We start from the raw sequence: 72089 nt of genomic DNA, 5'->3' as shown, positions 1-72089 counted from the left end.
TTTTTGTTGAATGAGTAGGGGTAACCCTCATTCACATATACTCATTCACATGGGGGGGGGGGGGGGGTGCAGGATCTGAGGGGCATCTCATTGACTTGGCGACAAGGTTCTTTGAGGGGGGGACACCCTACCCCCAAAGCACCCTCCCCATGTTGAGGGCATGTGGCCTCTTATGATTCAGGAGGGGGGCCTTGCTCGTCCAACCCCCCCCCCCCCCTTCCTGGCCTGCCGAGCTGCATGGTCTGATAAGGATCTGCTATGGATTGGGGGGGGGGACACCATGCTGTTTTTTCTTATTCTTTTGGCGTGGGGTTCCCCTAAAATCTGTACCAGACCCGAAAGGGCCTGCAATGGACTGTGTTTTTTTTATTTTATTTTATTGCAGGCAATTGTTTCGTTTACATTCAGCTGTCAGCGGGGGGAACTGATGAGTCATTTGTTAAGCACACGGAGGCGGGCTTCCCGACCTGCTCCTTAACCTTTTCCCAACCAGCCGCCACAGTTATACTGCAGCGGGTTGTCTCCTCTGGGCGAACCATCATAGCTATACATCGACTCGCCTTTTTGACCACTAGGGGGCATGCACATGCCCGACAGGCGAGATGACCGCTGTCTACCTGTGATCGCTCCACATAGAGATACACATATCTCCTCACCCAGTCAATCCCAATTGCCCACAGTTAGAATCACTCCCTAGGTAACACAGTTAAACCCCTTGATCGCCCCCTAGTGTTAACCCCTTCCCTGCCAGTGACATTTACACAGTAATCTGTGCATTTTTATATTTTTATAAAATAACATTTAATTTTTTTGATCGCTGTATAAATGCCAAATTGTCCCAAAAATGTATCAAAAGTGTCCGATCTGTCTGCCATAATGTTGCAGTCCCAATTAAAAATCGCTCATCGCCGCCATTACTAGTAAAAAAAAAAAAAAATTCCATAAATCTTTTCCCTATTTTGTAGACGCTATAACTTTTAAATCCAAATCAGCTGGCAAAGTTTACCCCTCCAAAACTGCACTGCCCCCACTGTGCCAATCAATAACCAGTGATCCCTATCAGTGAACGGTCTTGTTAAAAACCATACAAGGAATATAACAATATCAGTGAAAATGAAAAATAAAAAGCTGCTACTTTAGTGAAACTAATGTCCAAAACAAATAAATTGTACCCCTAATTGTGTACTGCAAAAATATTAGAAGATAATTTAAGTAGTGCTCATAATACAACAAGTGTACAAAATGTGAAATGATCCAATCTATCACCCCGTGATACAGTGATAAAAAGAACTAAAAGTGCATTGAACAGAATCTTGAAAAACGCAGAAGGGAATCAGTTTTTAAAAAAAAGATCCTTCAGACTTCCACCACACCAATGTGCTTGTGACACCTCGCCCAATAGAAACGCACTCACCAACTGATGTTGCCTCCCACTTTCGTGTTTGGCAATGTGAAATATATTTTTCTAATTTTACTTCACCAACTTAGACTATTGTGTTCTGATCCATCACATATAATTCAGATTAAAAAAAAACATTGAACTAAAGGCTGTAATGTAAAAAAAATTGGTAAAAAGCCAAGGGGGTGAATACTTTTGCAAGGCACTGTAAAATCTAAGCTAGACCATTTAAATCTTGTAAGGTTTACCAAAATCGTTCAACCCATTAAAGTGTAGGTAAACCCCCAAATTTGAACGTGTTTTGTTCACTTCATGTTGATGCTGCTAAAAACTTCCTGTGGCAACTGTGCAGTCTGTTAGACCTCCTACACGTGGGTGTACTACAGTGTACACCCATGTTTGCCTGCATGGGGATGCACAGGTATTCCATAATATACCTGTGCAGGCAGTCCCATTCATGTCAACTGGGACACAGTGGCTGTTCCCAATTTGACAGGTGTGTATGTCCACAGCCCCAAATGCAGAGTGTGGGGTTGATTAACTAAAACTGGAGAGTGCAAAATGTGGTGCAGCTGTGCATGGTAGCCAATCGGCTTCCAACTTCTAAAATTGTTCAATTTTAACTTTTGACAAAAAAAAAAACTGAAAGCTGATTGGTTTCTATTCAGAGCTGCACCAAATTTTGCATGCTCCAGTTTTAGTAAACCAACCCCAGTATGTGTTTAGGGCATTGCACTCCCATGACTGTCCATTTGGGAGCAGCAGCCACTGCATCCAATTTGACATGAATAGGACTGACAGCATGGAACACGTGTGCATCCTATCAGCCCTCACATAATGTTTCAGGGAAGTGGTGTTCTGTAGTCCTCCTTTTAGGTAACAATTCTGCTCCTCCTATGGATACAGTACAATGAGTACTAAAACAGGAAAAGTGTTACTGGCACGTTCACCAGGTGAAAATAGTTAAAAAGGCCTAACAAAAGAAAATGAAGGCAAAGGGCTAGAAATTTGCAATACACAGTATTTTATTTGCTTTATATACACTTTAAAACTGCAATTAAAAAATTATATATTTATCAATATTTCCAAATGTGAAACTAATTTGTCTATAGATACACCTCTATTAAAAGTGATCTTTTTGGCTTGATTTCAGGTAAAGGAGACATGGCTATGTCAAACATTGTAGGCTCAAATGTGTTTGACATGTTGTGTTTGGGAGTTCCTTGGTTCATTAAGACTGTCTTTGTAGACCGCTCAACACCAGTGGAAGTGAACAGTACTGGATTAACCTATACCACCATTTCTCTTTTATTTTCCATCATCTTTATATTTGTGGCAGTTCATGTAAATGGATGGAAGCTTGATAAGAAGTTGGGTGTGATCTGTTTAATAATGTATCTTGTTTTTGCTACTCTATCCATTTTATATGAGCTGGGAATTATAGGAAACATGCCTATACGGATGTGTGGTGACTAATAAACAATATAAAAAATTTAAATCCTGTGTTGTTTTAATTCATGAATTTGAGAGGGTGGAAAAATACTGTAACAGACGAGTTATTTTACTAGTGTGCTTAACTTCAAGCAAATAATACAACTGCCATATTTTTTTTTTTTTTTATGAATATGTTTTAAAAACACAAAAAATATAGTGGCTTGTTTGTGCTTGGCACCACTTTTCAGCCTTTTGGCTAAGATTGAGTGTAGTTTGTGCTTGGCATCAGCCCCTGTAAGGTTTGTTTGTTTTTGTTTTTTGGTACAAAGGCACTTAAGCCAGTACAATGTAAAGCCCAGCGAACTCCCCTCTACTCAGGCACTGTGTACATCTATCTACAGTGGGGATCGAAAGTTTGGGCACCCCAGGTAAAAATGTGTATTAATGTGCATAACGAAGCCAAGGAAAGATGGAAAAATCTACAAATGGCATCAAATTACAGATTAGACATTCTTATAATATGTCAAAAAAAAGTTAGATTTTATTTCCATTTACACTTTCAAATTGACAGAAAAAATAGAAAAAATAGAAAAAATGGCGCCTGCAAAAGTTTGGGCACCCTGCAGAGTTAATATCTTGTACTGCCCCCTTTGGCAAGTATCACAGTTTGTAAATGCTTTTTGTAGCCAGCCAAGAGTCTTTCAATTCTTGTTTGAGGTATCTTTGCCCATTCTTCCTTACAAAAGTGTTCCAGTTCTTTGAGATTTCTGGACTGTCTGTCACGCACTGCTCTTTTAAGGTCTATCCATAGATTTTCAATAATGTTGAGGTCAGGAGATTGTGAAGGCCATGGCAAAACCTTCAGTTTACGCCTCTTGATGTAATCCCCCGTGGATTTTGAGGTGTGTTTAGGATCATTATCCATTTGTAGAAGCCATCCTCTCTTTAACTTCAGCTTTTTCACAGATGGCATCAAGTTACCATCCAAAATTTGCTGAAATTTTATTGAATCCATTTTTCCTTCTACTCATGAAATGTTCCCTGTGCCACTGGCTGCAATACAACCCCAAAGCATGATTGATCCACCCCCATGCTTAACAGTTGGACAGAGGTTCTTTTCATTAAATTCTGTGCCCTTTCTTCTCCAAACATACCTTTGCTCATTCCAGCCAAAAATTACTATTTTAACCTCATCGGTCCACAGAACTTGTTTCCAAAATGCCTCAGGCTTGTCTATATGTTCATTTGCAAAGTTCAAACGCAGATTTTTGTGGTGAGGACGTAGAAGAGGTTTTCTTCTGATGACTATTCCATGAAGACCATATTTGTACAAGTATCTCTTTATAGTGGAATAGTGTACCACAACTCCAGTGTCTGCCAGATCTTTCTGGAGGGATCGTGCAGTCAAACGTGGGTTTTGAATTGCTTTTCTCACAATCCTGCGAGCTGTTCTGTCTGATATTTTTCTTGGTCTTCCAGATCTTGCTTTAACTTCCACTGTTCCTGATGACTGCCATTTCTTATTTACATTCCGAGCAGAGGATATTGACATCTGAAAACACTTTGCTATCTTCTTATAGCCTTCTCCAGCTTTGTGAGCGTCAACTATTTTCAGTTTCAGTTTTCTAGACAACTGCTTAGAAGAACCCATGGTGCTGATTGTTGGGGCAAGGTCAGATGAGTCTGGCCATTTAAAATCTTTGAGATTGACATCACCTGGTCTTCCCAGATGATGATTGAGAACAATCCATGACACTAGCAGGTCTCAGCTTTGCAAAGGGGGCAGTGCATGCTATAAATTCTGCACGGTGCCCAAACTTTTGCAGACACAATTTTTTTGTTTTCTGTAATTTTGAAAGTGTAAATGATGGAAATAAAATCTAACTTTTTTTGACATATTATAAGAATGTCTAATCTGTCATTTGATGCCATTTGGAGAATTTTTCCATCTTTCCTTGGCTTCGTTATGCACATTAATTCACATTTTTACCTGGGGTGCCCAAACTTTCGATCCCTACTGTATAGACATGAATGGCTGCGAGTGGCTGTCCTCAAGTACACATGAGTACACTTTATTGCCTTTCGCAAAAAAAAAAGAAGCATGTTATGCCGATGCAGACTACATTATATGTCACGTGTATCATTACTGGAGGAAATAATCCCATATGAAAGTTTTAAGCGGTCAGTAAAAATATTTTTAACACTGGCTTTAGGAATTTCTAATTTTCATAATTGTAAACCCGAAAACAAGACCTGATCTTCATAAGGATGGCCATACACACTACATTCTGATTTTACAATCTCCTTAAAATTTACCAAAACTACACATGAAGACAAACCCATACATTGCATACGCCTTGAGGCGATTTAGTTCGCGTTGTGCGCTTTACAAATATTTTAATTCATTCATTCACATTGCAATCTAATCAACGTTTATTCTATTACAGCTCACGCTGTTGGATAAAACCTGGAAGAATGACAGCAGAAAAAAAAGACCAAGCAGTCCATCAAGTCTGCCCAATTTTCTATTAATTTTTTTGCGCATAGATCTAGGTTTGTCTCCAGCATGCTGGAATCCACTTACTGTGGACTGACTCGCTACCTGTTGAAAGTCTATTCCATGTTCATCTCTTTTGGTAATACTAGCTTTAAACTTTTCTCCTGCTAGTTGGAGGTCTTGTGCCCTTATGTATTTAAAGTTTTCAATTATGTCTCCCCTCCCCCCCCCCCCCCCAGATTGTATATCGTGTGCCTGAAGTCTCTAACCCTTAAAGTGGAGTTCCACCCATAAATGGAACTTCCACTGATCGGATTTCCCCTCCTTGGCACCTTTCAGGGCTGTCAAATCCAGGTATCTGCTCCCACTTCTGGGCATAGATCGCCATACTTTGTGTGGCAAATACGCACTCCCCTCAGTCATTTTATTTATTTATTAAAGCCCAGAATTGCTCAAATACCACCAAAAGAAATATCTATTTGTGTGAAAAAATATATAAATTTAATTTTGGGTACAGCGTTGTATGAACACACATAGGTCGGTTGAAATGGCACAATGCCGAATAGCAAAAAAATTGACTGGTCATGGAGAGGGTAAAATCTTCCAGAACTGCAGTGGGTAAACTGAAGGGCTTCAAATATTGTATAGGGGCTGGTATACACCATTTCCCAACTGTGGGTTAAAGGTCACTTTCAATCATTCCAACAATCCACTCTATATGTAACAAATTTCTTTCTATATTTACAGCTGCACCATGCTCCATCTACCCAGCTGGGCAATTGCTCCCACTCCAATCTTTGAGAAGTTAGAGCTGGTACCACAAAGGGCGTGATCTTTTATATACTCATATTTCATTGCCAAATCTATATCTAAAGTTCCCTAAAAAATAGGATTTTTATAACAACTTACCTGTAAAATCCTTTTCTTGGAGCACATCATGGGACACAAAGCCTTAAGTAAGTAATGGGTTATGGGCCACTTTCAGGTGTTGACACTGGTATACCCAATACAGGAAGTTGACTCCCCTATATAACCCCTCCTCCTTACAGGAGCACATCAGCTCCTGCAAAGCAATAGCAAATGGCAAAGCAATATACTTAATCCCAATAAAAAGGGGGGCAGGACCTCTGTGTCCCATGATGTATTCCAAGAAAAGGATTTTACAGGTAAACTGCTATAAAAATCCTATTTTCTTTATTGTACATCATGGGAAACAGAGCCTTAAGTAATTACTTAATGGGACGTCCCATAGCAATGCTACTTGAGGGGAGGGAGACACAACCCATAGGGCACCCCCAGACCTGAGGACTTATGCTGCTGCCTACAGCACACTGCGCCTGAAGGTGATATCCCCATTCCTCCTTACATCCAGCTGATAAGATTTTGTGAATGTATGCACTGAAGACCAGGTTGCGGCCTTGCAGATCTGAGCCATGGTGGCCTGGTGAACGCACTGCCCCAGAAGCACTAACTGCCCTGGTAGAGTGTGCCTTAACTTGAAATGGGGGAATTTTACCCTTTTAAATCATAAGCTTGAATAATCACTTGCCGAATCCACTTAGCGGCAGTGGATTCTGATGCTGCCTGTCCTTTCTTAGGACCCTCTTGAGGTTCACCCATAAGTTCCAGCCAGGCAGGACTGATTCTCCAGTCCTGATAGTTATTTCTAACCCCAATCTCTAGTGAAGCTATTAGAGGTGAGTGATCTGAAAGTCCTCTTGGCTTATAACTAAGATTGTTTATCATAGGAATAACCTTGTCATTACCTAACATCATATCTATCCTCGATAATGTAGAGTGCGTGCTGGAGAAGCAAGAGTAACTCCGAGATCTAGGGTTTCTCAACCGCCAGATGTCCTTCAGACCCACCTCACCCATAAAGCAGGGTAGGTGGTCTTCTATTATCTCTCTCTGGTGACTCCCCTGTGGGAGTCGGTCTAATGATTGATCCATAACCGCGTTAAAATCACCCATTACCAAGACAGGGATTCCCGGCTTATCCAGCAAATACTCCACCAGTACATAAAGGATCTCACTATCAAAGGGGGGAGAAATATACATAATGACCAGTATAAACACTCTGTTTTCTATCTTACAATGTATAAAAACATGCCGGCCCTGATCATCGATCTTGCTTTGAATACAGTTGAATATAATCCCTGAACTAATAAAAGTATGAGTATGAGTCAAATGGAACTACTGAGGGAACTCTCCCCATCCCAGTTGGGGAATAGATACCCCAGTAAAATGGGTCTCCTGAAGACATAAAATTGTAACCCCGTATATTTTAAGCGTTGACAATACTGCAGCTTTTTTTTCCCTGAATCGCCCAATACCCTAGTGTTTCAAAAGCATATCGAAATTCTCTTCTTGTTTACTAAAACTTCTCTATTCATAGTGATTCTAGATACTAATTACGTGGCTTTGTGTATTCTGCTTTAACTCCTTCGTGCATCTTCTTATCTTTACTTTGTTACGAATAGACCAAAAAAGAAAAAAAATGCTATCCCCAGCCCCCCCCCCCAAAAAAAAATAAAAAATAAAATAGAGGACCAACATAACAAATATTTGAGGAGAACGCATTGCTGCACCCCCCAGAACAGGGGGTAACATGCCTTTGCCCTCCTCCCTCCATACTCCCCCTCACCCCCACCCCTTCTCCTCCCTCAGGAGAAAAAGGGGGGGGATACGACCAGCAAAAAGGAGAAAGAGCGAAAAGAGAAAAAAAAACGGAGTTAGTACTCACCGGTAACTCCTTTTCCAGTGGTCTTCCAGGACAGCCCTTGAGAGATGGAGTCCCTCCCATCGACACAGGAAACACATTGCCAATCAGTTCAAAAGGCGGACGTTTAGGTCCCTGGTCAGTCATTTACCAAGAACCAAAGGATGGAACTGTAAAAAACAACAACATAACCACAACAAGCAATATCGTTATTGTATTAAACTTATGAGAAAAAATAAAGGGTGGGATCATGCTGTCCTGGAAGACCACTGGAAAAGGAGTTACCGGTGAGTACTAACTCCGGTTTTCCCCAGTTGTCTTCCAGGACAGCCCTTGAGAGGATCCCCAAGTACTCACCAAATTAGGGTGGGACCACGGCCTGGAGGACTTTCCTCCCAAAAGCCTGATCCTGACTGGACATTAGATCCAGTCGATAATGTTTTGTAAAGGTGGAAAAGCTTGACCACGTGGCTGCTTTACATATTTGCTCCGGGGTGGCACCAGCCTTTTCTGCACAGGAAGCCGACAATGAGGGTCTTTTTTCATTGCTCTCTAACCCCCTGCTATAGCTAACCTAATCCACCTAGCTATGGTGGCTTTTGAGGCCTTCTGTCCTTTGCGTTGACCCAAAAACAGGACGAAGAGGGAATCTGAGATTCTAAATGGACTTGTTACCTTAAGGTATTCTAAAATGCAACGTCTTACATCCAACAAATGAAAGGTTTCCTCTTTCTCATTTGATGCATTCTGACAGAAAGAAGGAAGGACAATATCCTGCGACCTATGGAATTTAGATGCCACTTTTGGCAAGAACCCAGGGTCTGTCTTTAGAATAACTCTGTCTTCCAAAATCTGTAGGAACGGTTCTCTTATAGAAAAAGCTTGCATCTCACTAACCCTACGGGCTGAAGTGATTGCTACCAACAGGACCGTCTTGAATGTGATCAGTCTTAGAGAAGACTCTGATATAGGTTCGAAGGGAGATCCTAAGAACGCTTTCAGTATAACAGCTAGATCCCAGGAAGGAGTTTTGTTGACTCTAACTGGTTTACGTCTAGAGATTGCCTTACAAAACCTAGAAATGAAAGGATCTTCCTGCAACCGTCTCTCTAAGTACACACTTAGGGCAGCTATCTGAACCTTCATAGTACTAGGGGTTAACCCCTTGTCTACCCCCTCTTGTAAAAACTGAAGGATATTAGCTGTGTCCATGTCTTTCCTCCCACAGCCGTCCAACCAACTATTAAATTTCCTCCAGACCTTTTTATATATAGCCCTGGTGGTTGGCTTTCTACTCTGTAACAGGGTCTGAATTATCCTGTCTGTCAGGCCCTTACTTCTCAAGATGTCCTCCTCAGTAACCATGCAGAGAGGTTCAGCAAGGTTACTCGAGGGTGAAAAGAGGTCCCTGCGACAGGAGATCCCGTCTGCAGGGAAGTCTCAGTGGAGGCTGGTCCGACAGCTGCAGCAGCGTTGCAAACCATGGCCTTTTGGGCCAAAATGGTGCCACAAGGATTAAACAAGTTTCCTCCACAAGGAACTTTGCTAGAACCATTGGGATAAGGTGGAGTGGCGGAAACGCATATGCCAGGCTGAAAGTCCATGGAGTTTGTAAAGCATATACTGCCAAAGGGCGATCCCCTGGGCATAGAGAGCAAAAATTTTGAACTTTTGCATTCGTCCTCTTTGCAAAAAGATCCACTACTGGCCTTCCCCAGTGAGTTACTATCAGATTGAAAACTTCTGGATGTAGCGACCATTCTTGATTCGAAACTCGTCGACTCAAGAAGTCCGCAGTGCTGTTCAACTTCCCCTTCAAATGAAGTGCAGAAATGGATTTTAGATTGGACTCCCACCGAAAAATGTGCCTAGCCACTGACATTAAACGAGGACTTCTGGTACCTCTTTGTTTGTTTAGATATGCTACAGCCGTCATATTGTCTGAGCGGACCTGTAGATGATGACCCTGTAACATGGTCTGGAAAGCCAGTATAGCTCTGAGGATTGCCGCTAGCTCCTTCTAATTGGAGGAGAGAAGCCTCTCTTCCTGAGTCCACTGGCCTTGGGCCCAGTCTGAGTTGAGATGAGCTCCCCAACCCCAACTACTCGCATCTGTGGTCAGAGTGGAGGTGATAGGCAAGACCCAGAGAACCCCCCTTGTTTAGGTTCCCTGCGTCCTTCCACCACCAGAGGGACTGCTTTAATCTTTTGGGGATTGATACCTCTTCCTCCAATTCCTTGCCTTTTAAGTGTTCCAGCAAGAACATCTGGACGTCTCTTTGATGGAACCTGGTCCATTGTATAGCTGGAATGGCTGCTGTCATGAGGCCTAGTACCGACATGATCTCTCTTACTGTGCACTTGGAACAGCTTTGGAGAAAAGAGATTCAGTGCCATAGATTCAAAATCTTTTCCTCCGGTAGTACTATCGTCTGATCCACTGAGCTGACTTTGTAGCCTAGGTATAGGATCTCCTGAGTAGGAACAGTCTTGGATTTTTCCCGACTGATAATCCACCCTAGCTGGATTAGACTGAGCTATGTTAACTCTAAGTCCTGAGAGAGCTTTTTCTCAGAGTGGGCCGTCAGAAGTAAGTCGTCTAGATATGGAATGATCGAGACTGACTGAAGCCTTAATGGAACTAGTGCCTCCCCGAGAACCTTGGTAAAGATTCTCGGGGAGGATGACAGTCCGAATGGAAGAGCTCTGCACTGAAAATGATAAATTTTTGAATCTATCTGAATAGCCATGCGAAGAAATTTCTGGCATTCCTTCCTTATAGGTATATGCAGATAGGCGTCCCTTAAATCCAGGGTAGCCATAAATACCTCCTTTTGGGGGAGATTCTTTATTGAATAGATCGACTCCATCCGAAACTTCTTGTACCGGATGGAGAGATTTAGAGGGTGGAGGTTCATAATCAGTCTGAACTTCTTTACCACAAAAATATGAGAGTAAAAACCGTCCCCCTGCTCCTGAATGGGGACTGGTGTCAATACCTCTTGATCCACCATTTCCCCTATCAGCAAAGGTAAAGCCCTGGCCTTCTCTGAGTGGCTCGGGAGCTTTGTTACAAGAAATTTTGAGGGTGGGCAGCTGTGAAACTCTAGCGCATACCCTCTTCTTATTATGTTTAAAACAAACTTGTTTGAGGTTATCTTCTCCCATTGTGGAAGAAAGCTCGATAACCTTCCCCCCCCCCACAGGGAGCCTGATGTCACTGGGCCTGGCTGGGGCGGCTAAAAAGTAAGCCCCCTTTTCCCTTCCCTTTTTTGACCCGTCCAGTGCTTTTTAGGCTTGAATTCCTCCCCTTTTGTGGGTTCCTTAAAGGGACGAAAACATTTTCTTGGAAAATTTTTCTTTTTAATGGGAAAGGTCTTTTTATCTGCCGTCCTTTCTAAGGCGGTATCTAATTCAGGCCCAAAGACCAGATCTCCTGTAAAAGGGACACTACACAAGCGAGTTTTGGACGCCGTGTCACCACCCCATGTTTTCACCCATACCGCTCTCCTAGCTGCCACTGAAAGTGCGGCCGTTTTAGCCGTAAATTTCACGGAATCAGTGGAGGCATCAGAGATAAAACTTGTGGCCCTAAAGAGCATAGGAAAGGTCTTTAATAGCTCAACCCTAGGAGTGCCTGCTTTCAGATGCTCCTGTAGGTGTGATAGCCAAAACTCCAAATTTCTAGCCACACAGGATGTGGCTAGAGCTGGTTTTAACCCAGCCATGGAGGCATCCCAGGCCCTCTTTAGGGCCACATCTGCCCTTCTATCCATTGGATCCTTTAAGTGACCCATGTCCTCGAAGGCTAAGTCAGATTGCTTTAAGACCTTGGAAAGAGGTGCCTCCTAGTTTTGGATTTTTATTCCAGACCGCCTCTGGGCTCTCATCAAAAGGGAATCTTCTTTTTAAGGAATTGGGAAAGAAGACTTTTTTTTTTTTTTTTTAACTGATTCAGACCAGATCAGAAAGTACTTTATGTATGGGAAAAACTTTTGCCTTCTTTTTCCCCAGAGCCTCATACATTAAATCATGCCTGGATAATCTAGTCTCTTTTTCATCAATTTCCAGCGTATCATAAATGGCACTTAATAGCTCCTCTACCTCCTCAAGAGAAAGCTTATACCTTGCGCCTTTGTTGGCTACAGCCTGATCCTCATCCTGGTCTGAATCAACATCAGAGGAATCAGGGCTAACGCGGGGCTATGCTCCCTGACTATACGGGGCCTCCTCGGAACTAGGTGTTGTAAGGCATGGTGAGGAGGAGATTGTGGTTGCCTTAGTGGTGGAAGCAGCTGTACCTACGTCCTTAATTAAATCACGAAGGGATTTAAAAGTTGAAGCCATCTCTTCTTTAAAGGAGCCAAGGAATTTAGCCAAGGGGGAGTCTGCCTCTGTTTTGAGAATGCCTGCAATACACTGTTTGCATCAGGCTTTACCAGAGCCTGAAGATAGCCTATTTCCACAGTTAGGACATTTTTTGCGGCCTGATTTGTCTTCCCTTGGGGCTTCCTTAGTCTGAAACAAGAAAGAGGGAATCCTTAGTGATTAATCTTAATTCCTAGGGAACACCTGTGCTTTACCACCACCGCAAACAATCTCCCGACCTGTCAGGTGAACACCACCCTGGTGTACTACAAGTCCCAGCCTTACTACCACCACCAACTACCAGTGTAATGGCATGCCCAGCAGCCTACCTGGATTTGACTGGTGCCTGCCTCCACTGGAGCATCCTGGGGATTAGCCTCCATGGTCCCCCTTGAGATCCGGATCCCGCCGCTAGTCTGGTGCAGCTGGATGCTGGCAGGATCATACAGGCACAGCGTGGGCTTCCCTCTTGCTCCCTGTTCCTCCAGAGACCCGGAACCGGAAGTCTCGGCACACAGGGATGACGCAGTTCCGCCGGAAATGGCGCGACAGCGTCACCGACCCCCACCGCTATCAGCGCACAGAGCAGAGGAGGACACACTGCTCTCAGGGGGAACTAACGCCATCCTGACCTTGGCCACCTCGGCACTGTAGAGAGGAAGGGAGTGGGTCTGCTCCTACAACGCCGGATGGTACCCGAGCCCCAAAAATCCTTAGAATATGGACTAGCTGAGAACCTGCCGGACAGGACCCCAATTCCCCAGCGCAGGTTCACACTCTTCAGGCAGCCCCTGAGAGATGTAGTCGTCCTGGTTCCTGGCAACATGTTCCTCCGATGGAGGAAACACAAATGACCGACCAGGGACCTGAAGGTTCGCCTTTTGAACTGATTGGCAATGGTGTGTTTCCTGTGTCGATGGGAGGGACTCCATCTCTCAAGGTGATCCTGGAAGACAACCGGGGAAAAAAGATTTTTCACTCTCTACCCCCCCCCCCCCCCCCCCCCCCAACAGTGTAGTACAACACATAATAAATCACCAAGATCCCGGGGAAACCCCAGATAGAACATTACAGCAGCCCTATTCTTCTAGTGTTTATCATTATGAGTTTTTAACCAATCCTCCACCCCCTCCGGGGTGTAAAAAAAAAAATAGGTCCTCTAGGGGAGGTTAGTCTTAGTCTTGCTGGATATAATAATGCATATGTAAGGTTAGCTTGGCATAGCCTACGTTTAACTTCTCCAAATTTGGCTCTCCCCCTCTGGAGGTCTGGCGAATAGTCCGGGTAAATGGACACCCTGGTACCATTGTATATCAGGTTACCCAATTCCCTTGCTTTCCGTGTTATAGTCACTTTGTCGTTATAGCTCAATACTTTTGCCAAGACAGGTCTTGGCGGGGCTCCAGGATGGGGAGGCCTAGTTGGAACCCTATGGGCTCTCTCAATTATTAAAAAAAAAAAGGGCATAAAAAAAATTCCTGGCCAAGCACCTCACAGAACCATTTTTTTCCAAAAAAGCGGAAGGGTTTGAGCCCTCAGAATGTTCTGGAAGGACTAGTATACGAACATTTTTTTTTCTCCATTTTGTTTGCTTGTTTAGCCAGCTGTTCTTTAATAACAGTCATCTCTCATTTAAGGGGGGCTAAATCATCTTCCACCGTACTCACTCTACCCGCCAATGCCGTAGTCCTCTCTTGAATTTTTTGTAGATCGTGTCTAACAAACAAGAGATCTTCTTGTATAGTTTTCAATTGGATGTTCATTTCAGCAAGAGAAGATCTACAAGAATTAATCACCTCAAACACCACCTTAAGAGTAGGTTCTGGGTTTTCTGCGCCTCATCCTGCAATTAGGCCCAGGACCCCCTCCGCTAATTGGCCCTGGAGCCTCCCCACAGGGTCACCCACCTCCCCCTGCGGTGGTTAATGGCCCTGCCCTTGGCTTTTTCTACCCCCCATAGATACCACTTGCCTAATATGTTGAGCCTGTTGGTTCTGTAGGGTGGGTTTGGGGGATGTCTGACCTGGCACTTGGCCTGGAGTATGGGCAAATTTTTCCAATTTTGCTGCCGCTTGGCTTGCTTGACTAGTCTTTGTAGTGTTGAGATGGCATGATTGTACACAGGTAAGTGTCAGATGCAAGGTATGCAACTACCTAAAGTCCTTCATAGATTTTAGCCATCCCTAATAAGAGAAATATTGATGCATCGATTCCATAACATAAAAAAATAAAAAGTTTGATGTATAGGAGGAAAAAAAAAGGAAAAATGAGGAAGCAGTATAGGCTACAGTTCAAGTATCATACAGTCAATACCTCCTCCTTCCACTAGAAGTGTCCCCCCTATAAACAAGCACAGTTCTTTTCCAAACTGATTCAAATGATATAACATAATATAGGTAAAAGGGAGCATTGTAGAATATGGATATCTCTCACCAAGCCCGATTGGAGGATGGATTTATTTTTTATTTTTTTGTGCGGTTTGCTGTGAGCAGTTACAAACATCCAAGGCTGTACTGATTGATAGTTACTGTCTGATGCTGCACACATCCCATCTGAAGCAGTATTTGCTGCATATAAAAGCAGGAGTAGGGGGAGCCCTCTCACGGTTTCCCCTCTGACTGAACAGGCTGGGGAAAGCTGGATCAGATCACCGCCGGCTGCACTCCCTGGCGGCCGACTCTGCCACTGTCACGGGGGGGGGGGACAAACTCTCACTTCTCTCCCTGCCCCCTCCATCTCATGAGCCTCCTCACCCAAGTGATGATTCCTCCTATGCTCCATGCACTAGGTGCAATCCACGTACCCCCATCTGGAGCTCCCACTGGCCTCGGGATCAGCGGAGAACGTCGGACCAGCAGCCCAGTAGGTCCCAACGCCATCGGTTCACTGAGGGTGGTGAGAGGACGCCAAACACACCTCTAACTCCGCGCTCACCAGCATCCGGTCACGCCCCCGACAAATCCACCCTCAGAGACTGAACCACATCCAGGGCATGAAGGGCCACCTCCTTAGGATGTGTAGGCTTAAGGGGTTGTAAAGGTTTGTTTTTTTTTTTTCTAAATCGGTTTCTTTAAAGCTAATGCATTGTTGGTTCACTTACCTTTTCCTTTGATTTCCCTACTAAATGTTTTTTTTTTCTTTGCTTTCATTGAATTTCTCATTTCCTATTCCTCCTCGGTAAGCTGTTCAGTAAGCTGTTCTGGCTGACTAAACACCACTCGAAAGATAAAGGAACCTATTTAGAAAATAATAAACAACGCTTTACAACCCCTTTAGGACACAGAGATGGTAACACAATGTCTTCATTGATGTGGAATGCCGAAACCACCTTCGGCAGAAAAGAAGGTTGTGGACGCAACACCACCTTATCCTTGTGGATAACCAGATAGGGCGACTTGCAAGACAAGGCCGAAGTAATGGCCACTAGAAAGACCACTTTCTGGGAAAGAGAGGGATCTCTCTGATATTTTCAAATGGCAGTTTTTGAAGAGCTGATAACACCAGGTTCAGATCCCATGGGGGTAACGGTGGATGCACCGGAGGAACTACATGTCAGACCACAACCAAAGCTGATATTTGTCCTTTAATGGTACTTAAAGCCAATTTCTGGTTTACTCCTTGCTGTAGAAACAGCAGGATCCTGGATATAGAAAAGGAGCACAGACGCCATCCTTTCTCCTCACACATGGAGATGTAGGTCTCCCAGGTACGATGATATATCTTCCGAGAAGATTTCCATGCTCTCAGTATAGTTGGAATCACAGAGTTTGAAAGACCCTGGTTCCTCAACACCTGGCTCTCAATAGCCATGCCGTTAAAACCAGCGATGGTAAAGCAGGATGCAGAATCGGACCTCGAGACAGAAGGTCCTCTCGTAACGGCAGTCGCCAGGAGGTGTCCGCCACCAGGTGCACTAGATCTGCGTACCAAGGACGCTAGGGCCAATCAGTATTACTACCCTCGGCCTCCACTCTGCGGAGCAGACGTGGTAACAGTTTCAGTGGAGGAAAGGCATAGATCAGCTGGCACTGATCTCACGGAGCCACCAGCGCGCCTGCCCAAGGATCTTTTGTCCTGGACACGGATTTCAGCACCTTCCGATTGAGACGGGAGGCCAGAAGATCCATGTCTGGTATGCCCCATCGCAGGCACAGTAGCTTGAACACCTTCGGATGCAACACCCATTCTCCTGGGTCCAGCATCTGGCCCTGGGTCGACTGAACTCCCATTACTCCACCCCAGCCGGTTAGGCTGGTGACCGTTGTGATGACTGTCCATTTCAAAGGTAGTAACACCTTCACAGACCGAAGGGCCGGGACCTCAGCCACCAGAGTAGGGACTCCCTGACTAACTGGCACACCTGAATCTGCCAATCCAGGGATAATGGAGATGTCCCATTTTGTCAATCTCCTTCAGCAGAAATCTGGTGTGAAACTGGGCATACGGTACTGCCTCGAAGGAGGCCACCGTAGTTCTTATCCATTTCAACTGGCGCCCGAGTGTGGGGGCTTCAGGTCACAATCGAAGGGAAGACTGCATTCCTAGGACTGAACGGCTGGCCAGATCAGAGAAGGGGGTTAAGCGCGCAGCCCTAGCAGTACGGTAAGCATATTTATCCTTACCACTATACGACTTCTCTGGTTGAGCCGGTTGATTTTGTCTTGTTGGCTCCTTTCGATTGTTCAAAGAGGCAGGTAACTTATTTCTCGCATGAAGCTGTTTTAACAAACCTGCTAATGGTTTTCTGCTGACTATTATCTGTTCAGTGTCTGTCATTCTGAAGGACTGCAAATTTAGCAGACTGAAAGTGCAGCTGCAGGCGTGTGTCCATCCTCACCCCTAGATTCTACCTCTAGTGGTGGGGTGGAATTCTGCAGGCGTTTATAGACGGGGTTACTCAAGGTTGGCTGTGTAGGACCTCTGAAGGTTAATCTCAAACTGTGAATTAGGGCAGTTTGAAAGAAGGCTTGCAGAAGTGGCAGTCTTTTAAACATCTATAAACGTTCTTCTCGGGTAAGCTTTTCTTGAGGGTTAATCTCAGCTGCAGATTGGGCAGACTGAACGAAGGCTAGCTGGAATTTGGCAGTCTTGTAACTCAGGTGAGCTTCTCCCGAGAGCTATCTTTGCAGTTCAAAGAGTGTCAGGTGTAATGTCCTGAGTGTATTTGTGGCTTACTGTTTGCCATACACGAGGAGGGTTGGGGATTGGTGAAGGTGATAGAAGGTGGCTACCTGAAGGATCAGTTGGGCCATAAGCCACTGCTCCCCCCCCACCTCTGACGTGCTAGTTTTGACCCTCGAAGAGAACAGCCAGGAGCCTGCGCTCGCAGGGATGCAAGCCCCCACCCTAGGAATTCTTTGATAAGACAGCAGTCAGAGGAGTATTAACCCATTAGTTGCCTGTATTCGCCTCTTAAGCCATCTGCTGAAAGAGAGAGAGAGAGAAAGAGAGAGAGAAGGGAATGCTAGCATGTGATATTGTGAAGAGGAGAGAAGATGTTGCAAGAAGCAGAGGAATGGCGTGTGCTGATAAGAGAACAAAGGGGCGCTCTGTGTGATAACAGCTTATTGGATGTGGCTGGAAGCATGGTACAGGACGGCAAGGGCATTGCACAAAGAGGGTTGGATAGAAGAGGAAATCAAGAAAGATGCAAATTGTACTATGTATGTGTATCACAGAGTTGATAGTGTGGCTGTACCGCCCCCATATACTAAAACTGGAACAAAGGAGGAGAGGGACAACCCTGCCATCCGCCTTACACCCACTCCCATCTCAAAACTCCAGCCCAAGCACAACCCACTGTGACAACTCCACCCGGCAGCCATCTTAGTGCACCCATGCCTTCACTTTCTGCCCAGCCCAGTGCACTTCCTTCCGGAGGCCATCTTGGTACACCCAGTAGGCCCAGGCATGGCCTATACCAAGTTCTTCCTGTTTTAAACCAGGATGGTTCCTACCACACACCTGTCTTCCCTAATATGGAAGCACTACCTTCACAGGCTGGGTATGGTAATGATGAAGAAGAGTCCGAGTGGGAAGACCAACAACAGGCAGCAAGGCCACCTGCTGATTTAACCCCCAATCCGGCTCCGGACTCACAGTTTCCGAGAGGATCTCAAACATATGCTGATAACCATGAGAAACAGTGCCCATTCTCAGCCCCCGCCCCAAAACCAGTCTCGGTTACCAGAAGGGGAACCGGTGATGTATGTCGCTTTTAACCCATCACAAGCAGCAACCTTAGTGACAAGTCTGCCTGACCCAGAGAAACAGCCAATGCCCTTCTACCGCAAGATAGTGCAGATACAAGAAACTTACTCAGCTGCCTGGAGAGACTTGATCAGCCTATGCCAAATTAAAGCAGGACATGTCTTTTGGCCGGTCATGCAGACAGCCTTCAATGATGCCTGCCTGGCAAGTGCCACTTCTTACACCTCAGGCTCGGAGTTCTGTGCACAACTCCGCGACTGGGCAAAGGAGAAATTGGCAGATCAGACCACCACAATCCAAGATATTGCCCAAGATAAAGGGGAGTCTGTGGAGAAGTATCATGCTAGACTCATACAGGCCTTTGATGATCTGGGCTTCTCCCTCTATGAAAAGACACACACACACACACGTTAGCATCTGCTTTTGTCTCAGGACTCAGAGAGGATATCAGAAAAAGCCTGATGATGGCCCGCCCTGAATATCACTCAATGAAAATGTCCGATTTACTGTTGGTGGCCAGAGGGATAGAAAACCAAAAGGGAAAAAAAAACCAACGCCCCTCATGGTAACACAAGACGAAGATCCTGCCTACACTCGTCCACCACCACTGCCCAATACCAGGGAAAAGATCATCTGTTACAACAGTGGGAAGCGGGGTCACACCAGAAGAGCATGCAGAGCCCTAAGACATCCGAGACAAGACAGGGATCCCCGTGAAGGGCAACGTGGACATGAACCTCCACCACCACACCCCCAACTCACGCTAGGAAATGAGAAAACCCGTGTCACCCCTTATGACAGTGTCCTCAAATGAGACTGGGGACCCTTAGCAAAGGTCACGTTACCTATACAAGGAAAACCTACCACTTTTCTCATTGGCATGAGTGCAGCCAGGAGTGTGTTGAGGGCTGAGGACCTGCCTGATAATTCTTTCCTTTCCACTACTGATGTTTCCTGCGTGGGAGTGGATGGGGTGCCCCGCTCCAGTCCACTCACTGAGCCTCTCCAAGTGGGGACATTTCCTGATTTGCTTGCCAGATTTGTGGTGTCCTCTACATGTCCCTTGAATCTACAAGGAGCTGATGTGCTGTCCAGACTACAGGCGTCAATCATCTTCACACCTGAAGGGGGGGTGAAGTTACATACTCCCCTATCCTTGGAAGACTCATCTGCTTTGTATTCTCTGCCTCTCCTGATGACACTTCATGAAGCAATAACTCCAAGTTCAATACCGCAGGAAGTACTTGACAGAATCCCTGCGTGCCTATGATCCACAGGACCGGAAGACAACTGTCACTTAATGGTGCCACCAGTTTCAGTCAAGCTCAAAGAGGGCGCATCATTGCCCCGGAAACCACAATACCCCCCATAAAGTTAGCTCAATCTGCAGCTATTTTGAAGCATGTCAAGGCCCTCGTGTCAAATAGAGCCCTGATACCCTGTGCATCTCCATGCAACATACCTCTGTTCTCTAGGAAAAAGAGAACCCCTAAAAGAGAACCAGCTACTTGCGGGGGTGTTCCTGACTGTAAAGTACCTCACAGTGGTGGACCATGCAAACGCTCTCTTCAGTGTCCACCCACACTCCTCCTGCTGGTACCCTTTGCATTCACCCACGAAAAAACAGCAACATATCTAGACAGTTATGCCAAAAGGGACACAGAACTCTCCAAGCTAGTTTGCAAACGCTATGGCTATCATCCTTGACACATAACAAGAGGATCACCTGGAAGTGATTCTCCTCCAATATGTTGATGACCTTCTCCACTGTGCAGCTGACTTACCCACTGTTGAAGTCACATAGCTCAGCCATCAAGGACTTGATGGACGTCCTGCTTCTCCCAACCCAAGTGACTATTCTAAAAGTAAAGCACACAACAAACTCAACTCGAAGGAAGCTCGAGGCAATCTAGCTGATTCGGCTGCCAAACAGACAGCCAGTGGTTCACGGGAAGTGGAAAGCAGGGTCGTAGAAGAAGACCACTCCGTTCTTACCCTACAGACTCTCCCAGTGGACAGAGTTTATCTGAAAGAATTGCAGGAAGCAGCAAGTCCAGATGAGAAGGAAAGCTGGAAACGGAGAGGAGCAACTCTCAGAGATGGACTATTCGAGTGCAACAAGAAGCCTTGTCTAGCCAGGAGTATGTACCCAGCCATGGTGCAATGGGCAAATGGAGCTGCCCACTTGACAAAGACTCTTATGAACTTATGAGTTACTCCATTGACCAACAACTTCTGCAGATCATGACCTATCTGCAACAAATGTAACCCAGAATGTACAGAAAAGTCACAGAAGAAGCACCTGGCAAAAGCTCTATACCCCTTCCAGAGGATACAAATTGATCACTCCCAAATGCCAAAGGAGTGGCAGATTCTAATACGCCCTAGTGGAGGTGGACATGACTGCCAGGACCACAGCTAAGAAACTGCTGAATGAGATAGTATGTAGATTTGGGGTCCCAGAGGTGATAGAGAGCGATCAGGGCCCAGCTTTCACAGCAACCCTTACAAAAGAGATATGGGCAGCACTGGGGGTTCAGTTGGCTCTACATACCCCATACCACCCTCACAGTAGCGGGAAAGTAGAAAAGATGAAAGGAACACTAGAAAAACAGGATGTTAAAGATGGCCCAAAAGACTAACATGAGTCGGCCAGACAGTTTGCCCATTGCCCTGTTCAGTGTCAGACACACACCCCGGGGGAAACATGCCCTATCCCCTTATAAAATTTTGTTTGGTTCAGCCCCAGACTTGGCTGTCACTTTCCCCAACAGTTACAATCTGATGTGTTGACTAATTATGTAACCGCATTATCACGAGAATTAACCCAAATGCATGTCCAGGTGTTTTCTTCCATTCCAGATCCTGAATTAGATACAGGAACACACCAACTACTGCCTGGAGATTGGGGGCTGGTAAAGAAATTTGTGAGAAAACATTCTCTTGAACCCAGATATGATGGTCCATTCCAAGTTTTGCTGACCACACCCACCTCAGTTGAACTGGCCGGGAAGAACACCTGAATACACGCCTCCCACTGCAAGAAAGCTCCAACCCCTGAGGACAAGATCCCGCCCACTTCATGACGACCATGCTGCATATCCTTTTTCTGTTTGGTCTAGGGGGGAGGCCATCACAAAAAATGATAACATAATTACATTTTGGTATAACTCTTCAGGTACACGTGACAACTTTACCTTTGATTACTGTGACATAGTACCGTGTCCATTTGACTCTTTCATAGCAATGCCATTGGTACAGTGACATCCCTGATGGTAAGGATATATGTGTGTGTTTTACAAACAGTTATTGGGGCCATAATTGTGGTTCCTGGAAGGGACAGTGTGTTGAAACATAGGACCAGATTAGAAGGAATCTGGACCGGTGAATGTGCCCTTGAAAAGGTCATTATGCCCCTCCATATCCTAGCAGAAGATACTCCTGATACATACACTGACCCAGCACACAGTCAGAGGAGGAAGCTTTGACCCTCATGTGTACATAGATGCTATAGGAGTTCCAAGGGGGGGGTCCCTGATGAATTCAAAGCCAGGGATCAGGTAAAAGCTGGTTTTGAGTCTTTGATCCCCATAATAAATGTGAACAAGAATGTAGATTGGATCAATTACATAAACTGTAACCAACAAAGATTCGTGAATTACATTAAAGATGCCATCCAGGGAATTGTTGACCAGTTAGCCCCCCACTTCCTACATGGCATTCCAGAACCGGATGGCCTTAGACATGGTGTTAGCTGAGAAAGGAGGTGTCTGTAAAATGAGAGAAAAAAAACGGGAACCTGTTGCACCTACATTCCTGATAATACCGGCCCAAATGGTAAAGTAACTTTAGCTATAAAGAAATTAGAAGATTTGTCATTGGAGTTGAAGAACTCCGGTATTACAGACTCATGGGATCAATATTTTAGCTGGATGAGTGGGTGGCAGAAGGTGCTCGCCCAGATAGGGGTAACGGTACTAATAATCCTGGTTCTTTTAGCCCTGATTGTATGCTACCTTTCGTAAAGAAGTTAATGAGCAAGGCTGTAGACAACAGCCCACCTACATCTCTCCACCAAGAAGAAGAGGACCCTCATATGATGGAGGATGACAAACCATTCACTCCTCTACAGTCACTCCCTATCCAAAATTTCACAAACCTATAGGGATAGATAGCACCTGCTTGCCCTTCTCCAGCTGTATCGAGGGGGGTAGTGAACTAGTTGCTGCCTAACTATATACAGCTTAAAAAGAGTTGCTGAGGAGAATGGGCCAGGTGAGTAGGACCTTTAGATGAGGGACAGAAGAAAATAGCCATTTTAGGGGGGACTGTTAAGGAATCTAATGTACATAATGATAATCAGAAAATGTCTATTTGCTTATGTGTATACATGTTCCTATGCTCCTTACTATGTAATATACAGATTGACTTTTCCGTTCGGAGTTAAGATGGCGTCTATACCCTACATCCCCCACGTTAGAAGAATGCATTTGAGATAAGGGAACCAGCTTCAACCGAACTTCAAGCATCAAGTTTCTTCATTTCTCTTGTATTGTAACCAATAAGATGTACCAATTAGACTGACATAGCAATGACGTATCTTTCTGTATAAAATATCAACCCCGCCCACCAATAAATCAGAAGTTAGAAGTAAACACTCTCTGAGATACGTTCAGCTCAGGCTACTTCTAACGTGCATGCACATTTATACTTTTTAATTAGAAATAGCAGCAGATAACCAAGAACTAATTTGTAGTTCTTATCCATTTCACCAGAACTCGCATGCAGAAGCATGACGACCACTTGCGGTTCATCAACAGTTTTACTGCGGCTTTGAGAGTCTGCAGCTTGTCTGAAGGGAGAAACACTTGCTTCCAGAGTCCAGCAGTAAGCCTAGGTACTCCAAACGCTGAGTCGGTACAATCACCAACTTCTTTAGGTTCAACAGCCACCGAAATTCCTGCAGGGTCTGCATGGTGATCGCCACATCCTCTAACTCTGAGGCGGAAGATGCTCCCAGCTGCAGCAACGCCAAAACAGGAGTCAATACCTTGGTAAAGACTCAGGGGGCTGATGCCAAGCCAAAAGGGAGAGCCAAACTGTAAGTGGGCTTCCCCGACTGCAAATCGTAGAAATCCCTGATGCCGAAGGCATATGGGTATGTGCAGGTACGCATTCTGGACGTCCAAGGATGCCAGGGAGTCCCCTTGATGGAATGCAGCGACTACTGAGCGAACTGATTCCATTCTGAACCTCTGTACTTTTACATTTAATTGAGGGCTTTCAGGTCTAAGATTGTAGTCCCCAAAAAGGAAGGGGGTACGTCCAAACAGGTTTGAGTAGAACCCCTGAAAACCTTCAGTTTCTGGAACAGGTACTACCACCCCCAATAGGGCCTCCCGGCAAGCCGGGAGTACGGGGTATGCTGGAGGGGAAGAATCTGTTTTGCGGCCACGAGAGGAACTCTTGTAGCCTAAGGAAATCAGATAGCATTGGTCGGACAGCCAAGAGGCCCACCGGGCTGCAAACTCCCGAAGGCGACCCACCCACCACTGTTGCGGGCGGGGCAAACCTTAATGCGGTAGCACTTTTGCTCGCAGGCTTTTGGTTCCATGGATGCTTTGGTCCTTCAGAGGTTGTCCTGTTGGGCTGGGGACACTTGGTTGAAGCACAAGGCGGACGAAAAAGACGTTTGTGAGCAGAGAATGAGGGCCCTTGCCTACGGCATGGCTCCTTAGCCTTCCTGGCCTGTGGCAGTAGTGTACTTTTACCACCTGTGGCATTTTTAATGTCATCCAATGAGGCGCCAAGGAAGGGAATATCTGTCGGCTTTTTTGGATGCCTGGTCAGCATACCAGCAGTTTAGCCAAATCAGGCGCCTCAGCACCACAGCTGACACTGAAGTCCTGGATAACCGAGGAAGGGTATCCAGGGCTGCATCACAAGTGTAGTTCAGGCCTTGCACTAGTTGGTCTGCTAGTTTCATGCAGACAGGAGAAGCCTGTTGCTCTCCCAATTTGTGGTGCAAAAGTTTTGCACCGCGGTTAGTGTCTGAGATACAAGTGCGGATGCCAATACTGGTTGCATTTGACCCCACAACCGTAAACAAGGAACGAGCCACTGCCTTAGCCTTCCTGTCCATGGGGTCCTTAAATGCAGGAGTCAGGGTACATTGCGGTCGACCCCATTCCTTGTATATGAATCAAAATAAGTCAGATAAAGGAACACCTTAGATGAACGGGCTGGCTTGTGGGACCCAAAAGGGACCGCTACAACAGCAGAGGGATCCGCTGGCTTTTGAATCTTCAGGGTATCACGCAGAGCTGCGATACGTGCTCCAACAAGCACTTTGTCACGCACGGACCCGGACGGGAACTCATCCTCACTGTCCAATAGGTCCTGGTCAGCGTCACCAGCCTCAGCTGGGCCCCGAGTCTGCGTTAGAGCTCTCCCCGGAGGACAGGGGGATGGCAGGGGCTGTTTTACCACCTTTGCTCTCACTCACCGCCTCCATCTTGGCAACGAACAAATTAAGGACTGCCGACAAAGCATCCGGAGGCACTGCACTGTCTGCAGGAAAACCGGTTGCAAATGCCTGGATTTTGGGGGAAGAAACCAGTTTCTGAAGCCATGCTGACCCTATCCTGTCTGCCACCTGTTGAGTACTTAGGACAGTGATGGTCCCACCTGCCTAACTGCTGCTGGCTAAGGGGCTCTTTCCCTCAGAGCTCACCACCCTGACTGGTTCTGCACCGTTTAGCTAGTAGTGCCTGTGTCAGTTCCCAGATGCATAGGAGACCACACTGAGCACCAGTCAGTGCAGATCTGCACAGCACAAACTGACCAAAAACATGTTCAGGCTTCAAGAAAAAATGGCTACCGAGCATCCAGTATAAAGGACATAATCACAGGGAAAATGGCGGCCGAACTACAGGAAAATGTTTGGAGAGCATGCTCCTCCTTGCCCCACCAAAGATGGCCACTGAGCACTGTATACAATGAGGGACAGTGAATAAAACAGGCAGATAAATGGTAGAGAAACAGCGCTACATTGATCAGACACACAGCCAGCGCAGTTCCCCCCCCCCCCCAAGGTGAGATCCCCTGTATATGACACTGCTCAGCAGCCTATGCAGCATCCCCCACAGGGAGGGGGGGGGGGAGATGGGGACAGGGAGAGAAGAGGGGGAGGTGAGGGACCCCCAAATCGACCTCCCAGGGAATGCCCAGCCCCACAGAGGCAGGGAGAGCTGTACTTACCAGTCCTGAAAAGCTGGGAGACATTCCATCACAGACCCACTCTCCGATCAGTACGGGGTGGCTGCTGGCCCAGCACACTGACGCAGACATCAGTAGCCCAGTCATGTGTGTGCCCTGGAGCATTTATGCTCACCGACCACCTCTGGAGCTGAGGCATGTCGTGGCCGACCCAGCGCGGAGCTCTGGTCTGCACATGCTTGCTGGCCAGGCTGGGAAGACTACAAGGATAAGAGTATCCAGCCGGCAGTTGATAGATCACAGGATCTTTAATCTTGCGCAAAAAGCAAAGCTTCTGCACAGAAAAAAAAAAAAAAAAAAAAAAAAAATCCATGGACCGATGGGCCTGCAGGGTTCCTAGGTCCTTCTTCACTTCACCTTCTACAGAGTCCTCTCCTGAAGGTGGCGCAACAACCCAATGGTCTGAGAGGAGCTGTGTCAGTCAGTGAATGTAAGAAAAAAAAGTTGCTCCACTGATAAGTCAATTTAAGCTGTGACATTCAAAGGTTAGGGTCAGAAGCTGGCATAAATATGAAAGCATGGATCCATCCTGCCATGCATCAATGGTTCAGGCTGTTGGTGTAATGGTGTGGGGGATATTTTCTTGGCACGCTTTGGACCCCTTAGTACCAATTAATCATTGTTTAAATGCCACGGCCTAAGTATTGTTGCTGACCATGTCCATCACTTTATGACTAGTGTACCCATCTTCAGATAGCTACTTCCAATACCATGTCAAAAAGCTCAAATCTCAAACTAGTTTCTTGAACATAATGAGGTCACTATACTCCAGTCACCAGATGTCATCCAATAGAGCACCTTTGGGATGTGGTAGAACTGGAGATTTGCATCATGGATGTGCAGCTGACAAATCTGCAGCAACTGAGTGATGGCATGTCAATATGGACCAAAACTCAAAGAATGGGGGTGGGGGGGGTACTAGCAAGGTGCACCTAATAAAGTGGCCAGCGAGTATCACTTGCTGCTAACCAAACCTGTAAAAAATAAATTTGGTTCCAATCTAATAAAGCAAACTTATGTTTCCACCATCAGAACTATAGCAAGGTAATTTTTAAACAAACCAGCATTTACCATTTTCACTCAGCCATTTAAGACCAGTTTTATTGTCATTTCATCTGTCTCATTCAAGTAATACAATATTTCAGGATAAAATACAGCATTAAAACGCCAACAGACTTTCAAACTAGCTGTGAGAAACAGGCTTTATTAAAAACAGTATGTCAATTCATTTAAACTGAATGACTAGACATGGTGTTTAAAAACCAAACTCGATTTACAACGAAAATAAAGAAAATACATTAAACACCACACTATCGAAGGCTTAAAACTAAAAAGTTAGCCTTTACAGTTCTATCACTGTTACTATTTACCAAAGAATGATCAAATGTGGGAATGTCACTAAAAATAAGGAATTATGCATTGCGATCTAAGCGGACGTCAATTTCTCTGCCATTGATTTTTATGCCATTCATTAATCTGCATGCCTTCTCTGCTGTCTCTGGGGCATCAAATCTCACAGTTCCACAGCCTTTAGATTTTCCATTCTCCATTTTAATTTCAGCAAACATTACTCGACCTGTAACAGAAGTGAAACCATGTGGTTACCATTAGTTTGCATTAGACAAACTTCAGCTCAGAATGGGTACGCCATTTGGGAAGGTTGGGCAATGTACAAGTTGATATCTGAAGGAACAATTACCCCTTTATAGGTCATCTCCAACAGAAAATCTCTGCAAATCTAGAAGTCAGTGGGATAATCAGCGATTGTGTATGCAATTCAATGTCAGATATATGTTCTGAAAAGCGTGGAAGTGAGAATGACGAGCATACATCATATTAAAAGAGAAAGTAAACTTCCTCTGCTTACATTTACCTATAGGTAAACCTTTAATAAGGCTTACCAATAGTTGCAACAGCTTAGTTCTAAGGCAAGTATATCTTAACCACTTGCCGACCGCCGCACGCCGATGTACGTCGGCAGAATGGCACGGGCAGGCATAAGGGCTTACATGTACGTCCTTGCCTGCCCGCCCGGTGCCTGCGGCGGTCGGTATTCGTTCGGGAGCGATCCCGGACGAGGGGACTGCCATTCATTCATGGCCACCCCCTCGCGATCGCTCCCGGCGAATGAAAATGTCCGGTGACATCACTTCCTCTCCTGTAATGTAAACACAGGAGAGGAAGTGATGTATTCTCTCCTCTGTCGGTAGTTTTCGTTCCGGCACCGAGGTTCGGTGAGTTGCACCAACACACCCCACATACAGTAGAACATGCCAGGCACACTCACACCCCCCCTTTACCCCCCGATCACCCCCCAATTACCCCTGCCCCCCCAGTCACAGTGACACCAATTGCTTTTTTTTTCTTTTTTTTTTGCATTGGTGTCATTTGTGACTGTAGTAACTGTTAGGTCAGTTAGGGTCAGCCCCCTTTAGTTCTAATGTGCCCCCCTAACCCCCCCCCCAATAAAGGTTTAACCCCGTGATCACCCCCCGTCGCCAGTGTCACTAAGGCTGGGTTCACATTGCAGCGGTTTATGAGAACGAATGTGATTCGCACCGCACTGCAGTGCAAATCACATCCGATCTCTGTGCGATTCGAGTTCAGCCATACAGATAGTATGGCTGAATTCGTGTCGCACCCGCCGCACCGCCGCAAATTCGCACGGGACCCTTTTTTGGCCCGCAGCAGAATCTGATCGCATGGGTGTTCACACCATGCGATCCGAGTTTGCAGATCGCACTGCGATATGCGAACTGATCTGGGGGTGTCATTAACATTTCACTGACACTCCCAGCAGTTCGCATAGGGCAGTGTGAACTGCCGCCGGGAGGCATGTGATGCGGGAACCCGCCGCGGATTCATGGCGTTCCCGCATCGCTCCAGTGTGAACCCAGCCTAATAAGCGATAGTTTTTCTGATCGCTGTATTAGTGTCACAGGTGACGCTAGTTAGGCAGGTAGGTATTTAGGTTCGCCGCAGCTTTTTATAGCGCCAGGGACCCCCATATACTACCGCATAAAGACCCCTGATTGCCCCCTAGTTAACCCTTTCACCAGTGATCACCATATAACTGTTACAGGTGACGCTGGTTGGTTAGTTATTTTTTTTATAGTTTCAGGGCACCCGCCATTTACCACCTAGTCTCACTAGTGTACCCCTAAATTTAGGGGTGTCTACTTTCCAAAATGGGGTCATTTGGGGGGGTTTGTGCCATCTTGGCATTTTATGGCCTTCAAAACTGTAACGCCCTTAGAAAGCCTGAAGGCGGTGCTTTGTTTTCGGGGCCCCGTACGCGGCTAGGCTCCCAAAAAGTCCCACATATGTGGTATCCCCGTACTCAGGAGAAGCAGCAGAATTTATTTTGGGGTGTCATTTCACATATGCCCATAGCATGTGTGAGCAATATATCATTTAGTGACAACTGTGTAAAAATAAAAATAAAATTTTTTTTTTGTCATTATTCAATCGCTTGAGGCAAAAAAATAAAATATTCAATGGGCTCAACATGCCACTTATCAATTTCCTTAGGGTGTCTACTTTCCAAAATGGGGTCATTTGGGGGGTTTTGTACTGCCCTGCCATTTTAGCACCTCAAGAAATGAGATAGGCAGTCGTAAACTAAAAGCTGCGTAAATTCCAGAAAACGTACCTTAGTTTGTAGATGTGACAACTTTTGCGCAAACCAATAAATATACAATTATTGACTTTTTTTTACCAAAGACATGTGGCTGAATACATTTTGGCCTAAATGTATGAATAAAATTGAGTTTATTGGATTTTTCTAACAAAAAGTAGAAAATATCATTTTTTTTCAAAATTTGCGGTCTTTTTACGTTTATATCGCAAAAAATAAAAAAATCGCAGAGGCAATCAAATACCATCAAAAGAAAGCTCTATTTGTGGGAAGAAAATGACGCAAATTTTGTTTGGGTACAACATTGCATGACCGCGCAATTACCAGTTAAAGCAGCGCAGTGCCAAATTGTAAAAAGACCTCTGGTCATTTACCAGCAAAATGGTCGGGTCTGAAGGTGGTTAATGAGCTAGTATGCCATTTTACTAGCTCACTCTGCCTTTGTCTTAGAGGGTTTGTGCGGTTTTTTTTTTTAAATCAGGGTTTACAACCTCCAACATCAGTGGGGTGAAAAAAATAAATAAAAAAAAAACCTACAAGCAGCTGCAGATTTCATTTTTAGCTATGTAAATCATGGTGATAAAATACAATTCGGCCAAAAAGAACAGACTTATGAACCCACAAACATGAAAACACTTACCACACTGACTGAATTTTTCTTTCAATTTCTGCCATGTCAAGTCAAATGGGAGCTATAAGAGGGGAAAATAAATAAAAGGATCAGAAATGATGAGGTTATAATGAATCCCGCTAAAATTCGTAAGGTGTGATTCTTACATTTCTAACAAATATTTGGCATCCTTTATTTCCTCGTTCTCTTAAGCCGCTTCCCAACTGGGTGGAACCAAACCCTCCAAAACCTCTGTCCATATCCATGGCTCTGTCCAAACCTCCACCAATACGGTCAAAGCTGGAGCTCATTCTGTCCATACCAAGGCCCATACTCATGTTATTTACCGCGCTCATTCCAGTGCCTAAGAGAAAAACAAACATTCACATTACAATAAAAGCAATATCCAATGAACCATCATGTTACAAAAAAGTTACTTTGCTTACTCATTCCAGATCCCAAAGGACCAAGAGAAGAAGAACCCATTCCACCAAAACTTCCAACCATGGCACTGCCTATTTAGGTAAAAAGAAAAGCAGTTTAAAAAACGCTGAAGCCATAGCAGGCAGCCTGTCATTTACAGATCCATAACATCTATTGCATTTTCAAAAAAAATATTGCATATGTACCCTAAGAGAGTGCACACAATGCTGGTTCTGAGTGTCCCATTAAAGCAGGGGTCTCAAGCTGTTGGCCCTCCAGCTGTTGCAAAACTACAAGTCCCATGAGGCATTGCAAGGCTGACAGTTACAAGCATGACTCCCAATGGCAGAGGCATGATGGGACTTGTAGTTTTGCAGCAGCTGGAGGGCCGCCTGTTTGAGACCCCTGCATTAAAGGGATAAAAAAAAAAAAATAAAAAAAAAAAAAAAAATAAACACCCACACACAAATGTCTTACACTTACCTACTCTGCAGCAGTTTTGCTCCTCTTAGGTCCCCCAGTGCTCCTCTTCTCTGAGTGCCCCATAACAAGCCACTTGCTATGAGGACACTTGTGCATGCTCTCAAGCCCCACTTTGTCCATAAAACACAGAACGGGGCTCAGCCCCACCCTTGCTGCCACCTCACTGGCTGTGATTGACAGCAGCAAGCACCAACCAATAAGAAAGTACAGAGAGTAGCCACTCATGCACACTGCTGGATTGTGATTGGGTTTTGGGGGGGCTGTGAGAACGGGTGGGAGAAGAAGTGCATGTTTCTAGAACCACTTTAAGCTTTAAGTCACATGTCACAAGACCAAAATGTAGAAATTAGGATTTGCTATATGGGTTTAAATGCTGCAGCGCATCATCTATAATTTAACAATCCTAAACTACTGAACTTAAAGCAGTATCAAACCCAAAAGCAAACATATTGCAGCCAACCAATTCTTAAAAGCAACGCCTGCATTTGTTTTCTTTTAGGCGCTTTCCTTTTAGAGATCTGGCCAGCAAGTCTGTTTTTCAAAAGCCCTTACAAATGTGGGGGGCAGTTAAACACAAATGCAGCCACCATATCCATTGGTAAGCTGCAATTTGAAATTTTGCTTTGCTGATGCCATTTGAAAGCATACCAGTATAAATAATTCAGTATTTCACACAAAGTACCTCCAAGTCCTCAAGATTAACCATTTATAAAAATATCGAGCCCTATGCATTTCCTCTCAAGCCATTTTTACCTACTGCTCTCGGATACAAAAATAAATAAAAACCCACATCAAAACAACCCCACTTACTCATTCCGCCAAATGAATCTCCAAAGCCACGACTTAATCCAAGCTCACTGCGACCAAATTCTCTGTCCATGCTGCTTCCCATTCCTCCTCTGTACAAGTCTAAATCAAAATTAAAGAAAAGGTTAAAGCAGAGCACAGGGCATTTGGACAAATAGATGAGAGCAATGAGTCTTGCCAGCTTACCTCCCATGCTGCTTGCCATGCTCGCCATGCTGCTTGACATGCCTCCACTCATGCCGGAACCTAAACTGCCTCGGAAGTCATCTACACCACCCATTCCTATGCAAAGAAAACATTTGGCAACGTAAGGGGAAAAATAAAAAATTTAGGAGGGCTCCAAGTACATTAGTTTACATGAACACTTCTGCGCACAGCTTTATTACAAAAGATCTTTAAACCTCCCTATTTAGCTGTATACCAGAGTACTGCAAGACTCCGCAAAATCTCAAAATTGCTTTACGTCAACCACCTTATTACATACACTAAAGCATCGGTGCTCAACCCGTTGCCCTCTAGCTGTTGCGGAACTACAAGTCCCATCAAGCCTCTGGGAGTCACTTTTGTAACTGTCAATAACACGCAATGCCTCATGGGACTTGTAGTTCCATAGCAGCTGGAGGGCTGCAGGTTGAGTATCCATGCACTAAGACATCAAAAAAAAAAAAGCCAGGATTTACTAAATGAATAAAGATTGCTCACATTAACCACCTTAAGAAAAAGCCTTTTGACAGTTTACATGTAAAAATATGTATTTTTTGCTAAAAAATGACTTGATATTTTTTTTAAAGCACAGGCACTCGAGAATAAAATGGTGGGCATTGCAACGTGTCACACAGTATTTGTCTGCTTCTGCATATATCCCCCTGACTCCAAGACAGAGAACCGAGCAAACACTGCCAATTCCAGTTCTCATAGCTTTGTGACCTGGTGATTGTCAGTCACTGCTGCCCGCACTGCAACCCCCCCTCCCGAGCTGTGGAAAGGGCGGAAACCAAGAGGCAGAACCAGATGCCGGGCCAAGGTTGTAGACCGATTCGACAATATTGTCAATCTTTCTGCAGCCTGGTCCAACTGACGTTAGTGGCTTTCAGGCCGCACTCTGCCGAAAACAGGTCACAGGAGTGCAAAACAAAGCGCTCTTATGACCCACAGGAGACGTAATACAGCCAAACAAGCTTGACATTTTTTTTTTTACACTGTCCCTTTTTAAAATCACTTTCATATTTATCACAGGAAAGATTAAATATCCCCTGTGATAGCAATAGGCAGTGACATGTACTCTTTACTGAGAGATCACTCCTCTGCCCTTCAAAGCTTTGAGTTATACCAAGATCGGTACAATCTAATGCTTTTTTTAAACCACATCATCTGGCAAAACCAGAAGTGATGAAATGCTCATCACTTATGGTTTCATAGCTCAGAGCCATTCTGGTCTCCAGGGTGGGCAAGTCCCCAGCCTCTGCTTGTAAATGCAATCCAGTTGGTATGAACAGTATACTTTATATGCCACTTTAAATTCTTAGTAATGCAACTCAAACCAAGACAAATCTGAAAGCCAGGTTATTTAAAGTGTTACTAAACCCAGGACCCTGCATTCACTGTAGTGCATCTACCACAGTACACAGAAATGCAGGACCCCTGTGCCGATTAAAACACACTCGGGGGGGAGAAGAGAAAGATACCCACTAGCAATACACACCAAACTGAGCATGTGCACCTGGAGCCAGTGGAAGAGGCTCAGAGCAGACATGACACACATTACAAGCATGTTTTACTACATATACGCACTGACTTTGTTGTGGGTTTAGTAACACTAAGCGTTTTTTTTACACAGACCCAGATCATACCTGTCATTCGGCTCACGCCGCTAAATCCTGACATGCTACTTAGTCCATCCATGCCACCAAATCCGCTTCCTGTTGTGATGGAGGGGAAAAAAAAAAAAAAGTCAAATAAGTTTTGCTTCAATGCCATATTATTTACAGACTAAAAGAAATTATAACATTTACCTCCCATTCTACTCATTCCACCAAAACCAGGTCCATCCATACCTTTAGACAAAAAAAATAAAAAATAAGTTATTCACACTTCACAGTACAGTGGGCTTTGAGCACTGACAAAGGTTTCATTCACACTTGCCTGATGGACCCATGCTGCCCATTCCACTACCCATTCCAATTTGTGTTGCACTGATAGGTTGTCCACCTGGTCCAAGACCCATTCCAATTCCACCAAGTCCACCTGAAAAAAAAAAAAATGAAGTCACATTTGAGACAAACTTGCTGATGTTAAACTACAACTGTAACCAAAAAGTTGCAGATCATTTTTTTTCCCCAAGTTCCTGAAAAAGTGGTGATGTGCTCAATACCAGGATATGCAATTAGCAGACCTCCAGCTGTTGCAGAACTACAAATCCCATGTGGCATAGCAAGACTGACGACCACAAGCATGATGGGACTTGTAGTTTTGCAGCAGCTGGAGGTCCACAAATTGCATATCCATATACCATATGCATGCATATTTCCATGGGAGAATGGCTTCTTGCATGCTTCTGTAGACCCATTCCTACTGTTGGAAGCCCATGGGGTGCCACAGATTCCCTCAACTGTCTGAAGAGCACTCCAGAGACTGAATATGCTGGACAAGCAATGGCGCAGCTTCTGATATTTTTACATTTTAAGTCAACCCAATGGCAACTTATTTTACACACAGTAACTTTATTAAACATTCAGGCCAACTGCATCAGAACTAAAAATATATGACTTTTGCATGATTAAAAGGAAAGATGTTGTTACCACATGCTAGCTTCTTAAGGGCTAGATCACAGTTGAGACGTATGGGTTTCCTTTTTTGCTTACATCTCTTCTATGTGAGCTGCTGACATCTAAAAATCTTTCCGGCCCTTTCAGAAGTGCTCCCATGCTTTTAAAATCAAGCTAAATACCTGTGGGAGGAGCTACAGTGTAATACTGACAATAGTCTGGCTCCACCCACTTTCCTGTCTTGCTTGAGTGATGTTGGCCCTCTGCTGGCTCGAGACTTTCCTCCTCCCCCCTAGCACGTTTCAATGGTCAGCAGAGATAAGAGCACTTCAGTCAATGACTGAGGTAGGAGAAGTCACGGACCGTAATTTGTAGAGGACATTTACATACACAGCACTATCTACCAGAGTGAAAATAGATTTGCAAGGCAGAATACACATAAGGATGCGACAGCGCACAGGCATGCCATACATTACTGGTATAGTTATAAAAAAAAATTAAAAATCAGAGCCAACATTGTGAATGAATCCTTTCATTGACTATCTGGATTTTTATGAGACAATGAAACCATCCATTCACATCTACTTTTATTTTCCTACTGAAGCCCAGCGCTCCTCAGACATGGGCAGAGCGTTGCTAACCTCATAAATTGGTGTATTACTTAGTACCACTATAGCAATAGTGTTCCCTTCAATGTAAATAGAGTATTACAGGATCACATGTACAGGGATGGGGATGATGGGATTGTATTAGGAGTACAGTGACAAAGGGATGATTTGTATGTACAATAAAGGAGACTCTGGGAACATATTGGGAGTTGACATCTCCCCTGCCATGTACTGTACACAGATCTGCTCTCTACACATAGCACTGTGTACATTTCAAAGAACAGACACAGGTCACTATGCTCCTCTTCTCAAGTAACAGTGCTATGTTTAGAGATTACCTGTGTTCATTTCTGGTTTTGAATGAGAGGGGGGGGGGGGGGGATTCAGAGGACACAGGAAGGAACATCAAAGCCCAGGGGAGAGTTGTTGGAATCTCAGACAGTTTGCATATAATAGCCAGAGAGGCGAGGACTTCACTGTATCACACTGTCCCTGCTTCAAGAATTTAGCTGGGGACATGCTGCCATGGAATAAGAGGCACGTGAAGAACGTACCTATTCTAAATAGCAGCCTGGGTGTGCACCTCTTCAAACACACCCACATGTCCCCGGGAAGGAGAGAGTGAAGGGGAGGGGCTGGATTGTGGAGATGTTTCCACCCCGATTCTGGGATTTTCAAAAGACTATTCTGCAAAAACTAAAGGACCGATGGTAGCATGTACTACCCATTTTTGCATGCCCATATGTCTCTTTTAAAGAGTGTTTGGTGCCATTACGAATGGCTCCCAACACACTTATGTTATAGGACACATCGGGGTTGATTTACTAAAACTGGAGAGTAAAATCTGGCTCAGCTATGCATAGAAACCAATTAGCTTTTGTCAGGCCTAATTGAAGCTTAAGTTAGAAGCCGATGGGCTACCATGCACAGTTGCACCATATTTTGCATTCTCCAAACTTTACAAAGGGCAACTGGAGAATTCTGTAGAGGTTGTGTGGCGCAAGGCAGCCTACACATTTTAAGCTCCACCAAGGGTTTTCAAAGTACGTGCACTTCAAAACTGCAAGAGAAGGGCTTACCACATATCAAGATAGCAGATATATAAAATAAAAAACAAGTCATACAAATTATGCCTTGTACTTACGAGGTAACTGAGGTGGTTTTTCCATGGCATGAAAGTCATCTGGGGGAAGAGACTTGTCATCCTACAAGGGAAAACAAATAAAGTAAGCAGAATGACCAACACTCCATTTACACCTCCATGTAATGTGACCACACATTTTTCTCAGGACATATATGGTAGCGCATTCATTTAAAAATGTGGGCCGCATTTGGGGTGCTGTTAATTAAGGACACTTTTTGCACATTCACGGGAACATGCAGATTTGAAGGGAGTTTTTTTACTGCCAAAAGCAGCCCAAAGTCTTACCACTTAAGTAAATTAATATGCACAAGTAATGTTTTACTCACCATTTTTACATGCATAGGCCTATCAAACAAGAACTGGCCATTAAACATAGCTGTAAGAAATCACCGTTAAGGAACTATACCATTAAGTTTTAGATCAGTACCATTCTGGGCTAATATTCTAAAATCAGAATGTATTAATAGGATATGCTAAAGAATTTACATGTCTATCTAGTAAGTGGAACATGCTGCATTTTTCCTGCACTGGACCGCTGTAAAACGCTTCAAAAACTCACAGGAACGCACTGGAACATCCATGTTCTTAAGGGGGGGGGGGGGGGTCACTGGACTGCATGCATCAAAAACACACATACATAAAAGCATCTGGAGCGCAACCGGACTGCATTTCTATAGTGTGAACTGGCCCATAACCACTTCAATACCAGGCACTTTACACCTTCCTGCCCAAGCCAAATTTTCAGCTTTCAGCACCGTCACAATTTGAATGGCACAGTCATGCTACACTGTACCCACATTTTTTTTATCAGTTTGTTTCCACAAATAGAGATTTCTTTTGGTGTCATTTTATCACCTCCGCAAATTATTATTTTTTTTTTTATTTGCACAAAAAATAACCAAACATTTAGGGCAAAAAAAAAAAAGTTGGTGAAAATTTTTTGTAAATAAGTTTTCTTCAATGACAGGCACCGATATGGCAGCACTGATGAGGTAGCATTGATGGGCACTGATAAGCGGCACTGACTGGTGCATTGCTGGGGATCACTTGTCTGTACTGATCCATGATGTTGCCAGTCAGTGGCCATTTGTGGGCACCAATTGGCATGTATTGGGCATTTTTTTTATATGTGGATGGCCATGGGGTAGACACGATTGAGGAAAAGTCGATCAACGGCTCTTCCTGTTTACATCGTGATCAGCAGTGATTGGACACGGCTGATCACGTGGGGTGCCCTCCGCTGCTTATCCTGCTGCCGATAAAAGTAATCTTGCGCCGAATCAGCCGCAGAGACCACATTCATCTTGTAGCGGACCGCCGGACGAACATAAGGATACCAGAGTTATGGCAGCTAGCTGCTGCCATAACGACATCCATCCTCAAAAAGACGTATATCGGCGTCCACTGGTCTGGAAGTGTTTAAGCAAAATTAACAGCCGAGATCTGCCTGGAGTTTTAAAGCCCTGGTTTACACCCAAGCGTTTTTAGTTCGTTTTTGCAGACACTACACAGTCCTATGTGTCAGTCACATCTGTGCATTTTATGGAAAGGGCCAAGAAATTACTTCTGGTTTTCAGTTCCATATACTTCAATGGATTTAAAAAAAAAAAAAAAAAAGTGTATTGAAAAACACAAAATGCACCTGGAATATGCAAGCTGCTACCTGCATAAGTGAACCAGATAAGCAGATTCCATTACTTAACCATGTACCTGTACTTTTTTGGTTGATACTTGCAGCCAGAGGCATCACCCCAATACCATTCACAGCTGGCGGGGGTTTGACAGCCAATGTGTCCTTTGGCCGTTAGCAAGAGCAGTGGGAGGGGACAGCCTTTCCCCCACCCATCTCACCGAGTGGCCAACCAGCACGTCCACCGGCTGGAGACACGAACCAAGCGGGAATCTACTTTGATCGCATCTCCGATTTAGTAACCTAACCCAGAAGCAACATCACTTCCAGTTTACTCGGCTGCCAGTGGCGCAGAAAAAAAAATAAAAATTTCTGTATTTTTAAAAAACACAGATTTTGGCGTTCGGGATACTTTGAATTACAAAAAGATTTGGGAACTTTTAGACCCGTCACCGCCTATTACTGTCATAAGAGATGTTTACATTCCTTTTAACAGAATATATAATAAAATCTATATTCTATACCAAACATTTTTAGATTTGCATACAGTGAAAGGTTTAGAACCAGTTTCTTCTGACGGGGAATAGCCAAGTTACTCCAACAGTAAAAGGAATCTCCAAGGGTGACAGGACTTTCTAAACTTTCACAGATTTGTGCTTGCTGAAGCAATCTTACTATATTTCTGGTGACTACAAGTCAAGTTAAAAGAAATCTTCAACAGGGACAAACTGCAAAAAAATTAAATTAAAAAAAAGAAGACTCAAAACTCAGACTATTTCTTGCACTCTCTCCCCCCAAGTCTCGGTTCACACTGGTGTTATGCGGGAACCAGCGCGGTTCTGTGTGGGCTCCCACATCGCATCTGACTCGCAGGTGGGTCACACTGCTCTCTGCAAAGCGCTGTGTATAGTTCTAAACATTTGTCATGTTACTAAATATACACATGAAAGAACTTTTACTTTGCATCACAGTTATATGCTTTGTGCACAACATCAATATATAAAATGAAAGGGTACTGTACCCAAATGCACATTTCAGGACCTATAATCAGCCAACATTATGAATAAGCTCTGTCAGTATAGTGGTACAAAACCACTTGAAGTTGCAGGGAGCGGGGAAAAAATAAAAAGGATACAGATTGCTTGTACTGCCTCTATGGCTTGTTCAAAGGTAACCGTTCCCATTCCACGACTTTTTCCATCTTTATCTTCCTTAATGTCGGCTCTCTTCACATTTCCAGCAATGCTAAACACTTCCTTCAGTTTCTTCCACCCAACTTTAAAGTCCAGCTGAGAAAATAAAATAGATAGATACATATTTGAATCTGTAAATCCCAAGCAATAGCTTGCTAATAAAACAAAAGTCAAGCCAAAAACATAAAAAGAAACCTCTCATATTCAAGCAATCATTAACCCTAATCAATGCAATAAACCTTTTAAATTACTACATATTCACCTATGTTATGCATATTATATCTTCATATATTCAGCTATAAATATCCACCCTGATCTGGGTTGTACCTATGGCCTGCAATAGTGATACCATGGTTTTCGATATGCACTGGAGGTAGAACACAACATTAGCAACTGCCCGGCTCAAAGGCTGACAGAATATCTTCTCTCCCCCCACATTATATCAATGTACTGTTTGGAGAACGTGAAGTGGTCCCTCTAGGGAGCAACTTCTGCTGAATGGATGTTTAGGAGCAGTTGGGCATTTTTTCTTCAACTGCTCCTGAACTCTCCTCTCATCTTATTACATATACACAGGGTCATTTACAATAATTTCTAGGCAGTTGAAAAGCTGAGTTTAGAGGCATTTCACACGCCAAACGCTTCTAAACACAGTAGCTTGCATTTAGTTTACAGGAGTTTCATTTTTCGCATTTTTTTAAATGCTTTGCAAACGCAGCAAAATGCAGCATGTAACAGCAGAAAAACTGATGTTTTAAACATGGTTACTATCTGTCAAGTAAAAAAATAAAAATAAAATAATAATAATAATAATCTCAAGTACATGAAGCCTTAGGACTGCATTGATACTTTTTTTCTTCTTTAGAAAGAAGTTAAACTTACATTAGCAACAAAGACTGTTGTTCCAAGTCGCCCAGCTCTTAAAGCCGTGATTATCTCTGGAGGGATGTTGGGGTTATTGAGAATTGAAGGTGGGAGATTTACAATTGCGGGGCCTACATCGGCGTTATGGCTCCCAGGGAACTGGCCACCGCTACGCTGCAGAACTCTTCGTGCATGCTCTCCATCTGGATCCTGCATAAACATGTACACATTAAAAAAGAAACAGATTCAAGAAACAAAAAATTAAAATCTCATGAGAGCTCACAGAATATCAAGTGTTTTTGCCCCCCGATTTTAAAGTTACCCGTACTGGGATAACAGTACATAAACTAATTTTAAACACTACTAACAGCCCTGAATTTATTCAGAAATCAAAGTTAGTGCAAAGTGTATAGACTGCATTCACATATCAGCGTATTGGAATGGAAGTGTGGCGGGATTCACATTTGAGATGCCATTGATCTAAATGACACCTAAAATCATGGTAGGGGTCCCACGCAATAAACCGCACTATAATCCGCATCGTGTGAAGCATGTCGCCCAAAAGTAGCACCTGAACTTTTTTTGGGTGACAAGCTTCATGCGATGCAGATTGCAGCGTGACCATCATAGCAGATCCCCCACTGCAATTTTAGGAGAGAGTCAGGTGAATGGCATCTCAAAACGTGAGTCCTGTGATTTGTCACATCTGCGCTTTGAAACTGCGGAAAGAATCGCAGAAAGTCTGCCCGTGATCCAAAACGTTGAAGTGTGAATGCAGTCAGTGATACACAACTAGCTTAAGGCTAAACCCCTGGATGCTTACCGCCTTGATGTTAAGGGGTCTTCCATTTAGATCATGCTTATTCATTACATCCAATGCTTTTTGTACAAATTCCATGTCTTTAAACTCCACCACACTGCAATAAAAAGGGTTTGATGAATATTTTAAATGTGTAAAAATTTACATATGCATAGGAAGGCTGTATCAAAAGGAGACTTACCCACATCCCTAAATCCACGTGGCCACACGAAAAGAATCCAAAAAAACAAATAAAATAAAAATAGAAAAGTGTTAGCTTGAATACCAATCACTTAGATCAGAGATCACTACGGGGTCTATTTAAAATGTTTTCACACAACTTAACCAGGATTCACACATTTTTTCAAATTGGATTCAATCAGAAAAAAACACAACAAAAAGTGAACCCTCAAGGAATCTTTTGAAAACATTTATAAAAAGACACCCAAGACTGGATACACTGTCTAAACATAGCCATCATACAGTGGAAGGACAACTTTGTCACCCAAAATTTTTTTTCAATATTAATCTCCAAAAAACCGTAAACCGCAAATTAAGACTTCTGTCACCATGCTCAATGACTCACTTGTTTCATCAGGAAAAAAATAAAAAATATATATATTATATATATAATCCTTAACCAGATAATTCTCGGTTTCTAATTAAGAGTCTAGCTCAATGACTCAAAACGTTCACAGCACTGACAGTGGAGCAGCCCTGCACGCCACAACAGGTAATTCAAAAAAAATATATTGAGACAAATTCAGTACAATCCCAGGAATACTGTCAGACGTGCCAGTGAATTGTACTCCGAACCTGACTGACATCTGCATTGAGCTTTTAGCAGCAAACTTACAAGAAGTGAGCAAGCAAATGTTTAGAAATTCAGTCATCACTTTCAACCCTCATGTAATTTGGATGAAAAGTAGCATACTGTGAGCCTTGGAACATTCAGACTGCAATACAGTGTAAGAAAATGAAACTTACTTTCCAATATACTTGTACAGTGATACAGAAGACTACTGGAGGCACTTTACACCTCAAGCAGATGGTTGCCCACGGCACTTACCCTTGATTTTCCTTCAGAATCCTTAAAGAGCTCCACGTATGTAACCTCACCAACTACATAAGACATACAAAGGGAAAATACCAAGAGACAAAGCATTTAACACCAGTAACTTTACTGTGCCCTGTGCACAGCTCTACAAAACAAAAAAAAATGACCTATAAATTCACCAACAATCAAACACAGAACCGACATAGCACCTATCAATGGCTACCTCATTTTGCTCAATTTCAGGACTGTGAAGCAGCCACATTGTCAAGAGCAATAAACTAATACCATTTTACTCCTTAAATACCAGATGTAGTATATGAATAGGATATAGTTGAACACATTCAGATATACAGCTAGTACCTTAATCAACTCATTAGAATAGTTAAAACATGTCGATAAAATAAAGATTGGCCATCCAACTCACAACAGCTTGTTTAAGGTGACTTTCTACCTGAATGTCTTCAATTAGTAAAATTGTCTTAAGATCCAAATTAACAAGTCAATGTGTTTCACAGTAGGCTACAAATACATACAGTGAATAAAACCATAGTCATTCACCTTACAACAGAGACACCAAGGACTATTACAAATGTTACAATTTTTTTTAAAAATAAAGAGAACACACTACCATGAAACCAAGGGGAACATTTTAGACTTTGGTGATTTCCAGTGAAAACCATTAAGTCTCCAGTCCAATTTTGTAATATTGGATATTAAGTCAATTTCACAAGAACAGGCACTAAAACAAAAACTGCAAGACAGTCTTTGCCATTAAACACACGGTCACCAAAATTACTCTATCTGCAATAGTGGTCTGCTGTGCAAGACAAGCACCTACTGCTTGGAAACAGCAGTTATGTATCCAGACATCTCTCCAAGTTATACTAACAGGGTCAGTAAATACATCTCCAAGTTATACTATTGGCCTATAAAAACCACATTACAGCTGCACTTAACAGCATGCAAACACTTCCCTGGTAAAACAGGTATAATAATCTCTATGTACTAGAGGGGGGGGGGAGAGAAAAATAAAAACTCCACCCCACCTTTACCTGTATTAAGGTGTGAATTTCAAAAGCTTGAGAGGAAAGGGAAGGGGACCGATATATATGGTTGCAATGACTGCAGCCAAAGCTTACCTTTCTCCCTCATAAGGTCTTTAATGGCTTGCCATTTCATGTCATACGGAATATTGCTGATGAACACCCTATTCCGGCTCTGACCCTTTTTCTCCCCAGAGCCCTTCTCTTTTCCATAAGGATGGAATCTGCTTCCCTTTCTATTTCCAGATTTCTCTTTAAGCGTGGATTTCTCTTCTTTTGAGTCCTCATTTTCCCTGCAAGAAAAATGCATTCTATTTACAAAAGCATAAAAATAGTTCTGTTCTTACACCCAAAAAAGGGATACTATTAATGAGTACATTTAAAAAAGCCCCCACTGAGTTTAGAAACTCTAGTTGAAAAGTTTCATGCTAGAATTTTGCATCATTGCCTTTCTAAACATGATCCTTTTCTAGAAAAGCAAAATGGTTACATAATATATCCCTCCAATATAGAAAAAAAACACTACATTCTACTGACCATACTATGCCCATGAATGTGGAGGAGACACTTTCTAAATACAACATATGGGTCACGTGTGAACAAGCACTTTAATCTCCGGCTTTTCAGTGTCACCTGTCTAGTAGATGAAAGATTTAACTGGCATGTAGGCATCAAGAGGCTGTCTTACTCTAGGACAGGGGATGAAATGTATGAACCATGTTCAAGAATAATCCACTCAGTCATTCTGTATAGCAGGTGTCTCTAAACATTAGATACAAAAAGGACTATAGGGGGGCCAGACTGGCTATCAGGAGTAGAAAACATCCCAGAATCAGTTGGGGTAAGCAATGCCTCATCTTTGGTATCAATGAAAGGAACTGTGCCCCATCTTGGTGGTATTGGGAGGAATGGTCCCCATTGTTGGTGTCATAGGGAGGAATTATGTCCTTTTGATGGTGTACGTAAAAGAAATACTGCCCAAAAGGGCTATATAAAAGCAAGCAAAGGGTCGCAGTTGAGACCACTGCTGTATAGAATTAAAACGGATGCCTATCTCAGAAATAAGTGCATGGTGTCAAACACAAACCAGAGAAAAAAAAAAAATATTAAAAATAAGTGTTAACTACCCTTTTTCCAGGAAGGCTTACAGAGATACTCCCTCCCACCTAGCACAAGAAACACATAAAAAAGTACAGACACAGGCAGTAGCCCCTTAACCACTTAAGGACCAGGCCTCTTTTTCGGACTTGGTGTTTTCATGTTTAAAACATTTTTTTTTGCTAGAAAATTACTTAGAACCCCCAAACATTTTATATTGTTTTTTTTCTAACACCCTAGAGAATAAAATGGCGGTCATTGAAATACTTTTTTTCACACCGTATTTGCGCAGCGGTCTTAGAAGCGCACTTTTTTTTGGAAGAAATTCACTTTTTTGAATAAAAAAATAAAACAGTAAAATTAGCCCAATTTTTTTTTTACTGTGAAAGATAATGGTACGCCGAGTAAATTGATACCCAACATGTCACGCTTCAAAATTGCGCCCGCTCGTGGAATGGCGTCAAACTTTTAGCCTCAAAAATCTCCATAAGCGACATTTAAAAAATTCTACAGGTTGCATTTTTTGCGTTACAGAGGAGGTCTAGGGCTAGAATTATTGCTCTCGCTCTACCGATCGCGGCGATACCTCACATATGTGGTTTGACCACCGTTTTCATATGCGGGCGCTACTCACGTATGCGCTCGCTTCTGTGCGCAAGCTCGTCGTAACGGGGTGTTTTAAAAAAAATTTTTTTTTTCTTATTTATTTTAATTATTTTTACACTTTAAAAAAAAAAAAAAAAAATGGATCACTTTTATTCCTATTACAAGGAATGTAAACATCCCTTGTAATAGAAAAAAGCATGACAGGTCCTCTTAAATATGAGATCTGGGGTCAAAAGGTCCTCAGATCTCATATTTGGGCTAAAATGCAACAAAAAAAAAAAAAAATCTGACATTTAAAAAAAAAAAATATAGCTTTAAGAGGTATGGGCGGAAGTGACGTTTTGACGTCGCTTCCGCCCTCCTATGGTATAGAGACGAGTGGGGGCCATCTTAGCCTCACTTGTCTCTATTCCCAGCTGACTGAAGGACCCGATCGGCTCCGACGCTACCGACGGCTCCGGTAAGCGGCGGAAGGTGCGGGAGGGCGGCGGGAGTGGCACCTCTCCCGACGCCGATAGCGGTGATCTCGCGGCGAATCCGCCGCGGAGACCACCGTTATCGTACAGCCGACCGCCGCCTGAAGAGATGGATATCTCGGTTGTGGCAGCAGCTGCTGCCGTTACCGAGATATCCCTCTTCAAAAAATGGACGTACATCGTCGTGCGGCGGTCGGCAAGTGGTTAATAACCGAAGGCACAGAACAAACATTTCTTACCGAAGCTCCCTATGACAGTATAAGCATGTCACAAAAAAAAAAAAGGGGGGGATTGACGCCACCCTGGAAAAAAGTCAACAGGTAACAGTTTTTCAAAGTCATCTTCTAGGACAGAATAGGAATAACCCATTAGGGTAGGACCACAGCCTGCAGGACCTTCCCTGCCAAAAGACAGGTCCTGGCTGGCCAGCAGATCCAGCCTGTAATGTCATACAACGGTCTGGGAACTAGACCAGGTTGCTTCCTTCCAAATCTGGAGGGAAGATGCTCCAGACCTTTCAGCCCAAGGTGTCGATACTGCCCTGGTTGAATGAGCCTTTACGCTAGACTGTGGTGTCAAGGATGCTGCCTTGTATGCCTCTAAAGGCAGACTTCATCCACCTTGAAAGGGTATTTTTAGATTCTTTACCCGTTTGGGTCTGCGCACAATACAAAGAGGCTTGAGGAAAAACTCCATTCCTTGGTGCGCGCAATGTAAGCGATAAAACATCTGACGTCCATTTTATTAAAGGATGTCTCCTTGTTCTTCTGCTACCTGCAAAAAGGAGAAGAGATCACAATCTCCTCAGATCTATGAAAGCGGGATGGTACTTTTGGAAGAAAAGCTGGGTCTAGAGTAACTTTGTCCAAAGAATTGCAGAAAGGCTCCACGATAGAGCCTGGATCTCACCGACTCTTGTGGATACTAGTGCTATCAGAAGCACCGTCTTTAAAGGTCAATAACTTAAATCAGTAGCTCCTCTAGTGGTTCAAAAGGCACCCCACAAAAACTCTGCAGCACCAGAGATAAATCCCATGATGGGAATCTACTTGTCCTGGGAGCCCTTCTACGACCTATGGACGCAAGAAACTTCTTTTTGATTAGGGGCTCTTCTATAAGCCTCCTACTTAGGAAATTATACAAACACTGATAGTTGTACCTTGAGGGTACTAACTGCCAAGTTCAGGTCTGCACCCACCTGGAGGAAATCTAGGACTGTAGGAAACATTGGACCCAAATTTCTTTTAAGCCTGCGCCAGAAGCTGAATTTCTTCCAGATTTTATCATATATAGCATTGGTAGTCAGTTTCAGGCTACTAAAGGATCACTAGCTGAAAGCTCCTTTCTTCCCAACAGCGCCCTCTCAGAAGTTAGGCCATCAGAGAAATAGCTTAACCACTTGGGATCCGCGCTATTGCAAAATGACGGCAATAGCGCGGACCCACATTTTCGGGACTACGTCTATTGACGTAGTCCCGGTTACGAGCAGCCTGCGCGCCCCCTGAGGGGCGCGCGCGGCGCGCTCTGTGATCGGCGAGTCCGTGAGACTCGCCTGATCACCGATCCGTGTAAGGGGTCGATCCCGACCCCTTATCACGTGATCAGCTGTCAGCCAATGACAGCTGATCATGTGATAAAACGGAGCCGGTAATCGGCTAGTATTCCTCCTCGCGCTGACAGCGCGAGGAGAAAAAAAAAAAGCCGATCGCCGGCGGCCGTGTTCGGGACATCAGTCCCGATCACGGCCAGCAATTTAAAAGGACACCTGCCCCCTGCCAGTGCCCACCTGCAATAAAGTAAGTGCCCCCCTGTCAGTGCCACCCAGCAGTGCCCACAGTGCCACCCAGCAGTGCCCACAGTGCCACCCAGCAGTGCCCACAGTGCCACCCAGCAGTGCCCACAGTGCCACCCAGCAGTGCCCACAGTGCCACCCAGCAGTGCCCACAGTGCCACCCAGCAGTGCCACCCAAAATCTGCCTCAGGTGCTGCACCCCAGTGCCGCCCATCAGTGCCCAGCAGTGCCGCCCATCAGTGCCCAGCAGTGCCGCCCATCAGTGCCCAGCAGTGCCACCTATCAGAGCCACCTATCAGTGCCACCTATCAGTGCCACCTATCAGTGCCCATCAGTCCCATCTATCTGTGGTACCTATCAGTGCCCATCCGTGCCACCCATCCGTGCCACCCATCCGTGCCATCTTATCCGTGCCACCCATCCGTGCCATCTTATCTGTGCCCATCTTTGCCCATCGGTGCCGCCTTATCTGTGCCCATCGGTGCCGCCTTATCTGTGCCCATCGGTGCCGCCTTATCTGTGCCTATCAGTGCCCACCAATGCAGCCCATCAGTGCCCACCAATGCAGCCCATCAGTGCCCACCAATGCAGCCCATCAGTGCCCACCAATGCAGCCCATCAGTGCCCACCAATGCAGCCCATCAGTGCCCACCAATGCAGCCCATCAGTGCCCACCAATGCAGCCCATCAGTGCCCACCAATGCAGCCCATCAGTGCCCACCAATGCAGCCCATCAGTGCCCACCAATGCAGCCCATCAGTGCCCACCAATGCAGCCCATCAGTGCCCACCAATGCAGCCCATCAGTGCCCACCAATGCAGCCCATCAGTGCCCACCAATGCAGCCCATCAGTGCCCACCAATGCAGCCCATCAGTGCCCACCAATGCAGCCCATCAGTGCCCACCAATGCAGCCCATCAGTGCCCACCAATGCAGCCCATCAGTGCCCACCAATGCAGCCCATCAGTGCCCACCAATGCAGCCCATCAGTGCCCACCAATGCAGCCCATCAGTGCCCACCAATGCAGCCCATCAGTGCCCACCAATGCAGCCCATCAGTGCCCACCAATGCAGCCCATCAGTGCCCACCAATGCAGCCCATCAGTGCCCACCAATGCAGCCCATCAGTGCCCACCAATGCAGCCCATCAGTGCCCACCAATGCAGCCCATCAGTGCCCACCAATGCAGCCCATCAGTGCCCACCAATGCAGCCCATCAGTGCCCACCAATGCAGCCCATCAGTGCCCACCAATGCAGCCCATCAGTGCCCACCAATGCAGCCCATCAGTGCCCACCAATGCAGCCCATCAGTGCCCACCAATGCAGCCCATCAGTGCCCACCAATGCAGCCCATCAGTGCCCACCAATGCAGCCCATCAGTGCCCACCAATGCAGCCCATCAGTGCCCACCAATGCAGCCCATCAGTGCCCACCAATGCAGCCCATCAGTGCCCACCAATGCAGCCCATCAGTGCCCACCAATGCAGCCCATCAGTGCCCACCAATGCAGCCTATCAGTGCCGCCTAATCAGCGCACTTCAATGAAGGAGAAAAATGACCCGTTTGCAAAATTTTATAACAAACTATTAAAACATGATTTTTTTTTTTTTTTTTTTGCATCTTTTTTTGTTTGTTTAGCAAAAAATAAAACTCCGAGCTGTAACTAAATACCACCAAAAGAAAGCTCTATTTGTGGGAAAAAAATGATAAAAAATTCATTTGGGTACAGTGTTGTATGACCGCGCAATTGTCACTCAAAGTGCATCAGCGCTGAAAGCTGAAAATTGGTCTGGGACTGAGGGGGGTTTAAGTGCCCAGTAAGCAAGTGGTTAATTCCAGATGGTTCACCACTCCCTTACGAGCTCCTCGCTGCAGGGTAGTTTCCAGGGGTCCAAAATGCTGAGCTTTAGAAGACTTGGGAACCATGACTTTTGGCCAAAAAGGTGCCATTAGGATAACTATTGACCTCGATGACCATCTTCTGAATGACCTTTGGCATGAGAGCAAAAAAGGAGGAAAAGCGTAAACTAGATCGGCCCCCCATGGTTGGAATAAAGCATCCAGACCCAAGCTGAGGTGGTCCCCCTGGAGACAGAACTGGTCTACCTCCTTGTTCTCTACCCCCCCTTTTTTGCAAAAAGATCCATTTGATTAGACTGCTCAATTTAGGCACCACTTTGGGCCAATGTTTCCCTGCTGAGAGCATCTGCCAGAGAGTTTAGCTCCCCTTCAGGTGAACCAAAGGGAGGGATAGCAAATTCTCTTCTGATCACTGCAGGATGTCCTCTGCTATACACAAGGTGAGGAACTCTTATACCCCCCTTGTTTATATAGCTCTCGTTGTCCAAAAGGATTTGGACAGGTCTTCCCTTTACAGCTGGGCCAAAATCCCTAGTTAAAAAAAAAAAAAAAAAAAGCACTTTTTTTCTGTCCCAAACTGAAAGTATAAAGTTCTGTAGTGTACCCGGTACTGTCCTGTACCCGAACTGAATAAGGTCCATAAAGAAATAATGTTGCCACTGAAGGAGGAATGCATCCAGTCTTCCTTTCACTTGGCTATCCAAGTCACTGGGAAGCGTCTTTAGGCTGTGTGCAGGGTGGGCACAGCACTCTGCTCCCGTTTAGATGGCAATACAAGAATTCACTGACAGTGGTCACGTAGACCTCCTTCGGATCCCTGGGGAGGATAAAAAATTTCTCTTTGCTTCTTGGGAAAATGAAAGCTTTTTTTTTTTTCTCGTCTGCTGACCTCTCAGACACCAACTCCAGCTCCTTGCCAACGAGCAATTCCCCCGAGAAGGGAAGAGCACTTACTCTTAGATACCATACCCCTTTCCCAGGACTTCAGCCACATAGCCCTTCTAGCTTCATCAAGGCTGCAGATCTAGCAGAAATTTTCAGACTCCGTGGGAGGTATCCACTATATAGGCCACTGCCTTGCTGAGGGACGGAATAGCCTTCAAAATATCTTCTCAGGGAGTATATGACTCAAGAGCACAGAGCTGCTTCAGCCATAAATCCAGAGTACAGGCCACGCATGTAGTGGCCAGGGCTGGCTTAGTTAGCAAAGTAGGCCTCTCAAGCTTTCCTCATGTACCCCCTCGGCTTTCTATCCATTGGGTCCTTTAAAGAGCCTGCATCCTCAAATTAAAATTTTGTTTTCTTTGATACGTTTGAGAGGGAAGCGTCCAATCTAGTCCGAGAACCGAGAAGGTTCTAGTCCGCTTGGACTGGAGTCCTGAATATCATAAAAGGTTATGCACTGAGAGCTCTTTATCCTCTGGCTCTTCTAGCTCCAGGGTATCATATAGCTTTAAGCAATTCAGTTTCATCCGAAGGGAAGAGAAAGCTCTGGATCCTACTAGACCTAGCCTCTGATTTCTCCCTCAGAGGCTGAATCTGAAGATTCTCCCAACTCCTCCAGTACCCCCTGGTCTTGGGGAACTCATGTGGGAAGATGGCCAGACTACCTTGTACCCTTAGAGCTGGTGCCGGACGTACTAAGGCTTGGCTCTGCACCAGGATCCTGTTCCCAGAATTTAAACGTTTTACTACCTTAGGGCTGGCATCAGCTGATGGCTGCTTCCACAGTGCTGGCTCACCTGAATAGTCACCAGACACCATGCTTTGTCTGCACCCTTTTAAATGGTGGAGTGAACTAGCCAGAGCGGCGCTGTGGATACAGCGCTGCCGCCTGTGTAACATAAGGGCTTCTAACCCTGGCCAAACACCCAGGTTTCTCCTGAATGCATTAGGTGTACCAAGATGGCCACCATTAAACTTCTGGTCACATCACTTCCTGTTCTGGCGCCAGAAGTGACAGCCACAAGAGAAGGAAAGATTCTTCCTTCCTAAGCAGCAATTACTAGAAGGACCAACCAGGTCCTTAGCTCCAGACTCCACCAACAGGTATCTTCCTGAGGCTACCAAACTAGAGAGGGGGTCCCCTCAAATTTTCATTCAGACCTGCTTACCTGGTCCAAGGATGACCCAAGCACATTCCTATCCCAAGGAGTACTGCCCCTGTTTAAGGGATATGAGCACCAGGAGGCCCCTGCCACCTAGCACATAGGTCCTGTTAAAATTGTTCCCGAATAGCTGGAAGAAATACTGAGGGGCTACTGCTTGTGTCTGTACTTTTATAAATGTGGATCATGCGTTTCCTGTACTAGTAGCCCACCTGCGTAAGACATCCTGGAAGATGACTAGGGAAAAAAGGATGTAGTCCTTTTCCCAGACCTATGAGGTATATCTATATATTTAGATCTGCCTGTCCATAGGGTACCATGGACCCCCATCAGGCCCACCGGAAAAGCCCGACAGGCAGGCCCAATCTGAATGCTCATGTGGAAAAGGCCTAAGCCTTTATTTTTTTAATAAGGTCCAATCTCACTTTAGGACAACTTCTCTTAAAAGAAAGATTGTTACACAATCCATTAAATACATAATTGCAGATAAAATCTGAATTTCAAACTCAATCACATACAGGACACCATCAGAAATGCTCATCTAATTAGTTCACTACTATTCCCAGCAGTCTGTACTTACATATGTAAGGCCAGAAGGTACACCCCCCCTTTCATTGTCCGTTCCTCCGGGAAGGAAGATCAAATAACTGAGTAGGATGAGGTCACAAAAGCTGCACAAGCAGTAAACGCCACTTATTTTAAAGCTGATCTCTCAACATTTAGTGAAGTTCAACCCCTTCCCACCATCCCAGCCCTGTAACTAGATAGAAATGCTGGAAGGGTGGAGACAAGCATTCAGATCATGTGACCACTGATTGGCTATCACAGCAGTCACATGATTGAAAGCTCCCAATTGCTTTCTGTGACCAGTTTAGTTACTGTGCAGCAAGCTCTTTAAACTCTTTACTTATAGGCACATATATGTGGCCTTTCAGTGTTAAAGTTCACCTGCCAAGAAGCTGCATATTAGCATGTGGCAGGAAGGAAGTGGTTTGTTTGGTAATATTTTCCAGTTGAGCAGTTCTTTAGGTTTTTTTTTTTTTTCCAGGATTCATGGATGTGCTGCAGGCTCAGTACTGCTTTTCCCTTTAAGCCCACATGTTGCCATCCGACGGCCAATCTGCCAGACACCAAAAAAAAAAAAAAAAAAAAAACAACCTATTGGCCGCCAGGTCCGCTCCCTTACAGACTTCCCTATTTGACAAGCAGCATGTTTCTCAGGACAGGCGGAGGCCGCACATAGCCTCTTGCAAAGTGTAACGCCTCAGCTGGTGTACAGTGGCACTTTTCAGCCCGCCAACCAATAAACATACCAAAGACCGGATCACAGGTAGTACACTCCCCTCCTTTCTGTGCATTGCACCGACTGCTGCTGAGCAATCTTAATGCAGCATGCCGGCGTCTGCTAATCCCTGCCTGTCCTCCAGAGCCTGGGAGCACCAACACACTCCTTCCTGAGCCAGGTCTGTCATTGTGTCAGATCACACTACAGGCAGGATGGTTACACAGCCATGGAGGGCAGGACAGAATGAGATGCAGAGCCTACCTACCCTGAGCATCTGGTGCCCAGCCCATGGAATATAGACACAGCTTACCTAGGTGCTTGTAGGTTGTGAGAGTAACATTAAGGAATCTTTTTCGGACCAGGACCTCATTTACTTGCTCAGCAGATGCACTTTTGCTTAGTGTTGAGAGCACAACACTGCCCTTTCCTGACAAGCCCCCAATCGATGCTCATAACACTGCAAGGCCTCTCCACTCTCTGCTAGTTCCAGGAAGGGTTTTGTAAAAAAAAAAAAAAAAAATACATTTTATCAGAACAAAGATTGGGACCCCAAATTAGTCCCTTGGACAAGTAGTTCATTTTTCAAATGTTTTTTCCTACAAAGGTAACTCTTCCTGTCCTAATGTGACAATGCTCAATCACTGTTCTGCTTTTATGACCAAGACGCATGGTCACCCTAAGCTGCACCTCCGATTTGGACCAAGAGCCCCCCCCCCCCCATTATAGGTAGAATCTTTGTGTAGTACAGATATTGGTTCAGTGCACATTGCTAGAGGATAACCAGGTATTTTTCTGTACTTGCAGAAAGTTCTTTTGCGATAATATACAGACAACATCTAAAGACTGGCAAGTTGCATTTCTGGTGTTAGATTCAGATATCCTTTAACAAACATGTCTAACAAGGCATTGTGAAAGCTTCAGGCAACACTCAAACAGCCAAAATCTAAAAAAAAAAAAAAAAATTTGATTTGTGTGCCTATGTGTCAGTGTAGCGTTGGTGCACACTTACTATGTGTTCTCCTCGCAGTCCGGTCAAAAAGACCGCCCTGAGGAGAATGACATCACTTCCTCCCTGCCTGCCTGTGTTTACACTACACAGGCAGGGGAAGCTTCTCATTCGCCAGGAGCAATCGAGGGGGGGTGGCCAGAAACCAACGGCCATCCCCTCATCCCGGATCGCTCCTGAAGCGAAATGGACCGCCACAGCCAGCGGGAGGGGGTCCGATCAGACCCCCCCCACCCGCTGGAAGGCAAGCACGTACATGTACGCGCTTGTGCCAGTCGGTGCCATTGTGCCGATGTACATTGACATGCGGCAGTCCTTAAGTGGTTAACTTAAGTATACTGGCAGTGCTGTCCCAGGAGACTGGGGGTCTCCTGGGAGTGCAGGTGGGCTGTGTACTGTGCACATTTAATTTTAGTTGACAAAAACAATGGCTAAAACTAAAATGCCATTTTAGTCCCAAGACTAAAACTAAATCGAAACTTGCTGCCAAAATTAATACTGCTGCAGGCATCATACAGATCTTTTTTCAGCCAGTGATTCCCTCAAATGTAAAAGCCATGTGAGCAGCTGTTTAGCCACTTGATTGTTCGCTGCTTTTGTGCGATCGGGGAGCCTGAGAATGAGTACACTGGCGGTTTACCAACTCTATGACCCTCGGAGGCCGGAAGCAATGCCATTACCTCAGCAACCTCTGGCAGATGTAAACACTGCTATTTTTCGCTGGAAAGCCTGAGAAATATATATATTTTATCTCGGCTTTCCAGCATAGGAGGAAAGATGTGGAGCCTTATAGAGCGCAGATCTCACAGTAAAGAGGACCCTATTACTATTACAAGGGATGTTTACATTCCTGGTATTAAAAAAAAAAAAAAAAGTGATCAAAAAGAATAGATTGAACCACTTCCAGCCCAAGGCCTTCATATGATGTCCTTGACTTTCAGATATCCTCTTTTTCAGCCAGCAAATCTGTGCACCATGAGAACGATCATAGCAGCAGTCCAGCTGGTAGATCGTTGGGACATCACCCCTTCCCGCTGCCCTCCAGGGCTTCTGAGGGGTCTCCCGTTCCATTAGGGACCCGCAGAAATAATCAGCCGCCGCTGGATGATGAACAGTGGATTTCCAGTGACCAGAAGGTCACCAGTCATCTCAATGACCGTTGGACATGTAAACAAAGCCGTGATTGCGGCCAGAAAGCGTGGGATTGGGAATTTTTTTTTTTATCTCATGCTTTCCAGCCTGAAGGAGAGATGTGGGGTCTTAGCAACTCTCCATAAAGAGGACCTGTTACACACCATTCCTTGTAATAGGAATAAAAGTGAAAAAAAAAGTAAAATAAGCAATACAATTGAAAGTGCCCGTGTCCCTGGTAGCACACGCAAGAGCTGCCCACATATGTAAAACGCTATTCAAACCATACGTGAGGTGTCACATGCGTTAGAGCGAGAGCAACAATTCTAGCACTAGACCTCCACCTGTAAAAAATTTGGAAACAGAACAAGTGTTTGAAAAATTACTATGCGACATAAAAGGTTACAACGACCGCCATTTTATTCCCTAGACCAGTGATGGTGAACCTTGGCACCCCAGATATTTTGGAACTATATTTCCCATGATGCTCATGCACTCTGCAGTATAGCTGATCATGGGAAATGTAGTTCCAAGTAGGGCTGAAACAACTAATCGATTAATCGACAACTAATCGATTATGAAATTAATCGATTACTATTTTCATAATCGAATAATCGGCCACTAACATAATGGGGTTAACAAAAAACTAAAATTAGCCCTTTATAGTACAAAAAGAGCAAATCGCTACTGTAAATATTACTCACTGTCCCATAGTAAAAAAATTAACCCCTTACAGTAGCGATTATTTGCTCTTTTTGTACTAATTTTATAACCCCATTTTGTTACTAAACATCTCAGGCCTGGGTCACACCTGTTTTTTGGTGCTTTCTTGCAGAAACGCACTACAGTTCATTTACATGGTTTCCTATGGGACACGTTCACATTCATGATTTTTTCAGCGGCTGCGTATTTGGAAAAGACAAGGACTTTTTTTTTAACGCAAAACTGTGGTATTTCGTTTTTTTGGTTCAATATACTTCAATGGAGAAGCTGCAGAAAAGCATGTAATGCGTTTTTGCTGCAATTTGTGTTTTTCTAATCTGTCCAACAACAATTTGGCCAAAAAAATATGTAAAAATGCAAATTGCAGCAAACTTTTTTTTTTAGGTTATTAACCGAATATTCGATTAATCGAAACAATAATCGGCCAACTAATCGATTATGAAAATAATCGTTAGTTGCAGCCCTAGTTCCAAGACATCCGGGGTGCCAAGGTTCGCCATCACTGCCCTAGACTCTCTGCTAAAAGCATGTTTGGGGGGTTCTCAGTAATTTTCAAGGAAAAAAAAAAAAACACACACACACACTTCTTACATATAAGAGAGGAGTGCCAGAATAGGCCTGCTATGGAAGTGGTTACATTTTATTTTCTCCCCCAAAAAAAATACTGCACAAATACCATAAAAAAGGCAATGACTGTCATGATAGAGAGATATACATGTCTAATATAGATCATACTAGCTCATTATGAAATACTTACACTAGAATAAGGTGTCAGCATCTGATCCTGTCATCGCCAAGGGAGCTGACATGTTACCCTTGGCATGTCTTCCGGGTTTGCGGCTCCGGCGCTGTGACATGCATGGGAGTCTTCTTTCCGGCAATGTCCAGCGTGACATGAGCAGCTGCATGCAAAGTGAATATCTCCTAAACCATACAATTTTAGGAGAAATTCATTTTACCTACAGATAAGCCTAATTTTTTTAAAGGCTCCTGCACAGCATTGCTCAGCAGTCCTGCAGACTCAGGATAGCGGTCAGCCTGTACCGTGGATAGGGGCAGACAGTTACCCCGAAAGCAGGAAGGTCAAAGGACTATCAGGATGCTCCTCATCGCCTTCGTAATTCACTGAGAAATACAAGCCATTAGCTGCAATGGCCGATGGTACTTGTAGTCTACTCACAGAAAACTGAACGTCACGGGTCAGGAGTATAAATATACCATGCGAGGTGCAGATGAAACCGGAACAGTCAACATGTTCCAAAGGTGACCTTATCCCTTAAAGTGCTTGTAAACCCTTACAAACCACTTTGACCTACAGGTAAGCCTAGATTAAGGCTTACCTGTAGGTCCAAGAAATATCTCCCAAACCTATACGGTTTAGGAGATATTTGCCCGAAGACGGGCATCGCTATCTACTGCGCATGCTCCGTAGACAGCGGCGCGCAGGCGCACTGAGCGGGGCATCGATGACGAAGATGCCACGCGTCTCGGCTCCCATGCGCGGGAGTAACGTCATCGCTGCTCCGGCAAATCACAGCGCCGGAGCAGCGAGACCCACCAAGAAGATGGACGCTCGGAACTACAGGGGACAGCGGTGACTTCACTGGCTCCTGTGTCAGGTAAGTGACACATAGTGGACTACTACACGATGCATAGTAGTCCATTATGCTTTGCAGGGAATGAAAGGAAGTAAACTCATCAGGGTTCACTTCCTCTTTAAAGCCCACCACACACCCCAATCTGCTTTACATCTACCAACTATTATCTAGTGCAAGAGCCTGCCTGATCATATGGTTCAGGTTTGCCCCCTCATTACACAGCTGTGTTAAAACTGAAGGTGGTTGTATCGTCAGCATTAGGCTGACCATACACTGTACAACCCTCTTTAGCTTCACCACAGCTACATAATGGAGGACAAACCTGAACCACCTGATACCTCTTTAGCCAATCAGGCAAACCCAAACACTACACAGTTGATGGTAGATGCAAGGCTAGGCTCACACTTATACATGCATTTGCACATCAGTCAACCCATCTCAATGGTCATATGTACCCACAAGTGACACAGGGAAAAAGTCACTGACTTTTTTTTTTAAACATGCTGCATGGAACCACATGGTTTTTCACAAAGTGCAGGCATTTTGCCTACAGGTCAGGAATGCATGTGCCCTCAAACAGCACACATGTAAATGCAGGCTTTAGGCGGTTATAAAGGATCAAGGTTTTTAACATTTATGCATGAAAGGGGAAAAAAAAAAACCCTGTGAGCAGAACACCCCCCCCCCCTCCCCCTACTTACCTGAGCTCCCTCTCAATCCAGTGATATGCACAACTACTAGTGATGGGAAGTTCGGATCTTTAAAATGAATCGGTTCATTTCGAACTGCTCACTGAAATGAACCGATTCAATGAATCGGTTCTTCGGTTCACTTGCTGAGTCTACTGACAAGCAAGTGAACCGAAGCTCTGATTCAACCTTCTTAAATGAGTAGAATCAGAAGACTGATTCACACAGAAGGTTGGCAGGTCCTGGTAATGTTTACTTTGATTTAGTTCATCTGCGCAGAGCACAATTGTTGTCAATTGACAATTATTCCATTGTTGTCAGATTAGCGCAGTGTCATGCATTTTGGTGATACACAAACAGCTGTGTTAGGCTGGGTTCACACTTGTGCGATGCGGGAACCCTGCGATTCCACGACGGGTTCCTGCATCGCACCCAACTCGCACGACAGTTCACAACGACATATGCGAACTGCTGGGGAGTGTCATGCAATGTTAATTGCACCCCCATTTCAGTTCGCATGTCGCACTGCGAAGTGTCAGTTTGGACATGAATCGGATCGCATGAGTGCTATGCGATCCGATTCTGGTGCGGACCAAAAAAAGGGTCCTGTGCGAGTTTAGTCCGAATGCGATACGATTTCAACCATACTATCTGTATTGCTGAAATCGCATTGCATGGACATCGCCTGTGATTTGCACTGCAGTGCAAATCGCATGCGATTTTGCACTATGCTGCAGTGTGAACCGGCCCTGAGCCTAGGTTTCCGCAAATTTGATGGATAGCAATGTTACCTGTGAAGTTGCCCCAGAATGCAGTTCACATGCACACAAACCCCGCTTTTCATTTAGGCTCTGTTTCCACTTGTGCAACTTGTCCTGCGACTTGGGAATGCAAAGTTGCATGACAAGAAGTACCCGATTTCCAATGAGTACCATTCATATCTGTGCGACTTCAAGTCACAGCGACTTCAAAGTAGTCCCTGCACTACTTTGGTCCCATTGTAATGTGACTTGAGGTCCATAAACCTCCAGAATACACAGGCATGGCTTCAAGTCGCGGCATAATCGTGCAACTTTCTGGCTTTTCAGGCTAACGCAGCCTGAAAGTTGCACAATTCTGCCTCAATTTTGATGCGACTTTAAAGCAATGCCTGTGTATTCCGGAGGTCTATGGATCTCAAGTTGCATCAAAGTGGGACCAAAGTAGTGCAGGGACTACTTTGAAGTCGCACAGATATGAATAATACTCATTGGAAATCATAGAGTACAAAGTCGCAGGACAAGTTGCACAAGTGGAAATGGAGCCTAAATGAAAAGTGGGTTTTTGTGCATGTGAACTGCATTCTGATGGGCCAACTTCACAGTTAACATTGCTAGCCATCAGATTTTCCCATAGTCTTTACAGCGCATGCGCAGGAATGATGATCAGATTTTACTACCACTACCATGGGCGAAGTACCCCTGGTAGTAAAATCCAATCGTTAAGGCTATTTTCACACTTGTGCGACTTGAAAGTCAAGTGCTTTTGCCATGATTTTTGCCATGACTTGAAGCAATGTTTGTGTAATCTTGAGGTCTCTGCCACAAGTCGCATCAAAGTCAGACAAAAGTAGTACAAAAACTACTTTGAAGTCGCACAGATATGAACTGAACTCGTTGGAAATCATGGGGTGTGACTTGTCATGTGACTTTGCAGTCTCAAGTCGCAGGACAAGTCGCATGAGTGTGAAAGGTCCTTAGGCTGTCCGTACCACCTGATCACTGCTGCTACTTCATTGGTTTAGTGTATTGTTTTACTGGTGGTGACTCGTGGTTCTTTCAGTGTACTGGGTTCTAAAAACTGATACGATTCTTTAACTCGGTAACTTGTACGATTCTTTAACTCGGTGTACTGTTCGATTCTTTAACTCGGTAACTTGTACGATTCTTTAACTCGGTGTACTGTGTACTCCTGGCTCTTGTTTTAAGTTTGTATCCAGTTCCTGAGTGTCACTGTGCTTTGAGTCAGCTGATTGGTTGCAGGGAGGGGCCGAGCTCTCTCACTCTAGGATCATATTACCACTGCCAGCTCTGCTGCTCTGCTATGTACTGAGTGCAGAGTGAACTGTTTCAAACGAATCAGTTCACTGAAAAGAATCGATTCATCCAGTTCACTAAAAAGAACCGGTTCAAAAGAACGATTCGTTCATGAACTGGACATCACTAACAACTACCACAGATGTCTTGGAACGCTTCCCCTTTGGCTCCCACTGCTGCCAATCACTGCCAGTGAGCCAATGAGGAGAGGGGATGCAGCTGTGAATGGACACGCAGAGCCGTGGCTCGGGAGCCAGACTGCTTGGGTGCCCCCGGAGCAATCTGTTTCTATGGTGAGAGGAGGAGGGAGGGCCCAGAAAAGGAGGATCATGGCTGCTCTGTGCAAAACCAACTGCACAGAGGGGGCAACTGATCGGGACGGCCTGATGTGCCACTTTTTGGGGGTGGGCAGATATCCTCTTTATAGAGGCAACCAGATCCCACTTCCTCCCAGGGCTCCTGGAAGTTGACCTATCCTCTCCCCCCATCCATCTTCTGGGACATGTCACAGGTTGCCCAGCCATTTCCAGTGCGGAGCACTGCTCTCACATGCACAGTGCGTGCCTGGCTGCCAAGCCACAGCCGGGCGCCCACAGTTATAATGCTGGCGCTGCAGAGAGGAAGGGTGAGAGGCGTGGGGCTTCATTCACCCACATGACTGGACAGGTGAATGTCTGCCTAAATTATTAAAAGGCAACAGCTACACTTTCTGCAGCTACTGATTTTTAAATGGGTGTAACTCTGCTTTTAAAAAGGAGACTGTACAGTGTATGGTCAACCTTATATTAACACAGACTTTACAACCTGATCATACACTCTCCATTAGATCTACCAAGAACTAGGCGCTGCACAGGCCTGCCTGATCGGAGATTGAATGGGCTGTTTAGGCCGGGCCTCATTAGCTCGTTTTGAATCTAAATCAGATTGGACAATGCGCTTCAGCATCAATCCGGTTGCAGTATATTGCATCAGATTGTAGATCACGTAGGTCCGATTTATACTCCTACAGAAATGAGACAATGTGTGGGGCTCTGCTGTGTGGTGGGTGATCGGTGGTAGGTTGGGGCCTGTAGTGCGGGCGGTGCGGGTTCCCGGGCTGTGTGCAGACAATGGCGCCCAGTGCGGCCTATGGGGATGGCGGGAAGTAAGGCGCCCCCGAGCTTTCCTTCTCAGCGTCCCCGCAGAGCCGACCGAGGGAAGGTTTCCCGCTCACAGACCTCCCCCCTCCCTCCTTCTAGGTGCCGCCATTTCCCCTCTTCTAACACCTACTTCTTCATGCCGTTGGAATGGCTCTCCTCCGCCATGCTGGCGTCACACTGGTCGTCGCACTCGCTGTTGTTGTCGCTGCCATTATTGAGGGCGTCCTGGGAGTCCTGCTGGTCGATGTCCGCCATGGTACCGCTGTGGAATGTCTTCCGTTCAATGCCGCCGTCCGCGAGGAAAGAGATCACAAGGCCGCGACGCCTCTTCTTCACCGGGGGGGCGTGATCACGGGGAAGTCTCGCGAGAGCTCAGTTCCCTCCCACCGGCCTGCCTTTCATGCAACTTTATTATCAGCGGAAGGGGCGAACACTGAGCGGGACAATAGAGTGTGGGTGGGGGAGGGCTTTGTTTCCTCGAGAGCTTGCAGCACTTGGCTGTACAAAGATGGAGAAATGTTCCCTGGTTACAGTGTACTACATAATCGCATGCTGCGTTCATAAAGGCTCCACCTTGTTCAACAGCAAGGCGCCTTACAGAGCAGTCAGAGCCCATCCACACCAGTCCCTCAGAGACAAGGCCATGTACCTCATACACACCAGTCCCACAGAGACAAGGCCGTGTACCTCATACACACCAGTCCCTCAGAGACAAGGCCGTGTACCTCATACACACCAGTCCCACAGAGACAAGGCCGTGTACCTCATACACACCAGTCCCTCAGAGACAAGGCCGTGTACCTCATACACACCAGTCCCTCAGAGACAAGGCCGTGTACCTCATACACACCAGTCCCTCAGAGACAAGGCAGTGTACCTCATACACACCAGTCCCTCAAACAAGGCTGTGTGCCTTACAGAGACCGGTCCTACAGAGATGAGGCCGTGTACCTCATACAGACCAGTCCCTCAGAGACAAGGCAGTGTACCTCATACAGACCAGTCCCTCAAACAAGGCTGTGTACCTTACAGAAACCAGTCCTACAGAGATGAGGCCATGTACCTCATACATACCAGTCCCAGAGACAAGGCCGTATACCTTACAGAGACCAGTCCTACAGAGACAAAGCCATGTACCTCATACACACCAGTCCCTGAGAGACAAGGCCGTGTACCTCATACACACCAGTCCCACAGAGACCAGTCCCATATGCTTTATGTCACATCAGTGTGAACTGAAACAAACTAGGCCAGGAAGAATACATGTTTATGCGCCACGGCGTGTTTTGACATTCCACGCCACATTTCAACGCGTTGCACAACGAAAAGTGGAATTCCAGCTTAAGGCCCTTTCTCACGAGTACTTCTGTGTTAGAGTTGCCGCCTCATCCCTTTAAACCCAAACACCTTTGAATTACACAGGTTTTGAGGCTAAGGAAGTAAACCCTACACATTTTGTTTTGGCTACAGATGCCCCTTATCTGCATAAGCAGTTTTTTTTTTTTTGGTAAAGGTAAACTAACCCTTTAGGGCCCTTTCACATGGGCTATCTAATCAGGTCCAACTGTCAGTTTTTCAGGTGGACCTGATTGGACCCTTCAGTCTCTCTTATGGAGCAGATGTGTCTGCTGATGATTATCCTATTTTCCATCCGTACAGCGGATCGGATTGTAAAGGACAGGCGGTCTGTTTCCATCCAGGTTCCCCATAGAGGAGAGCAGGACTGGGTCTGTTCTGCATAGTGAAGCGGACACAGACCTGTCATATGCCTGCTCAGCAGGAATCAACAGAGCCCTTGCTGAGCAAGCGGAATCTGCTACACAAAATATGGTTGCCACCTCATCCCTTTAAACCCAAACACATATTAGTCACACAGGTTCTGTGGCTGATTAAGGTGGTCATTAAACTCACATGGTCCCTTATCTGCATTTAAAGTGGTTGTAAACCCTTACAACACACTTTGACCTACAGGTAAGCCTAGATTAAGGCTTACCTGTAGGTCCAAGAAATATCTCCTAAACCTACACGGTTTAGGAGATATTTTTCCCGAAAGACAGGCACCGCTGTCTGTGGCATGCAGGTGCACTGAGCGCACCTCCGTCAACGGCGATATGCTGCTCGTGGCGGCTCCCGTGCGCACGCGCAGGAGTGATGTCATCGCGGCTTCGACGAATGACAGCGGTGAGACCCACCGAGAAGATGGGTGCACCAGACTATAGGGGACAGTGGTGACTTCGCTGGCTCCTGTGTCAGGTAAGCGACACATAATGAACTACTATGCGATGCATAGTAGTCCATTATGCTTTACCTTTGCAGGGAATGAAAGAGGAAGTAAACTCATCAGGTCTGTCTCAAGTTGAATAACGGCCTTGCTTTAGGTTTAGGCCATTTACATGCATCTCCTGCCTTCCCTGACTGGAATAGTTCTGGGCTGTTGCTAAGTGAGGCCTAGTCATTACTTCTCCAACATCACAGGTGTGAGCTCTTCAATGCTGACCTCAGAGTTACTGCATCAGGGGAGAGAAAGAGTATGTGACGGGGTTTGAATCAGAGAAAGAAAAACAAGATATTTGAGGGGGGGGGCACACCCTAAGGCTGCTTTCACACTGCAGCGGGAGCGGCGTCGGCGGTAAAGTGCCGCTATTTTTAGCGGCGCTTTACCGTCGTTTTAGCGGCGGTGTGCGGGCGCTAGCGGGGTGGTTTTAACCCCCGCTAGCGGCCGAAAAGGGGTTAAACCCGCCCGCAAAGCGCTGCGGCAGCGGCGCTTTGCCGGCGGTATTGCCGCGGTGTCCCATTGATTTCAATGGGTAGGAGCGGTGAATACACGGCTCCTTCACCGCTGCAAAGATGCGGCTAGCAGGACTTTTTTCACCATCCTGCCAGCGCATCGCTCCAGTGTGAAAGCCCTCCGGCTTTCACACTGGAGTTAAAGGGGCCGGTTTTTTTCAGGCGTTACACAGGCACTATTTTTAGCGCTGTAACGCCTGAATACCACCCCAGTGTGAAAGCAGCCTAAAAGATGCATTAAAGATGGTGCAGCCATGAGTCCATACAAACAGAACAAAATATTACAGTGCACACATGCAAAAAAGACATTTACCTAATGCAAGTCTATTTAAAACACCTAAACATTTTCAAAAAATATGGGGATTTAGTCACACCATATTGCTATATGATGCTTAAGCCTACTTACTGCGATAAAGTACCCCAAAGTCAGTGGGTCCTAATAAAGGGCTCCACCTATGGCACAGGTGGACACTAATAATAATACTTTTAGTGTCCCTGTGTCATAGGTGGAGTCCTTTAGTTCTCCCATTAGAGGAGTGTATGTCTGCCATGGTTCAGAGAAGCAGGATCTTCCATTCTATGGATAGTGTAGGACTCTATAACTATGGGGTACTTTGTCGCAGTAAGTGGGCTTAAGCACTATATAGCAATATGGTGTGATTAAATCCCTGTATTTTTTTAAAATGTTTAGGTGTTTTAAATAGCCTTGCAGGAGGTAAATATCTTTTTTGCATGTGTGTGCTGTAATATTTTGTCCTGAAGCAGAGAAAGAGCTTAGTGGTGGTTCACACTTGTGCGATGCGATTGGGATGGTAATTTTTTCATTGCGTGTTTGGTTATTACCAGGGTGATTGTATTGCGAATTTAATGCGAATTCAATGCGCTTAGAATGTAAATGAGGTACAGTTGCGTTTTGTGCTCAGGCCAATCGAAAAGGCAAGAAAAAAAGGGGTGTTCCTGTGCTCTTCCCGCTTTTCTTTTGTGGGGAGAGTATTGTCGTTAAGGAGTGTGGTTTCTTTGTGTGTGGTGAGAGAGGATTTCGATTTTTGGCCATTATGTTTCATCATATGCCATTAATCATGACAGCAGTTATTACTGCTACTGCTGCAGTGATGATGACCAAAGCCAGGAGGAAAAGGAGCAGGAAGAGACTGATGAGTGCACGAAGATATTGGGTCCATCCTATTATGCAAAATAGGGATGAGAGAGGCCAGTTCAGGATCCTCTACAATGATCTCAGGCAGCATGAGGAGAAGTTCTTCAACTATTCCTGGATGTCAGTAAATAGGTTAGTAACTGTACCTAATTTCCTTCTCCTCCTCCCTCCTTTCTATCACTGACATGCATCCCACTGACCACCAATCCCACTGACCACCAATGTAAGGGCATGCATCCCACTGACCACCAATGTAAGGGCATGCATCCCACTGACCACCAATGTAAGGGCATGCATCCCACTGACCACCAATCCCACTGACCACCAATGAAAGGGCATGCATCCCACTGACCACCAATCCCACTGACCACCAATGTAAGGGCATGCATCCCACTGACCATCAATCCCACTGACCACCAATACTACTGACCACCAATGTAAGGGCATGCATCCCACTGACCACCAATCCCACTGACCACCAATGTAAGGGCATGCATCCCACTGACCACCAATCCCACTGACCACCAATGTAAGGGCATGCATCCCACTGACCACCAATCCCACTCACCACCAATGTAAGGGCATGCATCCCACTGACCACCAATGTAAGGGCATGCATCCCACTGACCACCAATCCCACTCACCACCAATGTAAGGGCATGCATCCCACTGACCACCAATCCCACTCACCACCAATGTAAGGGCATGCATCCCACTGACCACCAATGTAAGGGCATGCATCCCACTGACCACCAATCCCACTCCCCACCAATGTAAGGGCATGCATCCCACTGACCACCAATCCCACTCACCACCAATGTAAGGGCATGCATCCCACTGACCACCAATCCCACTCACCACCAATGTAAGGGCATGCATCCCACTGACCACCAATGTAAGGGCATGCATCCCACTGACCACCAATCCCACTGACCACCAATGTAAGGGCATGCATCCCACTGACCACCAATCCCACTCACCACCAATGTAAGGGCATGCATCCCACTGACCACCAATGTAAGGGCATGCATCCCACTGACCACCAATCCCACTGACCACCAATGTAAGGGCATGCATCCCACTGACCACCAATCCCACTCACCACCAATGTAAGGGCATGCATCCCACTGACCACCAATCCCACTCACCACCAATGTAAGGGCATGCATCCCACTGACCACCAATCCCACTCACCACCAATGTAAGGGCATGCATCCCACTCACCACCAATCCCACTCACCACCATTGTAAGGGCATGCATCCCACTCACCACCAATGTAAGGGCATGCATCCCACTGACCACCAATCCCACTGACCACCAATGTAAGGGCATGCATCCCACTGACCACCAATTTAAGGGCATGCATCCCACTGACCACCAATCCCACTTGCTATCTCTTTTCTCCTTTTACTAGAACTCTTGCCTCTTACCATTTTATTTGATTGTATGTGCTTTATCCTGTCACTTACATTGGTATTGTGGATTTATTCTTATGCCGCGTACACACGAGCAGACTGTATGGCGTACTTAGTCCGTCATACAATCCGACGGACAGTCCGTCATACTTTCGACTGAACGGACTTGACCACACACGGATGCACAAACAGTCCCTCGAAAGCTTGCGCGATGACGTGTACAGCACGTACGACGGGACTAGAAATAGGAAGTCCAATACACAGCAAAGCACCCTTCCGCCGTGTAAATCCTTTCTGGGCATGCGCCATACTTAGTCCGTCGAACTAGCCTACTGATGAGCGGATTGTCCGCTGAAACCAAAGTACGACGGACAGAATTTCGAAAAATCCGAAATACTTAGTACGCCAGACTGCACGCTGAAAAAGTCAGCTGAAGCCCACACACGAGCGGACTGTCCGCTGAAATGTGTTTCGATGGACTAAGTACGCCATACAGTCCGCCCGTGTGTACGCGGCAATAGTTTCGATGAATTGCTTCAGCTGCTTGGTAGACGTTTGGAGTACCAGAACACCACCTTTCGGAATAGTGTGGAGCCAGCGGAAAGGTTGCTTGTTACATTAAGGTAAAATTCTTAGATATACTTTGTGAACATTTTTGCTATACACCATAGTAAGCTCTAGTAATGAATGTAAAGAATGCAGACAGATATCAAAACAAAAGTGTCTTCCAAAAAAGTATTTTTTTATTTTTTTAGAAAAAATTGTAATTATTTAGCAATTACTTATTTTGCAGGAAATATTTTGAAAAAAAATCTAACTCCTCCAACTTCCTCTGACTCTCCAACTCTCTTACTTCCTCTGACTCTCTTACTTCCTCTGACTCTCTTACTTCCTCTGACTCTCTTACTTCCTCTGACTCTCTTACTTCCTCTGACTGTCTGTCTTTACCTGCACTGAACTTTAATTCTAACTTTCAAAACTTTAGTAACTGAAACTCTACCTCTCCACCTCCTCCTCCCTGTCATCTCCCACTCTCTCTCATCCTCCCTCCCTCCCATCTTCATCTCCACTTTCCCCCTAATCTTTTTTTCTCTCCATCTCTAATTCCCTGAGCCTTTAAAAAAATATATAACATTTTTGAACAAACCATCAAAATGGCAAAAAATAATTTAACAAAAACATAACATGAAGTTGGTAGCGGAATTGGTAGATAGTCACCTACAAATTCAAATAACTTGACGAACTATGTTCATTTGGCTTGGTTACATCATGCCGTTGTAGTGTTGCTGTTGAACAGCTCGGTGGTGTTTGCTGCAAGGCTTCACCTTGTGTTGAGGGATATTTCTTGCATGACTCAGGTGGTGATATCTCGGTATCCCGTAGTACACTTGGGGGTCCATAGTGTCGATAGGGTCTAGGCATGTTTGAGGGAAATTCAAGAGATTGATTATGATATGGATAATGATTTGGAATTATTGGCTTGTGCTGTTCCATTGGTTTTGCTACAGGAGGGAATTGTTTTGGCAGGGACGTTATTTGCTCATATCGCTGTGGTGGTCTGTTTTGTGTCAGGACATGGTAAGATGTTGAGTCAAGTGGTCTCATATCAATTTGTCTGCTAATATCCGTGGTTCTACTTGGGGGTGAAATTACAGAGGCAACTGGTGAAGGAATGGGATATGGTATTCGTGATCTTGGGGTCTCATACCTACTAGAGGGTTTGTCAAAACTAGAGGGATAAGGGTTTGGCACGGTGTCTGAGGCAGAAGAAATGGGAGGAATTATTTGGGTATTAGGACGGTCGTGTGTTGGCACAGAAACATGGCGTGGCACAGTGAATGAATGGATGCAATGTTCCACTGCAATCCTCATATTAAAGTACTGGTCTGGCAATACCTCTTTGAGAAGAGGCACCAAACTAATGGCAAACAAAGTGTGAGGGCATCGCTGGGCATCGATTTTTTCAGTGATCCCTGACACTATGTGTAGTAATTTTTTGGTCTGGTCTTGTTCTTCAACCTGTTCTACTGCCCTGCTGCTTTTCTTCCTGCGGGAAGTAGTGGTTTGCCTTGGCCTTCTGATGGAAGGTGTTGAAACGTTGCTATCCTCATTGTCCGGCTCCTGAGCAGAGGACTCATGTAACTCGCTCTGCTCACCCTGGAGCTCCATAGATGACTCCTCCTTATATGTGCAAGCAAATGGTACTCCTTCATCATCAACACTAGCGGCATGCTCCTCCTCCCAACTTGCTTCCGTGCTGAAATACAAAAAAATAAAAATTGAATCTGTTATGAATGAAAAAAGGTTAGGGGTAGGACAGGTTAATTAGATAGAGATTGTAGAGTGACCGATTCATGTATGATAACTTACTTCCTCAATTCTAAAACTGGCTTCAAAAAATCCATGTATCTGGCGAAGGCATAGGGACGCTTTGGGGCAGCACCAGACCCACTCCTTGCTTCACGTTGCAGTCTCTGGTGTCTCTGAAGTGTGTCCTTGAGGCTCCGCCACCTAGTGCGTATGAGACCTTCTTTAATAAAAAAAAAAAAATAACTAAGTAATTTCATATTATTTTTCAGGTACCTAGCAACTGGAAATTCATTTACGAGCTTACACTACAAGTTCAAATTGGGGAAAATCTACGGTGGGCACAATTGTGCGAGACACCTGTATCGCCATCTGGGAGGTCCTAAGAGATGTGGTCATGATAAAACCAAGCAAAGAGGAATGGAACACCAAAGTTGAGCTGTTTTGGGAGCGCTGAAACTTCCTTAACTGTGTTGGTGCTATAGACGGCAAGCACATAAGAATTGTGAGGCCAGTTGGTAGTGGGACAAAAATTTTTAATTATAAAAAAATATTTCTCTTTTGTTCTTCTGGCAGTGGCTGATGCAAACTACTCGTTCACCTACATAGACATTGGCTCTTATGGGAGCAGTTCTGACTCCAGCATTTTTTCCCACTCCAGTTTTGGAAGAATGATTCGGGAGAACACACTTGACCTCCCAAATGAACGACCACTCCCTGGAACATCTGCACCCTCTCTCCCTTTAATATTTGTCGGTGATGAGGCTTTCGCTTTGTCCGAAAAAATGCTCAGGCCATATGCTAACCGGTCACTCTCTGTGGAGAAAAGGGTATTTAATTACCGGCTAACAAGAGCAAGAAGAGTTGTGGAGTGTACATTTGGAATCCTGGCAAACAAATGGCGTTTTCTTCACACCCCAATAACTCTGAACATGGAAAACGCCATAATTGCAGTAAAAGCTGCTTGTGCACTCCACAATTTTGTCCATGAAAGGGATAGATACCTTTTCGAGGACTCTTTGATGGATGAGATGGAAGGCGCATATTGGACACATACAAGGGGCAATTACAGAGGGGCCAGCATCCGAGAGAAGTTTACTGACTTCTTTACCGGTCAGGTATCATGGCAGCTTGATGCAAATTTAATAAACAACAACACTTTTTTACTGCATTGTCTACTACATGTACTTTTTCAATAAATGTGATTAGTTTTATTGTTCAACAGTGTGTCCATCTATTTTTTGCACTTACTGTGTCAACATACTCAGCTTGCAATATCATTACACAACATTACATTGGTGGTCAGTGGGATTGGTGGTCAGTGGGATGCATGCCCTTACATTGGTGGTCAGTGGGATGCATGCCCTTACATTGGTGGTCAGTGGGATGCATGCCCTTACATTGGTGGCCAGTGGGATTGGTGGTCAGTGGGATGCATGCCCTTACATTGGTGGTCAGTGGGATTGGTGGTCAGTGGGATGCATGCCCTTACATTGCTTGTCAGTGGGATTGGTGGTCAGTGGGATGCATGCCCTTACATTGGTGGTCAGTGGGATGCATGCCCTTACATTGGTGGTCAGTGGGATTGGTGGTCAGTGGGATGTATGCCCTTACATTGGTGGTCAGTGGGATTGGTGGTCAGTGGGATGCATGCCCTTACATTGGTGGTCAGTGGGATTGGTGGTCAGTGGGATGCATGCCCTTACATTGGTGGTCAGTGGGATTGGTGGTCAGTGGGATGCATACTCTTACATTGGTGGTCAGTGGGATGCATGCCCTTACATTGGTGGTCAGTGGGATGCATGCCCTTACATTGGTGGTCAGTGGGATTGGTGGTCAGTGGGATGCATGCCCTTACATTGGTGGTCAGTGGGATGCATGCCCTTACATTGGTGGTCAGTGGGATGCATGCCCTTACATTGGTCAGTGGGATTGGTGGTCAGTGGGATTGGTGGTCAGTGGGATGCATGCCCTTACATTGGTGGTCAGTGGGATGCATGCCCTTACATTGGTGGTCAGTGGGATGCATGCCCTTACATTGGTGGTCAGTGGGATTGGTGGTCAGTGGGATGCATGCCCTTACATTGGTTGTCAGTGGGATTGGTGGTCAGTGGGATGCATGCCCTTACATTGGTGGTCAGTGGGATTGGTGGTCAGTGGGATGCATGCCCTTACATTGGTGGTCAGTGGGATTGGTGGTCAGTGGGATGCATACTCTTACATTGGTGGTCAGTGGGATGCATGCCCTTACATTGGTGGTCAGTGGGATGCATGCCCTTACATTGGTGGTCAGTGGGATTGGTGGTCAGTGGGATGTATGCCCTTACATTGGTGGTCAGTGGGATTGGTGGTCAGTGGGATGCATGCCCTTACATTGGTGGTCAGTGGGATTGGTGGTCAGTGGGATGCATGCCCTTACATTGGTGGTCAGTGGGATTGGTGGTCAGTGGGATGAATACTCTTACATTGGTGGTCAGTGGGATGCATGCCCTTACATTGGTGGTCAGTGGGATGCATGCCCTTACATTGGTGGTCAGTGGGATTGGTGGTCAGTGGGATGCATGCCCTTACATTGGTGGTCAGTGGGATGCATGCCCTTACATTGGTGGTCAGTGGGATGCATGCCCTTACATTGGTCAGTGGGATTGGTGGTCAGTGGGATTGGTGGTCAGTGGGATGCATGCCCTTACATTGGTGGTCAGTGGGATGCATGCCCTTACATTGGTGGTCAGTGGGATGCATGCCCTTACATTGGTGGTCAGTGGGATGCATGCCCTTACATTGGTGGTCAGTGGGATGCATGCCCTTACATTGGTGGTCAGTGGGATTGGTGGTCAGTGGGATGCATGCCCTTACATTGGTTGTCAGTGGGATTGGTGGTCAGTGGGATGCATGCCCTTACATTGGTGGTCAGTGGGATTGGTGGTGAGTTCGATTGGTGGTCAGTGGGAAATGGAAATATACTTACGTTTGTGTTTGTGAACCTGATCCCAGTCTGCATACAGACTCCTGCAAATCTCATCCCAGCATCTGCTCTTCCTGGCATTATTTTTGTACTCTTCTATCTGGCTGTCCCATATATATGGCCTGTCATGGACGAGTCTGATGAGCTCCTCATTGTCCACACTGTTGCGGCGCTTGGGGGCCATCTTGACTGATTACAGATGGACATGTGACAGGAAACAGGAAGTGAGGGGGCGAAACTGGAAGGAGGAGCTGGAGGTGAAGACTTTGCATATATCTGAACCAACAATGCGATTCCAGAACGATTTTACATTGATGTCTATGGAAACTAAATTCGCAACGCAATGCTGTAAACTCGCACAAGACCCTTTTTTTTTAACGCATCGCATTCAGAGAGGAATCGCAACGCATATATGTGAACGACCGTAATGAAAACCAATTACTTTTTGTATGACATGCGAATCTAGTTTTTGTTTAACGCATCGCATTCGTTATCAACTCGCACAAGTGTGAACCGGCACTCACTCCTATGATGGTGGAGGTGAGCAGTGATGACTGGGCCTCACTTAGCAAAGGGTGTCCAGATGTCCCTGGTTTCAGGGGACAGTCCCCGGATTGAGGACACTCCTGGTCAGAGCGGATGGACTATTTCTTCAGTTTCCGGCATATGCCCATTCAGCTCCGCTTACATGTTCTTCTGCCTTGGCTCAAACCCTGGCTAGCCACCTGCCTGCTTATCTCCTTGCCTTCCCCAGCAGAGTCATTTTCCTCCGCTCCCCACCCAGTAGTAGCCAGGGCCCGGAGAGTGATACCTGAGAGGCTGTGAGGCAGGTGGCGATGGCAGAGAGAGGCAGCTGAGCTCAGCTGACGATGTCCAGCAGCAGGAATAGAGGGGAAGCAG

The 72089-nt window shown here is 45.3% G+C and overlaps 2 protein-coding genes across 2 annotated transcripts in view; one reads left to right on the top strand and one right to left on the bottom strand.

The window, feature by feature from the left end:
• SLC24A5 (solute carrier family 24 member 5) overlaps positions 1-2897 on the top strand; it is a 93473-nt gene extending 90576 nt beyond the window's left edge. The window contains exon 9 of the mRNA XM_077473478.1: positions 2553-2897. Coding sequence (XP_077329604.1) covers positions 2553-2875 — 323 coding nt within the window. The 3' untranslated portion in view covers positions 2876-2897. The remainder of the gene's footprint in view (positions 1-2552) is intronic.
• Positions 2898-26974: 24077 nt separating this feature from the next.
• MYEF2 (myelin expression factor 2) lies at positions 26975-60920 on the bottom strand. The gene is made up of 18 exons (XM_077469575.1): positions 60689-60920; positions 43068-43264; positions 41941-41993; positions 41074-41081; positions 40896-40989; positions 40091-40282; positions 39151-39304; positions 36712-36761; positions 36386-36446; positions 34011-34112; positions 33881-33922; positions 33719-33787; positions 32055-32150; positions 31872-31970; positions 30602-30670; positions 30323-30519; positions 30186-30237; positions 26975-27484 (listed from the first exon to the last, which is right to left on the bottom strand). Exons 1-18 carry the CDS (start codon positions 60811-60813, stop codon positions 27321-27323), a joined length of 1824 nt encoding a protein of 607 aa, XP_077325701.1. The 5' UTR covers positions 60814-60920; the 3' UTR covers positions 26975-27320.
• Positions 60921-72089: the final 11169 nt, after the last annotated feature.

This window comes from Lithobates pipiens, unplaced genomic scaffold, assembly GCF_037356315.1.
Source record: "Lithobates pipiens isolate NorthernLeopardFrog02 unplaced genomic scaffold, aLitPip1_a1.2 Scaffold_8, whole genome shotgun sequence".
NCBI lineage: Eukaryota > Metazoa > Chordata > Amphibia > Anura > Ranidae > Lithobates > Lithobates pipiens.
This window is presented reverse-complemented; position numbering and strand designations above follow the sequence as displayed.

What these genes read in the sequence shown, in the direction of transcription:
- MYEF2 (XM_077469575.1), bottom strand. Translation starts at nt 60,813, where the DNA reads ATGGCGGACATCGACCAGCAGGACTCCCAGGACGCCCTCAATAATGGC. An exon ending in GACCCCTTAACATCAAGGCG is followed by an intron (nt 40,283 to 40,895) that starts GTAAGCATCCAG and finishes ATGTTTATGCAG; the next exon opens with GATCCAGATGGAGAGCATGC. An exon ending in TGGAATGAGTAGAATGGGAG is followed by an intron (nt 33,788 to 33,880) that starts GTAAATGTTATA and finishes CCATCACAACAG; the next exon opens with GAAGCGGATTTGGTGGCATG.